Source organism: Rhinichthys klamathensis, unplaced genomic scaffold, assembly GCF_029890125.1.
Source record: "Rhinichthys klamathensis goyatoka isolate OS25496 unplaced genomic scaffold, OSU_Roscu_1.1 h1tg000363l_1, whole genome shotgun sequence".
NCBI lineage: Eukaryota > Metazoa > Chordata > Actinopteri > Cypriniformes > Leuciscidae > Rhinichthys > Rhinichthys klamathensis.
In genome coordinates this window covers 329,712-401,800 of record NW_026606872.1, presented here as the reverse complement: position 1 = coordinate 401,800, position 72,089 = coordinate 329,712, and the positions used below count along the sequence as shown (strand labels likewise).

The window sequence follows — 72,089 nt, the reverse complement described above, 5'->3', positions numbered from 1 at the left end:
ATCCGTGGAAACAACAAAAAATCCTGTATTATGCAGGCCAGACAAGTAATTTGGCAATGTCACTTATTAAAGACAGACTGCGCCCCTGCGCACATATAGTCTATATTCAAATGCACATACTTATAGACTAAACACGTAATATGCATGTGCACACCGTCACCATTTTCACAGATTCACGTTTTTGAAGTTTAACTGGAGATAACGTTTTCAAACATTTTCAAAACTTGCATCTTGGAACCTATATCAAAGTTTGCGTTCTCGAGCCACTAAACACCATTGACGTGCAAATGAACGGCCAGAACTCATTAAAAGTTTTCTGTTTTCAGTTTAAACGGTGTTGTGTAAGCGGCCCCTAAATTAATAACTAATGATTTTTACAACGGAAGTGAATCAATCAAAAAACGTACTTTAGCTGGACAATTCTAGAGCTGCTGTAAAACCAAAACAATCTCTGTTCCATTAATTTCCTATTATCACTGTAAAGCTGCTTTAAAACTATCTGTATTGTTAAAAGCGCTATATAAATGAAGTATTGACTTTATCGCCATTGAAATCAAGTGACTGAGATCTGAGCCCACGTCTTTGCATGCTAGTTCAGTCTGCAGTGTCTAACTGAGGCCTTGAGCACTGGCCTCAGCGCTACCTCACTTTTTAGCCACTTTATGCCGCTAGGGTACAAAACTCGACAGCATAATCAGCTGCTGGGCGATATCCTTGGTGTAACTGTAGCAACTGCAACAAAACATCTCTCCCTTTCGCAGGATATTCAAAAACGTATCATATTTGCTTAGAGAAATAATCAAATGAGGTTCTCAATCGCTCATTCTGATCCCACACCGCTGATGCCCAATCGAGAACTTTGCCAGTTAACAGTGACATCATGAATGAACATTTAGTGGAATCTCTAAGGAAGGCTTCAGGCTGGTTATCAAAATAGATGGTGCACTGATGCAAGAAACCTCTACATTTTTCAGCTGTGCCATCAAATTTGTCAGGTAAAGAGAACCTTACCGGATCAGGCCTAGATGATGGGAGAGTCTGAATGTAGCCTGTGAGATGTCCATTAGCAGCTCGTAGAGTGGAAAGTTGGTTTTGAAAATCCTTGATCATTTCGGTTTGGTAAGCAAATGTGGCCTGTAGTTGTGATAACTCCGCTGGATTCTGGTCTGGCGAAGTATTCTGTAATGACTCGGTTGAGTAGTTGAATCCATATGTGGTGTTTTATGAAACAGTAGCAACAACAAAGTAAGATTCAAGACAGGAAGTGTGGTCAACAAGCGTGCACAGGGTCGGTAACAATAGCGGCAGTCCAAACAGCAAACAAATCCAAGTCCGAAATCCAATAACCGTTGTCAAGAACAGGCAGAGAAACATTAATCGTGGCAAACAAACAAGGTATTAGAAATGCTCGGTAAAGACAGGGTAAACTGGCAATACTTCGCAACATGATGCACAAACAACATGGCTCATACCCACAGACAGTAAAAGAAATGGACACAGCGACCCCATAGATTTCAACTGAGAAAAGTGAAGCCAATTAGAAGCAGTCACTTCCTGATGGCTGAGCGACTGCGCAGACTCAAACTGAGCTTGACGACGGAGATGTGACGTGAGCCTGTCTGACAGCTGTAAGTCTTCTAGTAGCTGTGCCAAGAGGAATCTGAATCATTCAGAGCCGGAGAGCGTGAGTAGGAGCTGTCCATGAGCAGCAGGATAAACTTTATGACTCACTATGGGCTTCTCCCTAGACGTTATGCCCCCACGTCCCCCCCGATTGCCTGCAAGCTTCTTCTTCTGTCTATACGGCAATTTCTCTATTGTGCGACAGAGAGTCGTGTGTTATGACGCAATCGTTAGCCTCTTTTTACAAAAACTGCTTCTACGGGGCCATAACGTAAGATACAAAGTAATGGAGCCTTTTATACATTGTCGTGTTTCTTTAGAAATAAATAATGGACAAATCGAATCTTTGGACGCCTCAGATGTAAAGTTGTTATTCGTCAAAGTGACGCCAAAATGAATGGTCTGCTACAATGGCGGCCCCCAAGCGAAGCTTCAGTTTCTGGCTGATGGATTACTCCCTTGCTTATACCAGGTAGGAACAGGAAGTGATGCAAGAACTCAGAAGATGGCTCCCTCTGGTGGTTGGGGGAATGGATGCAGATGTTACAATAATAAATATTATTTAATGTTTTGGTATCTTAAACCCTTAAAATGTCAGGTGATGCAACCATCCGAACACATGAACCGACTAAGAAAACACCAAACACGACTTTGGTAACACCAGTTAACATGAACTAACAATGAACAATACTTGTACAGCATTTATTAATCTTAGTTGATGTTAATCTCAACATTTACTATTTTCATATGAACACATTTTATAAATATATAGTTTTAAATTTAATTGAGATAAATGAAAAACTTTTGTCCAGCAATATGTGTTCTCAAATGTCGGGGTAGCACAACTGCAAACATGGCTCTTTTATAATAAATCAACAAGATAATAACAGTAAATATGATAATGCTGGAGCCCGACTGATCCTTGTGGCCGAGTGAAAAGGTTTGTTGATCTCTCTCAAATACTGTAAAAATAGCTACCATTCAAGTATGGGTAGGTTTGAACACTTTCCATGTCAGGTGGTACAACCAATCTAAAACTTGGACAATGCTATTTTATTATAAACTTCTGGACGGGGGATCTTGGCGGGACGAGACTCTGGACGGGCGGTCTTGGCGGGACGAGACTCTGGACGGGCAGTCTTGGCGGGACGAGACTCTGGACGGGCGATCTTGGCGGGACGAGACTCTGTATGGGCGATCTTGGCGGGACGAGACTCTGGACGGGCGATTTTGGCGGGACGAGACTCTGGATGGGCGATCTTGGCGGGACGAGACTCTGGATGGGCGATCTTGGCGGAACGAGACTCTGGATGGGCGATCTTGGCGGAACGAAACACTGGACGGGCGATCTTGGCGGAACGAGACTCTGGATGGGCGATCTTGGCTGGGCGATCTTGGCGGGACGAGAATCTGGATGGGCGATTTTGGCGGAACGAGACTCTGGATGGGCGATCTTGGCGGAACGAGACTCTGGACGGGCGATCTTGGCGGAACGAGATTCTGGATGGGCGATCTTGGCGGAACGAGACTCTGGATGGGCGATCTTGGCGGAACGAGACTCTGGACGGGCGATCTTGGCGGAACGAGACTCTGGACGGGCGATCTTGGCGGGTCGAGACTCTGGATGGGCGATCTTGGCGGGACGAGACTCTGGACGGGCGTTCTTGGTGGAACGAGACTCTGGATGGGCGATCTTGGCGGAACGAGACTCTGGATGGGCGATCTTGGCGGGACGAGACTCTTGACGGGCGTTTTTGGCGGAACGAGACTCTGGACGGGCGATCTTGGCGGAACGAGACTCTGGACGGGCGTTTTTGGCGGAACGAGACTCTGGACGGGCGATCTTGGCGGAACGAGACTCTGGACGGGCGATCTTGGCGGAACGAGACTCTGGACGGGCGGTCTTGGCGGAACGAGACTCTGGACGGGCGGTCTTGGCGGAACGAGACTCTGGACGGGTGGTCTTGGCGGAACGAGACTCTGGATGGGCGGTCTTGGCGGAACGAGACACTGGTTCGCCAGGCATGATGTGAACAGGCTCAGGCTGGTCAGGCATGACGTGACGATCAGGCATGACGTGAGGATTCCCTGGATCTAGCTGTGTTCCAGACACTGGATGACGGTCTCCCTCCAGTCCGGTGGTGTCTGGGAGATCGATTTGATGGTTAAAACCCCGATCACAAAACAAGGTGCACAGGCTCTCCTCGTCGAGGGCGCTGGTGACGGCAAGGCTGCAAAAATCCAGGGCAAAAGTAAAAAAGTTTTGGCTCTCCTGAGCCATGACGACCATTTTGACCCTATTGTCCATTTTGGGCGGCCCGTTCTTCTGTCACGGTGTGGTGCAGGCAGAAGGAGATTAGGAGTCCAAAGTTCCAAAGCAAAGTGTTTACTTACAACAATATAACTTAAACTGGCACAGACAGGCAGAAGGTACACACACATTAAATACAACGGAGAACGGGCAAAGACTGACTGAACAGAAGGGAACTCTACAAACACAGATGAACATTGACAGAACACAGGTGAAAGAGTTGATGATGATGATGATGATGATGATGATGATGATTAACTTAACACAGTTGATACAGATGAACTAATAATGATGATGACACGTGACATGAAGATATGCAGACAAGTCCAGTGAAAACAAACTAAACAGAACACAACTGTGACAACTTGATGTGCTATTGTAAAACAGTGCTATTGCTGGACTGGTGGAGTAAGTCGGTTTAAGGTTGGGTTAATAGATTAAGGGACGGGGTCAACAGTGTAATTATAGATGTCATTACAGAAATTAATTACAGATGTAGATGCAGACTTTTTTTTAAATATACAACATGACATCATGACTTTGCGTAAACATACACGCCACTTTCAATTCAAGTGGCGTGTTATCTATACGCATTTTGAGCTATCCGCGTGTATGTCCACGCCGAAATCTTTTGCGTGTATGTCTACGCCATTAAATGTCCAAGTGATTCCGCGTGTATGTGTACGCCGTTAAATGTCCGAGCGAAACGAAGCAAAATCTATATCTACATCTGTGGAGCGATATTTCTTTTTTCTAGGATGGTAGGAGAAGACTCATAAATGGTATTAACCCCAGTGACGGGTAGGTTTAGGGACGGGGTTGGGGTAGGTCATATATTTATATATACATAATACAGTAATATAACGTTAAGTCAAAGGCGTTGATAAACACGCTGAAAAGCGATTATGCGTGTTGATAGCACGCCAAAAATGGAAATACGAATTGGCGTGTCATACATACGCCATTTCATGAGATCAGTCTGAAATATAAGTAAAATTAACTAGAACATGTATGTACACAATAAATACATTGCAATAAGTGCAAATTATTAATTTAAAGGTAACACTTTATTTTGATGGTCCCTTTTGAACATTCTGTTGACTATAAGTAACTTTGCAACTACATGTCAACTAACTCTCATTAGAGTATTAGTAGATTGTCTGCTTAATATCTGCTAACTCTTTATTGTGATGCTCCTCTAACAGACAATCTACTAACTATAAGTAACTTTGCAAATACATGTAAACTTATTCTAACCCTAACCCAACCAGGTTATTTATACTCTAACACTCTAATGAGGACAACATACAGCAGATTGTGATTAATATCATGCAGAATTATATGCCATAAGTCTGCCAATCCTGTGAGAAATGATTGCACCCACTGTATAAGATAATGTATCACATCCCAAAGTTTCTTGGGTCATAATACACTGAAGATGGACAAAAACGTTTTTTTCAGTCATTTGTCACAAACACCAAGGTTAGTCTTTCTGCAGTAGCTCAGTCATGAATTTGATGACAATGGATATTGTGTGAAGTATGTGAACATTAGTAGCCATTTATCCAGATGTAATTTTACAACCTTTATCAAGTTGAAAGGCACTTGCCTGAAGGAATGCATTTCTGTGGTTCAACCCATGCTTCCTTTAGTCCCTTGTAACATGTAACAAGAACCTGTAACAATGTAATATATTCATCTGATAGAACCCCATTCTTAGACAAAAGGTTCTGTCCTGTTCTGTTCTCCACCAGTGTTTCGGACACTGAGTACTGCTTTTACATAGTTTGTGCTGTTTAATAATCACATGAAACTTAGCAAACTGACAACTCCAGTAGTAATGAAAAGATTTATCTTGAACTCTGTTATGGAAACTAGCATGTATAAACCGTAATTAAACAACTTAATAATCAAGCAAAAAGGAGTTTATACATGTATGATATTACGCTGTAACCACATTGGCCCCGCGGATTGGAAAACAGATGGATTGATGATTCAGCTGCGCGTGCGACTCTCACAGTGCATTGTGGGTATTCTCTAGCCATTGAGTATATATCAGTTGTACACTTGTTATTAGGGGTGTAACGGTACATGTATTCGTATTGAACCATTCGGTACGAGGCTTTCGGTTCGGTACGCATACAAACCCAACGATTCGTTGGACCATTTTTCCTGCTGACCAAAATCCGCGCTGGCGCGCCCACGACAACGTTGCGCAAAATCAAATGGCAAACGTAATGAAAGCGGAACGAAACATTATTTTGTGCTTCACGGACCGTTTATCAGTTTGGACCATCAACAACCATAGACAGTAAAAGAAATGGACACAGCGACCCCATTGATTTCAACGGAGAAAATTGAAGCCTGTTAAAAGCTGATAGCCAGGCATACTGCGCAGGCTCAAACTGAGCCTGTCACTTGAGCAACCTGTAGGTCTTCTAGTAGCTGTGCTGAATAAAATCTGAATAATTCCCTTCCGAATCTCACAGAGACGGAGAGAGTGAGTATTAGCTGTCCATGAGCTAGCAGCTGGATCAACTTTATGACTCTCTATGGGCTTCTCCCTCGACTTTATCGTACTTTATGCCTCCAGGTCCCCCCGATTGCCTGCGAGCTTCTCCTCCTGTCTATACGGTAATTTCTCTACTGTGCGACGAAGAGTCGATTCGTTATGACGCAATCGTTAGCCTATTTTTACAAAAACTCCTTCTATGGGGCCATAACGTAAGATACAAGGTAATGGAGCCTTTTATACATTGTCGTGTTTCTTTAGAAATAAATAATAGACAAATGGAGTCTTTGGAAGCCTCAGATGTGAAGTTATTTGCTTTCAAAGTGACGCCAAAATGAATGGGAGTCAATGGAATGCTAACAGCAGGTAAAGTTCTGCTACAATGGCGGCTCCCGTGAGGCTTCAACTTCCGGCTGATGGATTACCCCCTTGTCAACAACAGTGCAGCGCGAGCCGATCTTGATCAAGCGACACTGTAGGTGCGTTCCATTCGACCGTAAGTGGACTTCGAAGTAGACTTCACAGGGTGTTTCTCCATCTTAAGTGAGATTCCAATCCGAAGGGAACGAACATGTTCAGTTCGAAGGGCCCTGCAAACGGCGTAGGGAATATCGATACATCACTTCACAGGAAGTGGAGAGTGAAAATCAACCAACTGTCATTGTGCACCGCGTCACCAGTCGGAACTAACCATAGAGCAGAGCCGTTGGAAGAGATTTTAAATTTAAAATTCTAACGGCTTTGAGTTTACGTATGCATTGAGTATTCATAAATATTGTTATTCTTATACAAACTAGAGTATTTATGAACGGTTGGGGTGATGAATGTATCTATAGGCCTATTTTATGATTTTAAATTAGAAAGAAAAGTAAATAAAAAGTTATATCCTAATCTGCGCGACCCTGTTGTTGCCTTTCTTTGATGACGTTGCAGGGCATTCCAAATGATTGATTATTGTCAGCGAAGTCCACTTCAACTGATGTACCGTGTTCAGGGAGTTGGGAGCAGTGAACACTGCGTAGGGACCCTGTCGAATGGAACGCACCTTGTTACTACAGCGCTGAGAGAGATCGAGTAAACAGAGCATTTGAATTCGCCACTGAAGTAATAACATTGCACTGCGAGATCTTATGAGAAGCACTAACATTTCTCCGTTATTAACCGATCAAACAGCGCTGACGTGGTGTGAATGAATTAACTAGTTATAGGTTTTAAGTCCAACATTCACCTTGGATTTAATGTAGTAACACTAACTTGTAACCATGGAAGTTTGGCAGAAAAAGTAGCCTACATCACACATCTTTTTTCCAGCACTTCAAAACTCAAATATTTTTATATTTAAAAGTTATTTTTAATGTGATGACCAAAACATTGTTTTTTCATCCTTCAAAGATTACCCCCATTTATAAAACTAAAAGTTTCAAGATGTAGGAAAACTAAATTTTCTTCTAATAAATACGAAAATTTCTCTGGCATTTCTTTCTTTTTGCTGTATCGAAAACGTACCGAACCGTGACACCACTGTATCGTATCAAACCGAACCGTGAATTTTGTGAACCGTTACACCCCTACTTGTTATTGTGGTGCATTGTGGGTTTGAATTGAGTGCACTAGATAATGTCCACTATGGTTTTAGACACCACTACAAATGGCTGTCCCCTCAAACATTGCCCTATTTAAGGGTGTAGGGGTGATTTCAGACACAGCCCTGGTCTTGGAGCTGATGTTTTGAATCGGTTGTGTTTGATTAGTAAGAGTTGTTGTTCCTCCAGGATCAAGGTTGGGAAAGGTTGCTCTATGACGTTGTAAAAAAACACCCTTTTGGAAGCTGTATTTGTAAGAGTGTGTATGTTATTCCTGTGTGTGAAGCGATTCATCCTCTCTCTCATGGGTCAGCTCTGTCTTTCAATCAATCTCCTATGTTCTGCTTCACTCAGTTTTGACTCCTGCCTGTGCAAAGGTTCACCATTTGACTTGCTCGCTTTAGACTCACCTGTTAACCGGTCTGTCCGCCCTCTCTGGTTACCATTTTAGACTGTTTGTTCAGCTCGGCATTTAACACCATTATTCCTGATATCCTAGTGGACAAGTTGACCAACATCGCTCTCCCCCCCTCCACCTGTGCCTGGATTAAGAACTTCCTGACTGACCGCCCTCAAACGGTTAAGGTAGGCTCCACCTGCTCCTCCACCCTGACCCTCAGCACAGGCTCCCCTCAGGGCTGTGTGCTGAGCCCTCACCTGTATTCCCTGTACACGCATGACTGTACACCCATCCACCCCTCCAATACCATCATTAAATTTGCGGATGACACTACGGTCATTGGCCTCATCAGCAGAGGGGATGAGTCTGCGTACAGGGACGAGGTTAACAGGTTGGCAGGTTGGTGCTCCGAACACAACCTGCTGCTTAACACCAGCAAAACTAAGGAGATGGTCACAGACTTCAGGAAACATAAAGGGGAACCAGCCCCACTGAGCATCAACGGGGACTGTGTTCAGCGGGTGTCCTCCTATAAATTCCTTGGTACACACATAACTGATGACCTCTCATGGACTGCTAACTCACTCGCAGTAGTAAAAAAGGCTCGACAGCGACTACACTTCCTAAGGATACTCAGACGGAACCATCTGGAGGAGAAACTGTTGGTGGCCTTTTGAGAGTAAAAACGAAACTCAGCACCATTGAGAGTGTCCTGACGTATGGCATCACGACCTGGTATGCCAACTGCAAAGTGGCGGACAGAAAGAACCTGCAGAGGGGTCATAAAGACAGCTCAATACATCACTGGCAGTTCCCTACCATCGCTAGAAGACATCGCCAGCACGCGGTGTCTCAGAAGAGCTAGGTCAATCACTGCCGACCTCTCACACCCAGGACAGCACCTGTTCAGTCTCCTGCCCTCTGGCAGAAGATACAGGTGTCTTAAGAGCAGGACAAACAGACTCAAAAACAGTTTCTTTCCTTGGGCACTATGATGTGTAAATGTGGTGTGTATATATAGTTTACTTCCCTCTTCTTTTTTTATTTTTTATTTTTATCTTTTAACTTTTTTTTATTTTTTTTATTGTTTATATATTTATTATATTATTATGCACTGGCCGCAGATGCACTGTAATTCCATTGTATACCTGATGTGCAATGACAATAAAGATTCTTATTTACTTACTGCCCAAATCGTCAGTTCCCCAAATGATCTTAGACCCCCTAAAGCCTTCTACAAACGGTATGATTTCAGCAATTCTATAAGATTAATACAGATCACACTGTACGACATGGATCTAATAAACTTAGGAACGACATATGTAGACTTTACGATGATGACACCTAATTGACTTGTAGGCTACGACACAAGTTAATATAGAAGAATAAACCATCATCAGCATGAGCTAGGGGTAAACAAATAAGAGTGTAGTGTTCTCGTGCAGTGTGTTGAAACTCTGACTAAACACCAAGTTAAACCGTGCTAATGAAGACAGAGTCGTAGTAAGTTTGATACTTTACTGTCACGCTTCCTCATTTACATGTAGTGGTGAAAACTGTAATAAAACAATAAAGAAATATTCAGTGTTCATTTCTTGGCTAACATTACCTTGTGAATGACTGTAACATGAATATACAATGCTGTTCTCACTGTAATAGCAGTCATACTGGCTATTAGCATTGCTGTGAGCTTGTACACAATAGTAAACACCGTTTTTAGCATTCTTATCAAACATATTTTTAACAAAATTTCTGCTAATATATGATCTTTAACATGTCTAATATCACATAAATTAACTTACGCCATTGCCTTTATGATGGATTAAGGTGGATGCAAGTGGATTAACACCGAGAGCACACCATTTTTATGCAGTACCAGGAAGGACAAACAGGAAGTGACTTAATAGGCAGTGACATCATCACATGACACAAATACGATTAATTTTTACGAACTAGGTAGATAAACAGAAAGGTAATGATAAACTTTACATTTTTACCTGAGAATGCATGTATACTGTAAATGTACCAACAAATGTTTAAAACAAATATTCTAAAGTTAAATTCCTTAAAGGACAACACATAGAGCAAGATGAATTTTTCTTCGGCAATTGTGTTTTTTTGTGTGCTGAAAAAAGTATGTTGTACAAGAAGACCTCTGCTCCCAGCTAAACAAGATTTTCTTCCTTATTTACAGTTTTTCTCGATTGCTTAAACACTATAACCAGGCTTTTGAACTAAAATTTCAAAACCATAATGCCATTTATCAAAAAGCACACCCATTTCACTGAACTATGAACACTATTCCCCTGTTTTGACACATTAGTCAGATTTGTTGAACTGTCACAGCAAAACTCTACACACAAATCCCTTCATTTCTCATTGCCTACACCACGTGGTCATTTAGAAAGCACTAGCATTCAATATTGTTCACTCAAGTCAGCACAGCTTCAGCTCAGTTAGCACACAATTACCCAGGTGAAAACACTAAGAGTCAAAATTGAACACACATCAGTCAGATCCTTCAATAGATAGATAAAAGCTTATACAATCTTTTATAAAAGATAAAAATTAGTTTACTGAGTTTTGGAACAATGGATCCACAGAGAAATTAAGCAATAGGTCGAGGAGGAGGATGAGGAGGAGGAAGAGGAACAGGATGAGTTAGAGGAAGAGGAGGAGGAATAGGAAGAGGAAGAGGAGGAGGAAGAGGAGGAGGAGGAGAAGAAGAAGGAGGAGGAAGGGCAAGGGCAAGAAGACAAGCAGTCTCGGATGAAATTCAAGCCACTTTAGTTGGCCATGTCCTTGTCCATGGTGTGACAATGAGGGAGGCTGGGCAACGAGTACAGACAAACTTGAGTCGCTTCACCGTCTCCTCCATCATTAGAACCTTCAGGGAGGTGTGGTGGCAAACACATTTCTATCACTGAATAAGAGACAAACATTTCCAATTGTCTTTGATGAGGTTTATGTTCTTGCAAGAAAAGGCCAGCAGTCGTACAGTCACACAGAGTGGCTGCAGAGTGTGACAATGAAGGGAGGGCATCCTTTCTCCTTTATAGTCTTGACTCCTAGAATGTTATCTTTCTAGGCCAATGATGGTATTTCAACCAAATGTGGAACATTCTTAGACTTGTTCATCATATTGTATTCTTGAGTGGAGGCATGTGCCAACACTCTTTACCATTCCAATACAATTCCAGATTTGAATAAGGTTTGTGTGTGCTCTTTTACTGTCATATGATGCTCACACACATCTTACGTAAGAGTAGGAGAGAGTAAAAAAGCAAGCAACATGACTTACCAGTTTTGGAAATGTTGTTTTGAATTTATAGCACCAGTGTGTAAGACTATGTTGTAGTGTGTGTATTTTTGAGGGCTTGTGTGTCCTGTCTGAGGGCAACGTTTGGTTTTTCAGCAAGAGTGAATGGTTTTGAGTGTAGAGCTTCATTTTGACCTGAAAATAGGATGTTTGGGGAATTGGGTGAGACGTTATGGGTTTGTGTTTACTGTTTTGAGAATACGAGGCATAGTTTCAAGAAATGTGTTTAAGCAATCGAGAAAAACTGTAAATCCCACATTTAGTATTCCTTTAGCTCTTTTCGCCTCCATGGTATTTACAGTTTTTTTCAACTGCTTACACACGTTTTACTGCTTACACACAAAACTATGTCTCCTTTTTTCAAAACTCTCCACACAATTCCCAAAACTGCACACACAAAATGCAAAATGCCATAAACACGTGTCAGAATGAAGCATTTGCATCAAATGGCAAACACTCCTTTCATATTAGTAAATTTTTGGATACACCATGTAAACACAGTTGTTCTACTAAATCTAAAGCTCTTTGGTCTGTCATAGGCTTATATCTACATTTCAATACAATGTTCTACAGTGAAAGTAATCTGCTGAGAGGGGTAACAAGTGCACTGTAAACACCAATGCCATGTAGAAACAGAAAATATTAATTAGGCCAAACATTACTGTTGTATACAATAGCATACTACAAAACCATAAACATATGTAAACCAAAAGTATATTCTTTAGAATACAGTAAAGAACACAATTGTGTGTGTGGGGTCCCAGGGGGGCAGTCCAGGAATTGGCAGTCACCAGTGCTAAGCTACGCTTCATCTCTCCTCTGGGTTGGGTCTGGCCACAATACTTCGTCTACATCACAAGATACGTTTTCTCTTGCCAAACATTGAGGGAAGTATCTCCTAGCATGGCGTATCCAACCTTGGACAGAGGCAACCTCTGTGTCCCCACATGCGTCCTCGCCTGGAGAAGCGGCATGCGGGCATAGGGTTGGCCATCATACACTTTCCAGCGCCAGGCTGAGAAGAATTCTTCTATGGGATTTAGAAAAGGGGAATATGGGGGTAGGTACAAAACTACAAATTGTGGATGGGTGGTAAACCAGTTTTGGACCAGAACAGCCCGGTGAAAACTAACATTGTCCCATACAACCACAAATCTAGCAGGCTCCTGATCTATTTGTGCAAATTGCATCCAGAAAAGTGGGCATATGGCCGGTGTTGCATTGTGATGGAGGACCCCGTTATGAGTGATGGCAGCACACACAGTTATATTACCCCACGCTGTCCAGGGACATTGGTAATTGCCCTCTGTCCGATTACATTTCTTCCGCGGCACCTGGTTTTGGTGAGGTTGAAGCCAACCTCATCCACATAAATAAATTCATGGCGAATTACATGGGCATCCATCTCCAATACTCTCTGTAACAGACAAAAGGATATACAGATGAGTAAATATGGTATGTCTGAAGAACTGGAAGTAGTGTTGCATACATACCTCTACAAAGTCATGTCGCAGATTCTTGACTCTGTCAGAGTTTCTCTCAAAAGGCACCTTGTAAAGTTGTTTCATCGTCACTTGGTGCCGTTGGAGGATGCGTTGTATGGTCGACAGGCTTACAGCATTGATGTTGTTAAATATGGTGTCATTATTCAAGATATGCTCTTATCTCTCGAATCCTAATTGCATTGTTGGCCAAAACCATATTTATAACTGCAGTCTCTTGTACATCTGTAAACAAGCGTCCTCGTCCTCCATGATGTCTTTGCCTTTCTACTCAAACACAGTATTGTGTTCAGCATCGGAACTGTAAACAATTTACAAAATAATGTAGTACAGCATGATAACCAACCTCATTCATTCAAATTTAGTGCAGTGAATGGATGGCTTAGAAATACAAATGTTTATGCAATACTATGCATTTTGCAGTACATTACTGTAATGCTAAAATAGTCATTAGATAGTTGCATACCTGTGTTTATTTCTGAATGTTCAAATTTTGGACGCCACTGTAAATCGACTCAAGTTGGGCTGGACTCTCAGTCTCACTCTCTCATGGTCAAACCGTGGATGATCACATGATCAACAAGTGTTGCCCTAATCTCATCAGAGATGGCTCTCCTTCCTTTTCTTCTTTGCCCTCGTCCTCGTCTTCTTCCTCTTCTTCTTCCTCTTCTTCTTCCTCTTCTTCTTCCTCTTCTTCGTCCTCGTCCTCTTCTTCCTCTTCTTTCTCTTCCACTCCCTCCTACTCCTCTTGCTCTCTGTCCATTGTTGGCATCCATTGTTCAAAACAGGTAATCTGACCTGGTCAGTGTGTTTATGGGTCCAATTTATGATTCAATACGCTTATTTCACGCAGCCGCCATTTTGAAATTGAAAGCGAGGCTCCGGTGGGAAGAACCCCGGAAGTACAGATAGACAACAGTGCCTTGGACTACCAACCTGAAGCTGCTGCCGCGATTTACACTATTGGGTGTTAATATCCAATATAGGATGTATATTGTTCGTTCCTGCTTCTTTTTTTATGTTCTGAATTATATATTAAAAAAATATTTAATTTATAAATGAATTTCACTAGCCTGACTTCGTCATACTCATATTCTAGTCAGAATGTGAGTCTGATACTGCTTCATAGGGCTTTGATTATGAGGCGTGTCTTAACCGAACCAGGAAAAAAAAAAAACTCTGCACTCAATTGGATAGACCTACAACCAATGAGAGCAACGCAGTAAGTCAACTACTTTGCATAGCACAGTTGTCAACTACATGTACTCAAATGCACGCACGCTGGAAGAAGTAAAATAACGAGTGTTGCTTCTTTTACTTGGCCCTCTATGAGTGCGACCAAAGGAGAAACTACAACGACCACAGGGTTTTCATTGCGTCCCATCTTCTTAGTTACCATCGGAGCCAGCTGATAAAATAAACTTTTGCCGAATCCCGTAGGAAGGACTGCAAACACATCTTTCCGATCGACAAATGCCTTGATTGCAGTTCTATGTTCGTCTTTTAAAATAAATGCGCTGTCGATTTCTTTTACAACGGACGGATAGCGGAATCTAATACATCTCAGTTCTCCAGCGGCAGTCATCTCTGAGGGAAACCAGTTCAACCCAAGCGCTCTTTGATAACGTGAGGATTACGTCCATGCAGATCATCTGTCCATCATCGTATAAAGCCCGCCCTGGCAATTTGATTGGCCCGACGATTTCTGAACCGATCATAATTATTCCTCAATGGAGCGAGTCCAGACCGAACTTCCCGATCAAAAAATGTTGTGGGCGGGGTTCGGGCTGGCATCCAGGCTAGAATTTCACTGTATATAGTCTAAAATATGAAAGAAATGTATGTACATTTTTAGAATAACTAATTTCTGCATTAAACACAACAATACGCCATCGCGTTCGTGACTCTCCTGTGATTAAAGGCGACTCTTCCGGTTTTCTTCCCACCGGAGCCATTTCAAAATGGCAGCTGCGTGAAATCAGCGTATTGAGCTTCGTTATGGCTGAAGTCCATTAAGGTTTGCCATTAATTGCTGCCATCTTCTGTCATTTGTCCAAAATTTCTTTTTTTTTCTTCTTCTTTTTTTACAATAGCTGGTTTACTAATTGACCGTTCGCAAAAGCAACGCCCCCTAGTTATTGTTGCTACAAATGGTCAAACACGACCAGCGCGACAGATTGCCATGACGGGAAGAGGTATAAGTTAACGTTACCCGTGCATGTCAGTGACCTTTTTTTGGAGCAATACCTCCGCAATATCCTCCAGATCGAGGCACAAGGGGTTACAGTATGCAGTGGAGGGATATATTCAAAATATAAAAATACGCAATGAAGGAAACACGACTACTAAAGAGGCTAATGCTTATACCGGTCTCAAGCGAAATCTGAGAAACCATGACCTGTACGTTACCTCAAATGCAACCAGCACAGCCTTGAAGAAGATTTTATAAGCTGGTTCAGTGGCTAATGTTTGGAGTTAGAAATATATAACTCGCACTGCATATTTAGTAATTTTGCCTCAGATACAGGATTATACATTCGGTTTAACAAGCAGTTGTTCATTTCCACGGCAACCACTTGCGTGTCATGCTGAATGCGATTTTCGTGTTTAAAAAGTAACTATACATAAGAGACGGAAAGATGCAGATAACCATACATTATTTAAGGTTATTTCTATTCGTTACGATATTGATATATGAACTGATGTTGTCAAGTAAGCTTCATGCTTTCCCCGTTGCGCTCGTGCACTCCTCTAAACTGTAACTTAGTCTACGGGTGCTGCACTGCTGCTCATTTTCCCCCGAGAATATCATGTTAACTTTAACAACAACCCTTTAGAAAACGTAATTCCTTTGTGGATGCTCTTGATCTGCTTTCTTCATGTTTCTTTGACTAATCTCGGTTTCTCAGTCTCACGCACACTGTACGCGAGTTAACCATGTTCGACACATTTAACTGGGAGTGGGGCCGTCCACACTGTTTTTATCCATTGTAGGCACCGCTCACGTTGTGTTTTCGGCTTTGGAAACGGAAAGAACAACTCCTCCAGACAATCTCTCGGGGTATCTAGTGTCCGATTTACAAACGCCGTGGGCGCACCGCTTCACCATCTTGCTTGGAGTCAATGTTTGACGGACCTGCTCACATAGTAACGGTTGCTATGATGTGTGATTGGACAATGGCCGTTTTGGGGGAGGGGCCGGCGAAAGATCAATTGCATTGAGAGTTGTTTTAAACTATCCTCAACATATAAGATGATCAAAGTTGTTTTAATTCTCAACAATTGAAGTGTAGAGGGGATTTGTAGCTTCTATCCTTCAACAGAAACCTGGGGTCCGAGTACTTGAGGTGTGGTGGAGTGAACAACAAGTGGTCTGAGGCCACTGGTTACCAGTTAACTTTAACCAAACTGGGTTTGGTTCATTTAAAGTTCATTTAACTATATGTGACACCACACTTAAAGTGGAAAACAAATGAGTCTTGAGTAAGGATCCAGCACCTTGACTGTTTAGTCATGATAAATGTGTGCTCCTTTATTTGATGTTGGAACACAGATTTCCCAACCCTGGTCCTAATCAAACACATTCAACTCATCAGTTCATTATAGAGTTTGAAAGACCTGAGCTGGGTGTGTCTGATGAGGAAACATTCAAGTTCCTCCTTTCTGGTTTCCCAACGCATTGAACGAGGCATCACTCACTCTTTTTGACGTCGCTAAATCTTTGAACCGATGACTAATAAGAAGTGCATGTTTGGTTGGAAACCAGTAAACTTTTCCCCCCATCCAAAAAAAAAAACAAATAGAAAAATCACATCCTTGTTGGCAGTTATTTATACTCTGACTGGTAAAGAAACACCCTTCTTGAACAAAAACTGTTTTTTTTTTTTTTCAAATCCCCTTCAACTATAACAATTGCACATTGGTGGATAATTCTAAATGCTTTCTATCCTTTCTTTAATTTCATTTCAACACAAACTCAGTAAACAATGTTAATAGCGTTTAGAAGTAGATGCTCATTGCAGTGTTACTCATTTAATGCTCTTCACGCTACTGATTAGAAGAGAAGGGAAGAGGAGGAAAAAGTTTTAAAGCACTCGTTTGGGAAAGTGGCTGCTCCCGTTTGACACTGGTTGACACAATAATTGGTTTTGATGGTCCACTTTAGACACTATAAGTAACTTTGTAACTACATGTCAACTAACTGTCATTAGAGTGAAGACTAATAGTAAACTGTCAGGTTAGGGTAATAAGTTGACGTAGTTGCAAAGTTAGTTTTGTTTTAAAATCACTGTTTCTTTATAATTTTCTTAGTTTTTTTCTAATCAGTTATGTACATTAGGGTTTTATGTTACATTTAATGTTGTTAAATTAATGCTTATTGCATTTTTTTTATTTCAACATGTTACCATGATGGTGTTCAATGTTTGTGTGAATGACACTGTGCAGCTTCTGTATTTTAGTATTAACTCTCTTGTGGAAGAGCTGCTTATGATGAGCTTTGGTTGACCATTTGACTCTCATCACTGCTGTGATTGTTGACTGTCAGTGTATTACAATGGAAAAAAACAGATATTAATACTTCAAAAGTTCAGTATATTAACATTATATCAGATAATGAAATACGGTTTATCGCTATAAAATTATATACGGTTAAAAGTTGTAAAACCTAAAACGTTGCTACCGTATTTTTAACAGGAAAACTCTGGTAACCACAGCTGCCAGGTTTTTCTTGTAAATATAACGGGTTTTTTTTTACAGTGTACGCTAAATTATTTACGATAGCCGTAATAGACAATTCCTCTTCCAACCTGTAGGGCGACCGCAGAGGAAAAGTTCCTTAGTGTTGCTTTAAATAGAAGCTGCAATAGTCTTTTTTCCCCTATTGTGCCGTGTATCCGAGTGAAACAGCTTCTGGAACCAGATCAAATGTGGGCGGGGCTTGACTTTGCCTGTGGGGAGATGATTGGATGGTTGTGGTTTGCTATTGGCTGATCTCATGTGAGTGACAGATCATTGCTCCGCCCTCGTCATCAGAGAAGAGAAGAGATGCTGCAAGAGGAAGATATTCTGATTCAAGATTACCAGAAACATGAGTTTAAATTAATAATGATGTGCACTGGTAAAATTATTTGTTCATTTTGATTGTTCATTTCATGGTGACTTTAATGTGCCAGTTTCAAAATGAATGACAGCAAATGGCAAACATGGGCACTTGAGATATTTAATGCGATCATGCGAGCGTGATGTTGTTCTGAACATCAGCATCACGTCGGGTGGATCTTTGTCTCAGTGTTGTGCATTTACTGCACACATAGCCACGGATTTGCCCTTACGTAAAGCTCACAGGAGTTTGATCTAGTGCTGACCACAAAACACACGGCACATAAAGTCATCATGATGACTTACTCTATGACGATCAATCTTTCATGCGTGTGCTGACACCTTCTCTGCGTCTGCAGAAAGAGCATCAGATGTTCGAGATGTTGTGCCTCTTCTTGCTGTGGCCTGAGCGCTGAATGTGTTTAATGCGTATCAGGTTCAGCGGTCATCTTAGCATCAGGCGTCTGTCCTGGAGCACATAATGCTCACATTGACTGCGCTGAATGAAGGAGGGATTGTGTGTGTGTGCTGATGTGTGTGAATAAGGAAAAGATACTGTCTTGCTCAGAATGACCAAACCTGTTCTTACCTGTTTTTCTTCTACCTGAGCCTGGAGTGCTCAAATAATAGTCCAAGGACTACTAATTTCTAGTAGTGCATTAGTGTATTACAGTTATAGCTGATGTTATTACTGTTTCTCATAGTATTATATACACTAAAAGTTTGTTGATAGTTTGTAAAAACTCAGTCATTAGCAGCAAAGCGAGTTCTTCTGAGTCTTCTTCATGTATTTGCAGTGACCAGAGTTATTAGAGCCTTATTAACGGTTATCAAAAGAATTTTGATTGTATTTCAAGATGAATATTTACTGGACTGAAGCAACTCAGCTTTACTTGATTGTCCAGGAAACATTTTATAGAAAAATCATGAGCAACAAATATGATCATCAGGCTTTTGGGGAAGGTTCATCTGTTCATCTCTCAATCATCATTGTGTTGCATTGCATTATATGTTTTAAAACTAGAGCTTTGATTATTAAACTAAGCATTGAAATATCATCTTACTTATAAATATCAGTCATCAGACTCGTCACTCTATATCTGCCAATAATATGTCTATGCATTAAGTATCTGCTATACTGTTATAAATATATTATTGATGTACATTACATGTAAATATCAGCATCTGCAGCAAACTGCATATTTTTAACTGCATATTTTTCCTCTGAATAAAGTTTGTTTTTTATCTCGATTATGAGCTCCATATTCTCACAATATCATAATTATCTTATGCAATTTTTAAAATAGGTTTTTATAAAATATTTAGTCTAAAGATTCATTGAAAAGGTCAGTTTCAAAAACTTTGATTTGTCTGACTTTTTTATATGTCAGGCTTTACAGGGTTAAACACATTCATGGATATTTTGACGACACCTGATTAGAACAAATCCTACTGTACCTACAGTCAACGCTATAACTTAAAAGCATTACAATTCTGCAACTCTGATCAAGGAAGTTAAAATTTAGCATGTATAGACTATAAGTTTCACATATTTGATATACACATGCATGTCTTTGGCTCTGTTTATAGAGTCTACAAGGAAGCATAATTAATATTTAGTATTATTTAGAATTGAATTAATGAATTTACGGACGTGTTTTTCACCTAAACTCTGCTCTAGTTTCGCAGGTTATTATTTTTATTGATAGTGCTAGTACTACTATGACTTATCTTCAGTGATGAAAAATATGTGCAAAAATTACTAGCTATACCAGCAAATAAGACAAATATTATTACACACACACACACACACACACACACACACACACACACACACACACACACACACACACACACACACACACACACACACACACACACACACACACACACACACACACACACACGCATGCACACACACACACACACACACACACACACACACACACACACACACACACACACACACACACACACACACACACACTTTTAACGGTCAAGCTTTTCAAGATAGTCTTTCTTTCCTGACATAATCTCTTTCCATTCTTCACAGGTTCTTCTCATCAGCACCAGTGGGGTTACCATGGTAAATATATAAACTATAACTGCCCACAATAACTTTTTTCCTTTCCTTTTCCTTTAAATAACTTTTAAGAGTTTTCCTTATGATTTTGCACTGAATTTCAAACTTACTAGCAGACAGTCTTACTAGTTACAGTACTTTAACCCAGTAACACTGTAATATAGGTATAATAGCCTACAGTGAGTGAAGGGAATCATAATTTATATTATTTGGTTTAGACATTTTGTTGCACTTATTTCATTATATAAAAGACTAGATTTTTTGTACAAGTCATTTCATAACAAATGAAAAATGTAATTACAATCAAATCAGGTCAACATGAAATCACTCTAGTAAGTGACATTTACTCGCACTTCCTAAAGAGTGAATAAAAACATGTATTTAAACATACAGTATCTGAATAATGAAACCGAAGGAGAGAAGGCAGGTCCAACACACTGGCCATGGGATGTGTCCCTCTGTCCTGCTGAAGACGAGTCCTCCTGCTGTTTAGCTGCGGCACATCGCATTAGTTTGACGTGATAAAACATCTAAAAAAAAAAAAGCTAAAAAAAAATGACATTTTTTACTCTGCGTGACGTTTTTGCCTCTTTATGTTGTCAGTGTCAGAAACACGGTAAACTGTGTCCTTTCACAATCTGTGTTTCCATCATGAGCATCATTATTCAGTTGGTTTAATCATGTTTGACCTATTTGTTGAACATAACAGGATTTAGTCTGGTAGCATTGTGCCACTTTATTCACTTGTGAATGATAAGCATTTTCATTTTTGAAATATATGAACTGCTTGTCTATTATAGAGCACTTCATGGGCCTCGTCACCTGTGTCGCTCATAAAGCGAACCAGAGCGATTTCCCATAGTCAGTGTTTTGTACTAAATGAAACACATGAATGAGAACCTTAAAGGAGTAGTTCACTTCAGTATTAAAATTTCCTGATAGTTTACTTTTCCACACGCCATCCAAGATATTAATGTCGTTCTTTCTTCAGTCAAAAAGAAATGAAGGTTTTTGAGGAAAACATGGAGTTCCCTTTCGAACGGTCACTTCGTATTGCGTAGCTATACGCAGTGGGGAAACTCCTTTTCCTCGATTTCCTGAAGCCTTTATGTAAAGCGCATTTGCAGCTGCACAGCAGAACATGAGCGTCTGGCTCGCTCATAGGCTGCGCTGCGGCAACTGCATATCCAATGGCGCGGGCGCCTCTGACGTGCGACCAATGAGATCACTCTGCATCATACACGTCAGAGCCCACCTAGGGGGCGTGTCCTCAGACTATAATAGTCCCCGAATTCGCCATTATAGCAGATTTTACTCCTTCAGCGAAAAAATTCACGTCTCTGACCATTTATTGAAACCTTCGCCGTCGAACAAGCCTTCAGCCTGAGCGAGCTACAGTTCAGCAGACGACACTTCAACCGTGTTTCTCCTGACGCCGTCTCTCCTGTGGCTATCCGGCGATATCCTTTTTCATTACTCATTGCATTTAACTGTGTGTTTTATCTGTACGAGCGTTGTTTCAAATGCCTCGTGTCAAGACCTGCGCCACGTGCCTGCGCCTCCGGTCAGGCTGCATCAGCCCTGCACACGATGTCCGTGCTGCAGGTTTACCAGGCCAAACTCCTCCGGTCTCTGGACGAGGCTGGCCCCGGACCCTGAGGCCTTTCGGGACCTGCGAAGCGCCACGGACTTGGCCTTGAGAGCTACCAAGGCCACAGCACAGGCTATCGGGAGGAATATGACGAGTTTGGTCGTGCTCGAACGCCACCTCTGGCTTACCCTCACTGACATTAAGGACGCGGAGAGAACGAGGTTCCTCGACGCCCCAGTATCCAGTACCGGCCTCTTCGGCCCGGCGGTGAAGGGGTTCTCGGAGAGATACACCGAGGCACAGAAAGCGTCCCACGCCATGCGTCACTTCTTGTCTAAACCCTCTAGCTCGGCGTCGAGTGCTCACAAGCTAGCCCCGTCGACGCCTCGGCCAACAAAGCCCGCAAAACAAGCCTCTCAGCCCCGCCCTGCGGCTGATGCCCAGCGCCAGCCGAGAGCAACCAAGCGCTTCCCGCTTCCCCGACGCCAATGCCTGAGACCAAGCACCGCGCCCCACTCAGCGCCGCCAAAGTCGTCCTAGCACGCAGAGGAAAGAGAGAGGGCACGGGTCCCGCACTAGCCGGACCACCCTCGAAGAAGCCAAGAAAACTTCCCACAGCCCCCTGTTCAGTTCAGGCGGCTGGGGATTTTATTACTGCAAACAGGCCCGCAACAGTAAGCGCGTTCTTGCAAACAAACGCCATTTTCACGGCGACCCAAATAAAGCACAAAAAGAGCATGTTTCACAAACACAACACACGGGTTCACGGTCCCCCTTCATCAGGCGGCCCCTCCCCCGTTGTAATACTGACTTCCCCACACGCGAACGCTTGTACAGTCAGTCCAATACTCAATGTGTGCACAAATCACAATATAAGGGTGTCAGGTCCCCCTTCACTAGGCGGCCCCTCCCCTGTTGTAACACTGACTTCTCCACACGCAAATGCTTGTATAGTCAGTCCAATACTCAATGTGTGCAAAAATCACAATATAATGGTATCTGGTCCCCCTGCATTAGGCGACCAGCCCCAATCTGTGTGTCAAGCCCTAGCCACACGGGTTCTAGCCTGGCAAGCTATCCCCGGTGTGTCGAGTTGGGTCATAAACACTATAAAACGAGGTTACTCGCTCCAATTCGCTCGCAGACCCCCAAAATTTCAGGCGGTTCTCGAGACTTCGGTGAGAAGCAAAGTGGGTCACGTGCTTCGCAGCGAAGTACAGAATCTTTTAGCAAAAGGGGCGATAGAATTAGTCCCCCCCCCCGCGCTAAAACATATGGGTTTTTACAGCCGCTATTTTCTGATTCCGAAAAAAGACGGCAGTCTCAGACCCATTCTAGATTTGAGACATTTGAACAAAGCTCTCATGAGGCGGCCGTTCAAAATGTTAACTATCAAACATATCCTCGCGCAAGTGCGCCCGGGGGATTGGTTTGTCACAATGGATCTGAAAGATGCTTACTTTCACATTCAAATAAATCCTCGTCACAGGCCATTCTTGAGATTCGCCTTCGAGGGCCAGGCTTATCAATACACCGTTCTGCCTATCTTTGGCACCTCGCACATTCACGAAGTGTGTGGATGCGGCGCTTTCTCCTCTGAGACATCAGGGAGTGCGCGTGTTGAATTATCTCGATGACTGGCTGGTGCTGGCACAGTCGAGAATCGAGCTATTAGCTCACAGAGATTTGATTCTCGGCCATCTAAAATGCCTGGGTTTCACAATCAATGTTTCAAAAAGCAAACTAACCCCCAGCCAGAGCGTGATCTTTCTGGGCACAGTTTTAGACTCGAGAGCTATGACAGCGCGACTCACACCAGAGCGCGCGCTCTCAGTGCGAGCGCTTGCAGGCACTTTCAGAGCGCGCGAGCGCGCGCCACTGAAGAAATTTCAGAAACTGCTTGGTCTCATGGCAGCAGCATCGCCAGTACTCCGCTTGGAATTACTGCGCATGCGCCCGCTGCAGCATTGGCTGAAACGCCATGTGCCAACTCACGCATGGCAGTCAGGCAACTTGCGCGTTATAGTGAATCACGGTTGTTTAAGAACCCTGATGCCCTGGCGGGCTCAGAACTGGTACCACAAGGGGGTGACAATGGGAACAATTTCCAGGAGGAAAGTGGTTCTTACAGATGCGTCCAACCTGGGTTGGGGAGCTCAGCATGAGGGCATGCCTGCATCCGGCCTCTGGTCGAGCACGGAGCAGAGCTTACATATCAACTGTCTGGAGATGAAAGCAGTTGGTTTGGCCCTGAAGGCATTTCTGTCGAACCTCAGAGGTCACCATGTTTTAGTCCGCACAGACAATATGTCAGTGGTGGTCTAAATAAATCGCCAGGGGGGCATCAGGTCAGGAAACCTGCATGCGATGGCGAGAGACCTCCTCTTATGGGCACAAACCAACCTGAACTCTCTGAGGGCAGCGCATATCCCAGGCGTCCAGAATGTGAGCGCGGATATGCTCTCACGGGGCAACACTCCCCTCGGCGAGTGGTCCCTGAACCCACAGACGGTCAGTCTGATATGGAAGGTGTTTGGAGAGGCCGAAATAGACCTTTTCGCCTCGAGAATCAACACCCACTGCAAATTGTTCTTCTCGAAGAACAGGGACGCGCTGGCCCATGTCTGGCCCAACCATCCCCTTTATGCCTTTCCCCCCGTTTCAATGATTCCACAAGTCATCAAACGGGTCAGAGAGAGCGGATGCCCAGTCCTTCTGGTGGCCCCTCTCTGGAAAACCAGACCGTGGTTCCCGGAACTGGTTCAGTTATCGGACACAATCCCATGGCCTGTCCCACTGAGGAAAGACCTCCTCACACAGGCGAACGGGACACTGTGGCATCCGAGACCCGATTTATAGGCCCTCCATGTTTGGCCCCTCAACGGGTACCAAAGGTCCTTCCTGAGAAGGTTCTAAGCACCATTTCTGAAGCCAGGGCCCCTTCGACTCGGCGCCTTTATGCTTCAAAATGGTCGGTTTTTCCAGCTGGTGCTCGGAAAATCAGGCTGACCCAGAGTCATGTGAGATATCTGTGGTTACATTCTTAAAAGGGGCTGCTGGATGAGGGTCGCTCCCCGTCCACGCTCAAAGTGTATGTGGCAGCCATAGCAGCACATTATGTTCTGGTGGCTGGCCAGTCACTGGGAAAAAACGACCTGGTCGTGAGATTCCTTAAAGGTGCTAGGAGAATGAACCCCTCCAGACCTCCGTCTGTGCTGTCTTGGGACCTCTCCACGGTCCTGGGGGCTCTGAAAGGTCCGCCTTTTGAACCGCTCCAATCGGTTGATCTAAAACCTCTCTCGCTGAAGACCGCTCTCCTTATGGCGTTGGCATCCATCAAGCGAGTGGGAGATCTGCAGGCGCTCTCTGTGAGCCCTGCATGTTTGGAGTTGGGTCCAGATGGCTCCAGAGTCATCCTCAAGCCATGACATGGTTACGTTCCTAAAGTGCTCTCAACACTGTTCAGAGCACAGGTGGTGACGTTATCAGCCCTCCCTCCTTCTGCAGAGGATGGAGAGGTTAATCTTCTCTGCCCTGTCAGAGCGCTGAGAATCTATCTGGAGCGTTCTGCGTCTTTTAGACAATCAGAACAGCTTTTTGTCTGCTTTGGTGGTAGATCCAAGGGGGATCCAGTCACTAAGCAAAGACTGTCTAGATGGATAGTGGATGCTATTTCTATGGCTTATACCGCAGCGGGTCAAGTTTGCCCTATAGGCATCAGGGCCCATTCGACCAGAGGTATGGCCTCGTCATGGGCTTGGTCATCTGGCATTCCCATCAGGGATATTTGTGATGCGGCCGGCTGGTCCTCGCCTTCCACATTTATGAATTTCCATAATATGGAAGTGCCTTCCCTGCAGGCGAAGATGCTTTCGGTATGATTAAGACCCGTCGGTGGCTGGTCTTGTCATATATTACTGTGCACAATCACATTCACATATATATAAAACCCGCTTTGGCCGGTTATATACCATACATATATAAACCCGCTTTGGCCGGTTATAATTATATATATAAACCCACTTGACTGGTGGTATGTTCATATACTAATAACCCCGACAGGGTCTGGGTTCATTGGTGTAGTAGGTTGGGTTATTACTAACTGAGGTGTACTATTTAGACCTGACGGTGTCTGGTCTATTTATACATAATTATGCGGTTATGGCTTGTTCTGTATAGCCTCGTGAGACCATCCTGATCTCGCGAGCTTTCAAGGTTTCACTCGCAGATCAGTCTGGATACTTTCCGTTAAAGAAAATTTGGGAGCAGTTCACCAAACGAACGTCCAATCAGCGTTGGCTTTGAGGCGGGTTGAGGTGTGACGCAACGAGAAGCGCGTCAGTTCAGTCTAAAGAACATGTCGGCTTCAGCGGATGAAACTAGCATCAGCGTGGCTATCGAGCAAGTTTTATCGGAATTACAGAGTATTTCTTCACTGAAAGAAAAGCAAAACACTGCTCTGGAGGCTTTTCTCAGAGGAGAAGATACGCTCTGTTAGTACGTCATATGCTTCGTTGATCTGATTGGTTGATTTGGCCCGTCTTTCACCAACATAGGCCAATCAGCTAACCAGTATTTTCGCCCCTTACCAAAACTACTTCAACGGAAGGTTTCCAGATGGATATGCGGAGCAAATCCATCTGGCGGAGTCAGGTTATGTTCTGTATGCTCAGGGGTCCTGAGTTGCAGTAGCAGCCAGTTATCCAGTGTGGCGTTTTGCATGGCGTCCCCACTGCGTATAGCTACGCAATACGAAGTGACCGTTTGAAAGGGAACTACTCGGTTACTCACGTAACCTCAGTTCCCTGAGTTAGGGCACGAGTATTGCGTAGCCAGCCGCACTATAGTAACATGGCAAGTTGTCGCTTCAGTCGTTAAACCTGCTATAATGGCGAATTCGGGGACGTTTATAGTCTGAGGACACGCCCCCTAGGCGGGCTCTGACGTGCGACCAATGAGATCACTCTGCGTCATACACGTCAGAGCCCGCAGTTGCCGCAGCGCAGCCTATGAGCGAGCCAGACGCTCATGTTCTGCTGTGCAGCTGCAAATGCGCTTTACATAAAGGCTTCAGTAAATCGAGGAAAAGGAGTTTCCCCACTGCGTATAGCTACGCAATACTCGTTCCCTAACTCAGGGAACTGAGGTTACACCGAGTTTCAGTGCAGCTTCAAAGTCTCGACATGATCCCAGCCGAGGAATAAGAGTCTTATCTAGACAAACCAGCGGACATTTTATAAACAAAATAAACCATTAAATACTTTTTAACCATAAATGCTCATCTTTGCAAAGAAATTCAACTGTGTCCCGAAGAAGATTTATCTATTCCATACTAGTGCTTTTTTGTATTTAGTCCAATACATTTGAAGAATACTGCTATTTCTCACCAGGCTCTGAACTTTTGAATAAAGTGATATTGTTCAGGCTGATATTAATGATTTTCACTGTCTCAGATCAGGAGCGATGGCCATCTGCGTTTGAGCACTGCAGGGGGAAGTCTCAGTCTCCAGTCAACATAGACACTCATAAGGTTTTCTATGAGCCCAGACTCCCTGCCATTCAGCTGGAGGGTTATGATCTCACCGGCTCGCCCGCTCTCACACTCATCAACAACGGACACACACGTAAGTCAAGGCCAAACGCAAGGTTTCCAGCACGGACGAATGTCACATCTGCACACCAGAACAAAACATCTCTGGAATTAAAAAAGTGTTATAAGTATATTGCTGTTCAACAAACAAAAAGTTTATATGAAGTATCCTAAATTTTATTGCAAGTTACTTTTATTTTTGCTTCAACAAAACTTGTTTAAAATGAAGTCAAAGCAATTGTTACATCTCCGAGCAACACACAACGAGGTGTTTCGTTTCTAAATGAATCAGAGTTTTTGAAAACACAGTTGAGTGAATGTTTCAATGACTCACATGTTTCGGTCCTGAATCAGTGTTGATCAAGTTTGTCGAGTGAATGATTTAGTCTTAATAAATTAACTCATAAAGAAGGTCACTTGTTGCCAGTTTAATGTTTTTACCGCTAGAAGTGTAAAGTTTAAAAGAGTAGCTTTAAATACTTAGAAATACAAAATGGACTTAATTTTACTTTATTTATTTACCAGTTGTTTCGCTGTTGATTTTGAAAGATTACATTTCACCAAATAAAAGGCTGTCATTCAAAAAACAGTCGGTATTATTTTATGATACGTTTACTTTCTATCCTTTTTCAAAGCTTAAAGAGAAGTCCAGCAATCTTTTATAAAAAAAAATTATTATAAAAAAATGTCCTTTTAATTTAATTTTATGTTCAAAAAGGAAAGTAAATAATGATATGAAGTGTGACACTTTTGCCCTCGGTTGAAACCAGAGTTTGTTTCACTCGTTGTATTGCCTGCGGTGTGAAAGGTCCACCGTTTGGCTGGCACATGTTGATGTACTGAGCCTGAAGTGCCTGTTTGCTGTTCTCCTGTCAGTGCAGCTGAGCCTGCCGAGCAGCATGCGCATCGTGACGGGCTTTGAGCATGTGTACGTCGCAGCCCAGCTTCACTTTCACTGGGGAACTACAGCAGTCCCTGGCTCAGAGCACACCGTGGATAACATACACTTCCCGGCTGAGGTGAGCAGAGATGGAGGCCGTTTATAAAACTATAGCCACTTTCACACATGCAGCCTTTTCTGGAAAACTACAATAACCTTTCATCGTTTAGAGATCATGTTGAGAGGTGTAGACACACTGAGAAATAATACTGGTAAATCACTTCTGGCTTTTACGGGGATGAGAAGGGATGCTCTGTGTGAACAAAGCTTACCTGTATGAGGTCAGGACTGCTTTAGGCCAATCATGATGTTCCCATATGGATATACGACATACACTATTACTGTTAGTGTTTACAGCACTGTGACTCGAACAGTGAATGTGTGTGCTGCTGTGTGAATCCTTTCACTAAAACGACAGAAGGTAGGCCTACATTTAACAAAAAAGGCAATCCAGCAATTTTAAGGCGTGGATTTTAATGTTTTAAAGTGGCTAATGTAAAGCAACAGCCAATAATTTTTTTCCGTATGGAATTCCCAAACTGATCTCATGAGAAACCATAACTATTGAACGAGGTGACGATATCATACGAATTCATATGATGTGATCCGTACCAAAATTAGTTTTTTTCTTCATAAATGTATCATGAAGCTCCAGCCCTATAACCGTCAACGGGCTGGCTGTATGTAGATCATGCAAAAACATGCAAATGGGAAGATGAATTTAGCCATCAATTCACCAAAACTTAAAACAGTTATGAATTGCCATGAGATTGTGTCTATTGTTGTTTTTTTAATTGTTTTTTTTTTATTAATATAATGTGTTTTAAATATGTAGCCTATATATTTGTTCAACATTTTTTACAACTTGTTTGCTGTTTTAGAAAAAAATGTTTTACATTTCGTTTTTGAATTAAAAGTTAGGAAAAGAAGTTGATGCAGATTGGTGTTAAACTAATTTTGATCAAGTAAATTTGATTAACAAATTAAATGCATTACAAAATTTAAACTGAATTCCATATTTTCTATAGTTTTTCAAACCAGCGTACTTACTGTTACAGTTCACACATCCAGCAAATGCATTCTTTTGCCTGAAGTTTGACATTTTGAGATCATTTAAAGGTGTAAAAACAAAAACACACTGACTTACAGATGTTAATTCTGAAAGAGTTTCCACATCCCTAGTCTCCCCTACATCTCAGCTTTCTTTAACAAACTATTCCATCATTCAGTCAATTTCTCCCTAAAAATCAACACTGAAAAAGTCTGCAGATTCTTTCTTTCCTAATCATAAGTGATTACAAACATTGCAAATAATGTGTAACATATTGCATAATACTACGTTACGACAATTTCCCCATTTCCTCATTTCCCCAGATCCACGTGGTTCATTATAACTCCAAATATGCAAATCTGATTGAGGCTGCTAGTAAAGCTGATGGATTGGCAGTGTTAGGAGGATTCATAGGTGTAAGTCTTCTGACTAAAACCTTTCTGGCTACAGCAAACTTTTCTAAGCAGCAGAATGTGGTTTGATTAATAACGTCTTTGCAAATACTTCGTTTGTTAATATTTTCTTTTGACTTTTTCCTCAACAGATTGGCCTGCATGAAAATGACAACTATGAAAAGATCCTGTCTGCTTTAACAGACATCAGCATAGAGGGTAAGAACGGGAACTAATGCCACAGTTATACTGAAAGCTGGCACAGAAATGCTTCTAGGCTGTTTAATGCTGATCAGAAGAGGCACAAAAACTGTATTCACAGCAGGCGTTTAGAGCACTTTTGGAGTCCTTAAAGGGATAGTTCACCCAAAAATGAAAATGAAGTCATTAATTACTCGCCCTCATGTTGTTACAACCCCCGTAAGACCTTCGTTTATCTTCGGAACACAAATGAAGATATTTTGATTAAATTTGAGAGCTGGATCACTGCTACATAGGCTTCCTAAGGGAGTGAAACTTGACGGCCCAGAAAGTCATTGAAGAAAATGTTCAAATAGTCCAAGTGACTACAGTGGCTCAACTATAAGTTTATCAAGCGACGAGAATACTTTTTGTGCGGAAAAACAAACAAAAATAACGACTTTATTCGACTATTCCTTTTCTTCCTTGTGGGCCTGAGATGAGAGTTCAAGAGATTTCCACGACGCATGCACGAGAACTGAACAAGAAGTAGTAGAAGAAGAACGTCCTCTTCTCAGTTCTCGCGCATGCATCGTGGAAATCTCTTGAACTCTCGTCTCAGGCCCACAAGGAAGAAAAGGAATAGTCGAATAAAGTCGTTATTTTTGTTTGTTTTTCCGCACAAAAAGTACTCGGTACATATATTGTTCTCATCAAGCCGGACAACTTTCTAATTTACAGTCATTAGCTCCGACCAACAGAAAGTCAGTTATTCTGTACATTTTATAATGTGGATTTTGAATTACTGCTCCGAAAGGCTTCATACGATTCACACCAAACTTTCTCACCATGATGCCAATATTGCAAACAGTCATTTCTTCTAAATAATAAATGAATTTATTAGACCATATAAAGACCATTTATTTATATATAAAACAATACAAATAAAAAGTAAAAAACACATTTTATTATTTTTTATATCCAATCTATAATTACTGCTTTATGTGCAGGTTAAAAATATGCAGATTTCGTGCTATCTGGTTAAAATAAATAAATCAAATCAAATGTAATGCTTATTAAGGTCTATTTATAAACAGGGTTGAGAAAAGCCTTGTTGAAGAGAACAGAGGTTTCAGACATGATTACTTTTATTAGCTATTGCATTTGGATATATATTTAGACATTATCAAAGAATACTTTCTGTCACAGCTTAGATTTTATTTTTGTTTAAAATTTTGTTGGATTTTCTGGCTCAACTAGCCAGTCTCCAACTGATCTGTGTGTGTGTGTGTGTGTGTGTGTGTGTGTGTGTAAATGTGTAAATGTGTAAATATGTAAATATGGCATATTAAGTTGATTTTGACAGTTCTTTCACATTTACACACTTTAAATGCACATTGCCCACCTACGCTTTATTTTAGTTTGGCTTTTATGTGCCATTGCGTCTTTACACTGAATTCTGAGCAGCCTTAACTCGACTGTGTGAAGATGCCTTAATATCTGTCAACTAAGAAAAGCATTGCTGATGTTTCTGAACCAAGTGGAGATGTATTATCGTCTAACCTGATCTAATGGTCTTTTTGTCAGAGTCAAACACTGAGATTCCTGGTTTTAATGTGCGCCATCTTCTGCCAAACAGCCTGGAGGGGTTTTACAGGTACGCCGGGTCCCTGACGACCCCTCCCTGCTTTCAGACGGTCAGCTGGACTCTGTTCAATGACTCGATCAGAGTGTCAAGAAGACAGGTCAGGCTATCTCACAGCCTCATCTTCAACCTGGACAGAAACACATGAACATGGCATTATCTTGCATAACTCACCGCGTTCTTCTTTCTTCTGCTAGCTAGCGGCATTGGAGGACTCGCTGAAGACTGAACACAACAAGCTTCTGTCCAGAAACTTCAGAGCGCCACAACTCCTGCACGGGAGAAAAGTGCTGGCATCTTTCCACACCGCATCCACTACGGGAAGTATGTGCATTAGGTCTCTTTTAGACCCGTGTAACATTAAAAATGTAGATTAGTCTAATATAAATTCGAAAAGTAAGACTGATTACCCCGTGTTAATCGCCAGTGGGTCACCAGTTCTTAAGACAGTCTGAACTTATCGGCTATATGTTTATGCAACTGGCCCCTGCTTTCTTCACAACTTACAGTGGCCCCTAGAAGCATCGGAAGTCTTATTTATGAAAACGGCTGAATATCTTATATTACAAAAAAGCTACATGATCAAATTAAGCATATGATGCGTTGTATTGTGTACATGCACGTTGTTCTGCAAAACTCTTGGCGACTGTGTTTTTGCTGTTATTGGGGATGGAGTGGGGAAGGTTTAGGGTTAGGGTTCATTCAGTAGTGTTATTACATGTGATTAGCATTTATTTACACAAGTGATTTAAAAACAGCTAATATTAAGTGGCTCTATAGCGTTGTATCTTTTTAAACCCAAAAAAATTCTAAATGCCACTTGTTTTAATATTATTTCAAGAAAATATTCAGTAATTTATCTACACTGACTCTCAGGCCCTGTTTACACGAAAACGATTCCGGGTGAAAACGTAATAATATTTTATCGGATGTGCCTTTCGTTTACACGGCGATGGCGTTTTTGGGGCTTAAAAACGCAAAAAAGTGAAACCACCCTCCAAAGTGGAAATCTTAAAAACGCTCCACCGTCGCGTTTCCGTCTAAACGGGTAAAAACGCAAATCTGCTCATGGCGGCTCTCGTCGCGTACGCATTTACGTCACAGGCATGCGCCAGTACAGGAAAATAACAACCAACATGTCGGATTATTTCCATACGTCGGACCTTCAAGTTGCCCTAGCAGCTCTGATAAACGTCCAAGAGTCTTTTCAATTTCGCGCTACTAGGGAGAGAAGTAGAAGGAAGGTTGTACGCAGGCGCACGGACTTGTTGTTGTTGTGTGGCAGTGCTTCACATTGCCACCTAGCCGCCTGGAGTGCATACTACATCGCATTTCTAACACTTTTGCGTCTCCATATGCACGCAGATTTCCCCCCCATAACGCTCGTCTAAACGCAGAATAAAAAGTGAAAACGAAACGCCACTTTTGCGTTTTCTCTTCAGATCGTTTCCGTGTAAACATGGCCTCAGATGAGAACAAATTTTGAATTGAAGTGAGCTGGAAAATTACACTAATTTTGCAACATCAACACAGTTATTGAACTGAAACGAATCCACATCGAACTAAATTGAGCTGAATAATGATACTATTATCTTCTGCAGAGCTGCTTTACAGCGGAAATTAAATACATTTTACAACATTTACACTCTTATTTTCCGGCTTATTACTGTGAAGTAAAAAAATCCAAATTGTGCTGGATTTGGCTGATATATGATTCTGTTAAATAACACATATGATGCGTAATTCACATTTATCAGTGTATGTAGATTAAGTGTTGCTTTCCACAGAAGCCGGAGAAGCTCCACGGCCTGAAACACACGACAACAGTGTAATGAAAACTAGTGGAGCTGAATGTAAGAATCTCTCATTTACTGTATGTGTAATGCAAACCTGATTACAAATCGACTGGAGACAATGTGATGTGTTGACAGGGCACGTTCTGGCCATTACGTTTGGCGTTCTCTTCGCCGTCACATTGCTGGTCTTCTCCGTGTACACATATCGACAGCAGAAAAAGTACTCAAAGTATGTTCATGCCCATCTTATTCATCACCACTTGATTTAAGACAGGTTGTGTTTGTAACTTTTACTGCTCTCCGCTTTTTGGACTTCACGTGCTTCTCTCTGTCTCTCTACAGGTTTAAAAAAGACTCCAAGCAAAATGTTATTTATAAACCAGCTGCCAAAGACGCAGATCCAACCTCTGTTACTGTAACATGAGCCACGGTTATTCTGAAACTGTTGTGTCTTGTTTGTTTGTTTGTTGAGGAATGAGTCTTGAAAGTGAGATTTTGGAATGAATTTTCCAAACAAAATATGGTTTGCAAACTAGTAGAAGCGTTTGTCTGTGATCAATCTTATAACTATGTTGTATCGTTGTATGTTCTGGTATGTTGTAGCTATGTCACTATATGTGTCAGGATATTGTTAACATACACGCTTAAAATAAAGGTTCCAAAAGGGGTTTTCGCATTCAAAGAAGAACTAATGGAATGTGAATATTCCATGGATGATGAAGGTTCTTTATGGAACTACAGATGCCAATATAGAACATTCATTTTAAGAGTGTAAATGTGTCTAATATTAAAGTTTTTTTTTAATATTTTAGTTTTTTCCAAAATGTTGGAATTTAGGAAATTAATCAGATCATAATATCAAGTAAATATTTCATTCATCCACCCACAAAATGTATTGTGGTATTTTAAGTTTCTAAAGTTAGCTCTGAAAAGCTCCCAGCCTACATTCCCACAATCCAGCCTTCTGAGAGTGGACCACAAACATGATTCACTCATTTTATGCTGACGATTTCCACACATTCTTATGTGAAGCTGCGTGACGAATCCTGTAGGCACCAGTATTGCTTAAGATGATTAAACTTTGATATCTGAAAGCTCTTACTGTTTCTCATTTAAAGTTCATGAGTTACATTATATATGTTAAATGTATAGAAAGTTATGCCTGGTCATGTAAAGGATTGTGTGTATTTCAACACAACTCTGGTGAAGACTGAAGAATTATGCAATCTAAAGCACTGGGGAGGTCACGGGGTCAGTTACACATTGACCGAAGGGCAGAGGTCACATGACCCTGAGAGCCTAACGTGTCAAAGCAGCAAATATCACTAACACTTTACTAAGTTAAGTTAAGGCAATAGCTACCTTGAAACAGCAGTGCTTTGCATTTACTAATCTTGGTTAATGTCAATTTCTACATAAACAGAGTAGTTGCCAAAAGTGATGTCCGGCAGGGATATTTGCTCTTAATGATCCTAAAAGCTTGATTAAACCATCAAAATGTGAGATATATATATAATATATATATATATATATATATATATATATATATTATAAATATGAAGAACACTAAACTTGGTTAAAGTCAAAAAGCCAAACTACAACTACAGGTTTTTTTTAAATGCAAAAATAAAAAAAAAGCATAGAAAAACAAAAAGCTTACAGGAAAGAAAAAAAAACATACATTGACTACAACATAATCAGCAATATTTAGTTGTTTCTCTCGTTTTTGCTGACAGAAATTATGCCGGAATGTTTCATTGCGTTATAAAACTATTGACTAACAAAATCTTGAATACATTTTTCATATTTGAATAAGATGTATTTTTCCCAGAAAGATATCACTTTGGCCACTGCTGTACATTTGTAACATTTTAGGAATGAACATGAATTAATAAAATATTTAAACACTAACAATAAACTAGATTAATGCCGTGTAGTCATGATACCGGAGGCATTCACCAATGTTAATGAATTGAACGTCGATGTAAAGTGTCACCCAAACACACTGGAGTCCAAACATCACTTGATGCATTCAGTTAAATGTGCACCATATCTGCATGAGCACATATTTCACTTCCCCACAAATAACTGTGACTCCATGAAATGATTAACAGGGTCTTTTTAATCTTTTTGTGTTTTTATAATCAATCAATCAATGAACCGCAATCTGATTCCCTGTTTGGCACATCATATTCTTAGAAACATTATAAAGCAACATTAAAATGTTACATAATTACAAGAAGTCCTTTTGTAATTGAAATTCAGGAAAGCACCGAGTTATTGTGTCTCAATATACAGAACAGAGCATGAAGAGAGATGCATCTGCACAGGTCTGAACACTGGATGCCAAGCGCAGAGCACACACACACACACACACACACACACGGAGGATGAGTACAGAGAGTAATACACACACTGAGCGCTGTGTGTGTGTGCGTTACGGCTGGTGTGTCAGTGATACTGCGATGATGTTAGTGTGCTGGGTTAGGAATTAAAGCTGTGTGTGAGTCTTTGAGATGATGAGTGTGAGATCTTCATCCGACTGTCCTGCACGTGATGACAACACTGTCCACTTCCCGGGAATATCCAGACATTGCTTCCCGTCCACGCGTGTGAAGGTTGCATTCAATTGTCAGAAATAGATTGAAAATGAGGTTTAGCTGCTCTGTTACTGAGCTACAAACAAATGGCGGATACACTTTATTTTAACGTGTCCTTGTTACTGTAGGTACTGAGTAATAATACTTAACATGTACTTACTATAAGGGTAGTTGTGTGTAATTATGCATAATTTACTGTCATGACTATAGTACATAGTACATGCAATGTGTGTAACAAGGACACGGTAAAATTAAATGTTATCCAAATGACTTATTCAATATTGACGAAAAATGATGGTTACACTATTTTAAGGTGTCCGTGTTTCAGGTATAAGGTAACTATACGGGTAAGGTTAGGGACAGGGTTAGTACCTAGTTATGGTAATTACAGTAACACTTTACAATCAGGTTCATTAGTTGACTACCTAATCAACATGAACTATGAATGAACAATACTTCTATTATTGTTTTTATTAATCTTAGTTAATATTAGTTTCAACATTTACTAATACGTTATTAAAACCAAAGGTTGTATTTGTTAACATTAGTTAAAGCTGCTGTCCGTAGCTTTTTTTGGGTTAAAAATTATCCAAAATACATATTTGATAAAATACATAACCAGCCAGTGTTCAAAACTATCTGCTTGCCTTAGCTCGATGCAAAACGGTAAGCTTGTAATAATGTTTTTAATTTTAGTGGTACTGGTGGATTTCCGCGGGAGATTCGAGCATGTCTTTGCGTCATTACGTCACATCTGTACACATAAAGAAGGAGTCTCGGCTAGTATAAGCTATATTGCGTGTGAGGATGTTGGAGGTAGAGATTTATAGCCTTTTCTCACAGCACTTGATATAATTAAACTTATCAATTTGATGTCGGATCCAGAAAGGTTCAAACGACGATCATCATCAGTGACAACTAGAGACTCACCCGCTGTAACATGCAAAAGACTTCGTTCGGACTTCGGAGTGGCTACAGAAAAAAAGAGACTGCAACCGGACCCATGCGAAAACAAGGATAATATCGGAAGGACATTACATGATGTAGTCACGCAATGCTTGCTGATGTTGTTAACATTAACAATTAGAGAACATAGTATAGCTACTTTGCACGGTTTTGCGTGAAATGATAACTTATAAGCAATTGTTAGATTTAATCAGCGCGATTTACTGCAATGTCAGAACCAGAACAAAGGTGGATGTTTCTTACTAGTTCAGATGACATTTCCCGGTGAAAATTCTTATGTTGGTCATACTTCCAAAAAGAATAATCTGTGATTCTGAATGACAATATCCACATCGGCGCGGTGACCGACAGCTGCACACTCTCCTCAAACACTGTGTTCATCCGCGCTGTGCCGTGTCGAGGGTGTTGAACTACAACCCACGTAAAGTTGATAATTCTGCGAATGACTGCAATTGCAGATTTCGAACAGAGATGGCGACAAAGAGGAAAAATGCCGGACTGCAGCTTTAATGCACTGTGAACTAACAATGAACAGCTGTATTTTTATTAACTAACATTAACAAAGATTAAGAAATACTGTAACAAGTGTATTGCTCATTGTTAGTTCATGCTAGTTACTACATTAACTAATGAAGCTTATTGTAAATGCTACCGTAATTACTATAAGTACATAGTATGCACATGGGGAACAGGACTGTAAAATGAAGTGCTGATGGATTTGGTTTAGGGTCAGTCGCATTAAACACCACCAGAACGACTTTAGAAACTGATGATAGGCATCGATCCGGCCAAAAACTGCATAATTACACAGAGACATTTGTTCAGTTTGAGAACGGCGTAAAAGTTAAATGTTCTCGTTGTGCATTCATCTGTCACGAAGAACGTGTTCCAGAATGTACAGTACAAATATGAAAGGCCTTCAATGCCAATAAATGGAAATGATCTTGACTAATACTAATAATGATGATGATGATGATGACATGAGTGAAAGAGGAGCTGTTTCGAACACTTCCTCGGTCTAACAGTGGCTCTACAATAAGGCTTCATTCAAAATGTAAAGGACATCAATTAAGAAAACTCAAAACCACAAACATTCACAAGAAGAGCCAGAGAATGTTGCTTTTAAAACAAAATAATATTAAAGATCAGTCTGATTGATTTGCATGGAGATCAAGCTATATACAGTGTTTGCGTGAGAGTGTCCCGTCTGAGTGTGTCCGATGTGTGTCTGGGTCTCCTCAGGGTTCGGATCCGCCGATGTGCTCTTCACACACACTCCTGTCGTTCAGCCGAGCCTGGATCTCACTGTGTAGATTCGCCTTCAGCTTTCCTGCCTGCGCACACACACACACACACACACACACACACTATTAGACAAACGGGACGTATCAAGGGCTTGGGATGGTGTGAGCACTGGTCATGATTATATTGGCTTTTGGCTTGCTTAGTTGTGGACACTTAATATTCAGCAATATTATTGCTCTGCCTGCATTGACACCATTATATGAGAACTGAACTGAGCTGGACGATGACATCACTGTTTTATAACTAAATGAATCACTTTTTTACTACAGAAATTAACCATCACTGAACTCACCTAAGCTGGACTATGACGGTATTTTCCTCTAGATCTGCTGTACAGCCGAAACACACTGTTGCATTATTTTCCTGTGATCTCTGTAAAACTGCTTTGAAACACTCTGTATAATAAAAGCGCAGTATAAATAAAGCTGACTTGACTTGATCAGTGGGAGGATTTGCTGCTGCAACTGCTCTTAAAGGGGTCATATAATGGTGCATGCACTTTTACAAGTTGATTGTACTGAAATGTGTGTTGGCAGTGCCTGTACACAACCATCATACAATGATAAAAATCCATCCAGTGTTTTTGTTTTAATCTCCTTATATGTTTTCCCCTGCCTCAAATCGAGCCGTTCGAGCCTGTGACGTCACACGGTCGGAAGCCCCTCCCACGATTGTTGATTGACAGCAGCGTTTCAACAGACCCGCCCTCGCTCGTGAGAGCTGTCAATCATAGTCTGCGCGGACCGGCGCGGTCATTGTTGATATGCTGGAGCACTGTCTATGAGCAGAATGGCGTCTAAGCGATTGTGGTGTTCTGTTCTTGGGTGTAATAACGAACACAGTCATTTTATTGTTCCTAAATCCGAACCGCTGAAGACGCAGTGGCTGAGTTTGTTTTCGAAGGGAATATTCCCCACGAGCAACGTCAATGCTCTCATGTTTGCGCGAATCATTTCTCACCAGACTGCTTTATAAACGAGGGTCAGTATAAAGCTGGATTTGCTAAGAAGCTGCTCACGAAAAAAGGATCGGTACCAGATATTCGGGTTCCTGCTGAACCTCTAGAACAACTGAAGTGAGTGTAACGTTTTATTAAACTTTATATTAATATTTATATTAATCTTTGCAAATCGCTTGCACGCTTCACAATGAATGCGTCTAAGGTTTACACTTAGAAAACATGCCGTAATGTACCCTATGTATGATGTTAGTTTATACTGAACAACGCGTTATGGTTATTGTGTTACAAACGGTGTACGCAGAACAGAGAGGCGGAGTCAGCAAAGCTCATTATTATTTAAAGTCATATGCACCGAAACGGCGTGCTGAAAACAGAGCTGTTTTTGACCAGGTAAAATAAGTGTTTTCTTACAATACTAATGAGAATTTTTAATTAAAGTATATTACAAACTTTTAATTTAGACCCTAAAGAATCATATTAGCTTGTACAAAAATGGCATTATATGACCCCTTTAAGGTCCTTGCGAAAATTTCTGACTCAGAGTGCATGTAAAAAAAATAAAAAAAATAAAAATAAAAAAATACGACCTCAAGTTGTGTCAATCACGTTTGACACTGCCTCCGAAACTTTCATCCATCATGAAAAAATTCGGATCGGGTTCGATTTTCTGTGTTTTCCGCATCCGTAGCAAGCAGTTTGAGAGGTGTTTTGACAATTTAGAGCCACCGAATCACGAATACGGAAAAACGCATATGAAAATTTTGGACAAGTGTGCAAGGACTTTTAGGCCCAGTCCCAATTCTCACTTGAGCCCTAAGGCCTTCCTGGAAGTGGACACTTGTTGAAAGTGCACTTAGCGGAGTAAGTGCGCAAGGGCCCGAAGCTGTGAAGAGCAGAATTGGGACAGTTTTGCACACGTCACTTCTGTTGTGATCAGGAGAGCAAACACCATTCATTTGGCTAATGTGTGTGCTGCTTATAATAGCTGTAACATGACACAATCCTTTGAATGAAAAAAATAATATCTTTTTTTACTCTTAGCTACCAACCTTTCTGTTAATGTTATTAATATTAAAAAGTTTTTGGCTAAGATAAATTGTGATTGGGGTTTACCTGAGCTTATACTGCCTTACCGTATTCACAGCGATTCGAAATGCAATTTTAATTATGTTATTATGGAAATTGATATATGAAATTCTTCCCATCCCATACATGAAAAAATACATGACGTGTTGGTGATATATTATATATAGGCTAAGGCTATATATTAAAAGTCTATATGAATAGGCTATATGAAATAAAATGACACAACCCTGTCTCTTTTTGTTAAATTTCAGTTTTATTGATCAATAATAGCCATTATTAAATTATAAGTAGCCTAAAAAGTATAAGAAGCTATATAAGTCAAGAAATAAAGCAAGTTAAAAGATTCAGTCAAACATAAGTCAACAGGCTAACGTTACAACGTTACAGTTAAATAGCATAAATATATAAAGTTATGAAACTTCACTTTGCCCTCAGCCAAAACGATTTGCCAGGGAACAAATCATAGATTAATGAGACCAAAGATCGCCTGTTAGATATACACAAGCCGATTTATAGCTCATGTTTAACCACTAGACACAGAGCCCGTGGGAAACGTCAGAATGACTAGCCGAGGTAAGGCTGTTCCAGGCGGGGTATATGAGCGCTGTGCGCCCGCTGATCCCTGGAACTCCGAAAAAGTCCGATCAAAATTTTAAATAGGCGCTATCTTTGTAAACAAACCACAGATTTGAGCTTTAAACAACTATATTCTCGACTGAAAAACTCTTAAAACTACATTTCGTGACACGATAACACTAATATTTTTAAATTTCACGGCCTTGAAAAACACTTCACCATACCGGCTTCCTTTATCTTCTGAGTTTCCGCTCCCGAACAGCACCATAGCAACCATTCTCCCCCATTGGTTAGCTGTTCGAAACGTCACAACACTACAAGGATTCTGGGTAATATCCCACAGCAAAGTGAGGTCTGATGCGCACTTGCGAAAGGGGTGCATTAAGTGCCCTTATGATCACCCCTGGAGAACACTATTAGAGGATCGGGACACCCTACGGTCTTGCACCCCTTAGCGAGAACGCGCATTGAGGGGCACAAGGGCGCAAGTGCGGGTATTGGGACAGGGCCTTAGTCTTTAGAAAAAGGTCAGGGGTCAGACTCACCAAACATGCCCATCGGGAAGCACTTTCACTAGCTTCATCAGTCATATAGAGCAGTGTCTCCCAAACCTGAGGCCTGTTGCATGAAGCTAGCTGAACAAACTATGGGTTTTAGAGTAGGTTTAAAGCTGACTAAACCTTACCAATATTCACCCTGGTTTAGATCAGGTTCAGTGGGCGGTAACTCCGCCAAGGACGGTCCCAAGCCCGGCTGCAAAAGGAGGAGGGTTGGGCGTGGGGCTAGCTACCCCACCCTATAAAAAAAAACGCTAGCTACAGAAACGCCAACAGGAGATCAGGACATTTCAGCCCTGGGAGGAGATGGGACTTCGTCAAGAAGAAGTATGACGCCATGTAGTGAAAGCCGGAAGTCTCTGGAAGCTGCACGGCCGACAACCCTTCTTAATACCAGGACAACAAACATAGGAACATGGAACGTACGAACTATGTATGAGATAGGGAAGACTTTTGAGGTAGCAGCAGAAATGAAGAACTTCAAGCTCACCCTGCTTGGAGTCAGCGAGACTAGATGGACACAGTCAGGACAGAGGCGACTATCGTCAGGAGAGATGATGCTGTACTCCGGACATGAAGAGGAAAATGCCCCCCACACCCAAGGAGTAGCACTGATGCTGTCAAAGGAAGCACAGAGAGCACTGATAGGATGGGAAGCCCATGGATCAAGAATTATCACAGCATCCTTCCGAACCAAGAAAAAGAAGATAAAGATGAACGTAATACAATGCTACGCTCCCACAAATGACAGCGATGAAGATGCAAAGGACCAGTTCTATAATAGACTACAGTCTATAGTGGAGAAGTACCCAGAGAGAGACGTCACAATACTGATGGGGGACCTAAACGCCAAGATTGGGAGGGACAACACGGGGTATGAAGGCATCATGGGGTGCCATGGACTTGGGGACATGAACGAAAACGGTGAGAGATTAGCAGACCTGTGTGCATTAAACAACTTAGTCATTGGTGGCAGCGTATTCCCCCACAAGAACATTCACAAAGCCACCTGGATGTCGCCGGACCACAAAACGGAGAATCAGATTGACCACATCTGCATAAACAAGAAGTTTAGAAGGTCCTTGCAGGATGTGCGAGTGAAGAGGGGAGCAGACGTGGCTTCGGACCACCACTTGGTGGTGGCCAGGCTGAAGCTAAAGTTAAAGAAAAACTGGATGGCGGCGAAATCATCAAGACAAAAGTTCAACACAGCTCTCCTGAGAGATGCAAGTAAGCAATACGAGTTTAAAGTGACCCTCAGCAACAAATTCCAAGCTCTGCAAGACATGTTGGAAGAAGATGACAGTAGTCTTGAAAAGAGGTGGGACACGTTAAAAGAAGCAGTGATAGGGACATGCCAGGAAGTGCTTGGCACAAAGAAACACCAGCATAAAGAGTGGATCTCTGCAGACAGTCTGAAAAAGATCAAGGAGAGGAAGGAAAAGAAGATGGCTGTAAACAACAGTCGCACGCGAGCAGAGAAGGCCAAGGCACAAGCAGAGTATACAGAAGCAAACAAGCAGACGAAGAAGAGCATTAGAGCAGACAAGAGGAAGTACATTGATGACCTGGCAACATCAGCAGAGGAAGCAGCGAGAGAGAACAACATGAAAGAACTGTATGACACCACCAAGAAGTTAGCAGGGAAGTACAGCAGACCGGAAAGACCAGTGAAGGATAAGAACGGAAGGTCAATTATGGGAGATGAGCAGCAAAGGAACAGATGGGTAGAGCACTTCGAGGAACTTTTGAACAGGCCAACACCACAAAACCCACCTGACATAAAACCAGCGAACGCAGATCTGCCGATAGACTGTGAAGTACCAACTAAAGAAGAAATAAGGAGGGCCATCAAACAGCTTAGAAATGGAAAAGCAGCGGGTCCAGACAATATCCCAGCAGAGGCGCTGAAAGCAGACATAGAAACAACGGTTGAGATGCTCTACCCACTTTTTGAGAAAATTTGGGAGGAAGAACAAGTGCCTGCAGAATGGAAAGAGGGATACCTCGTAAAGCTTCCAAAGAAAGGTGACCTTAGCAACTGCACGAACTACAGAGGAATCACACTGTTATCAGTACCAGGCAAAGTCTTCAACAGAGTCCTGCTGAACAGGATGAAGGACCCCGTCGACGCTCAACTTCGTGACCAGCAGGCCGGCTTTCGCAAGGATAGATCCTGCATTGATCAGATCGCGACGCTGCGTATTATAGTTGAGCAGTCGATAGAATGGAACTCACCCCTGTGCATCAACTTTGTTGATTACGAAAAAGCCTTCGACAGTGTGGACCGCGAAATCCTCTGGAAGCTCCTCCGGCATTATGGTGTGCCTGCAAAGATCGTCAGCATCATCAGAAACTCATACGAGGGACTGACCTGCAAGGTCATCCATGGAGGACAGCTCACAGAAGCATTCCAAGTGCGGACCGGCGTCAGGCAAGGCTGTTTGCTGTCACCGTTTCTCTTCCTTCTAGCGATCGACTGGATCATGAAGACCTCAACAGCCCACAGAAAGCACGGGATCCAGTGGACGCTCTGGAATCAGCTGGATGACCTGGACTTTGCCGACGACTTGGCCCTATTGTCACACACCCAACAGCAGATGCAGGAGAAGACGAATAACGTAGCAGCTGCCTCAGTGAGAGTAGGCCTCAGCATACACAAGGGAAAGAGCAAGATCCTCAAGATAAATGCGAACAGCAACACCCCAGTTACACTTGATGGAGAAGCCCTGGAAGAGGTCGAGGCCTTTATCTACCTAGGCAGTGTCATCAACAAACAGGGGGGCACTGACGTGGATGTTAAGGCTCGTATCGGAAAGGCGCGTGCAGCATTCATACAACTCCGGAACATCTGGAGCTCCAAGGAACTGTCCGTCAAGACCAAAATAAAACTTTTTAATTCAAATGTCAAGGCAGTTCTCCTCTATGGAGCAGAAACATGGAGGACCATGGTAACCATCACCAAGAAAGTACAGGTGTTCATCAATAGCTGCCTGCGAAAGATACTCCGCATCCACTGGCCAGTGACCATCAGCAATAGCGAACTCTGGCAAAAAACAAACCAGCTACCCGCAGAAGAGGAAATCAAGAAGCGACGTTGGGGATGGATTGGACACACCTTACGTAAGCCAGCGACAAACACCACCAGACAAGCCTTAAAATGGAATCCGCAAGGAAAGCGAAACAGAGGTCGACCGAGAAATACCTGGCGCCGAGACTTGGAGGCAGACACAAAGAGCATGGGAAAGACCTGGAGTCAGCTGGAAAAAATGGCCCAGGACAGAGATGCCTGGAGATCCCTTGTTGGCGGCCTATGCCCCAGGAGGGGTAGTAGGCGAAAGTAAGTAAGTAAGTCAGTGGGCGGTATAAACGTTCTCTGTCAACTCAGGGTTTGTGAATAACTCTGAAGCACGTGCACCTGAAAGCAGCCAACAGCCAATCACACGGGAGAGCATCAGGGAGAGCATCAGTTTGATTCACTTTTTGTGTGTGTTTGTGTTTGTGTGTGTGTACACACACATATACATACAAACACACACATTATACATTTACAAACTTTTCTGTCAGATGCGATTAATCGATTTGACAGCATAATTTTAAAAGGCAGGAATAAGCACTGCGGCGAGTGTGAGAAGCAACTGCAGAAAATATCTGACTATATCAATGCAAGTGAATCAGCTGAATTTGAACAATTTTTATAGGTTCACAAAGAGCTCAAAAGAAACCATGCAAGCTTAATCAGTTTAAACGCTCTCTGTATATACACATTGAAGCTTGTATTTATACATATTTATTGGCGTTAATTTAAATGCAGCTTAATATTAAAGCCATAGTTCAAGTTCACCCAAAATTAGCCCATGATTTACTCACCCTCAAGTCATCCTGGGTGTATATGACTTTCTTCTTTCAGACAAATATAATCGGAGTTATTTAAAAAAAAAAACATCCTGGCTCTTCCCAGCTTTATAATGAGAGTGAATGGAGGATGAGAATTTGAAGCCCAAACAAACGCATCCATCCATCATAAAAGACACGGCTCTGCGGGGGTAAATAAAGGCCTTCTGAAGCGAAGCAATGCGATTGTGTAAGAAAAATATCCAGATTTATAACTTTATCAACGGCCGTACGCATCGATTTACGGTGGAAGAGTGACCCCTGACCCGACGCAATGACGAACGCGGAAGCGCAGAGGAAAGAGCAAAACAAAACACCAGTCACGAATTAGAGTCTAAAACGAGAATTTTTAAAGAGAAATGTGGGAGGAGCTTGAGTTTGTGTCCCAGCCCTGTTTGCTTGAACCGCGAGAGGCGTCTAAACTTACGCTAGTCACACATCGCGTCAAATGTTACTCTTGTGGCGTAAGTCGACTGCCGGAAGGGACTTATTTTAGCAGATAAAGTTTTAAATATGGATATTTATCTTACATGAATATGTTGCTTCACTTCAAAAGGCCTTTATTAACCCCCAGGGGCCGTATTCACAAAGAATTTTAAGGCTAAAAGTAGCTCCTAACTGGCAAATTTAGGAGCAACTCCTAAAAATAATGGGCGTGTCACTCCTAACTTTAGGACTCCTAATTTTTTTCACTAAGAGTAATTCACGAAGCATTTTAGCCCTAAAAGTAGCACCTAAGTCTAGGACAGCTTAAAAGAAGTCGAGAGGACTCCTAACTCACTAAGACCTATTCACAAAGGATTGTAGCGCATACCACCGCCTCTCGCAGTCGTCCGGGGTCCGCGACACAAGCGGGAATGCTGCATTGATCTGCAAACAAATCCTCTCCCATTCTCACGCTTAGTTTTGCTTAATATCCCAGTGCCGAATTTCACTTTTATTATGTTTTTGGGCCAGCAGCAGTAACTGATCCTGGGTCCAGTTGGGCTTTCTTTTCCGTTTTGGCGAGTTCATAATCCACCGTCATTCAACTATTATGGTGTGTTCACACCGAACGCGAATTTAATTATTTGCGCGAGTAGATTACATACAAAGTCAATGCAAAGACGCGAATAGGCGCATCATTCGCGCCGGGCGTTGCAAATGACGCGAATTGGGCGACGCGTTTGCCGCGAATGTCTTCCGCGCAAGTTGAAAATTTGAACTCGAGCGAATGTTCAAGCGATAGACGCGTATTTGACGCTTTATTCGCGTTCGGTGTGAACACACCATTACATTACTTCAATAGGAGCAACCTTTCCTTGCTTTAAGTAGTCTATTTAGGCTAATAGGATGTCAATTAACCAAGCAAGTGTTAATGCAAGTGTCGTTTTTTCATTATTAGGCAAGTGGCGGTTTTCATTGGGGTATTAGGCTACCTTGATTTAATTTAATTTAATTCACGACTTCTCTCTCTCTCTGCCTTGTTAGAATTACACTTCACTGGGGCCTGCACAAACATTTCGATGACATTACTATTATTATTTTGTGTAGGACACAGACATATTTAGATGTCCTAAATCCATGATTTGTTGCGTCTGTTATGTTCCGCATGATGGCCCTGTCATCTAACAACCAATCACCGTGATCATTGCGAGGAGGCTCGTGCATGAGAAGTGACGTCATCCATAGCAACGAAGACTCACTCTTAGTTTAGGAGTTGTCATTTTTCCTTACTAAGAGTAGGTCTGAAAGGCGTTGTGAATAACTTTTAAGAGAAAACTCCTAGCTAAAATATTTTAGTAAGATTTAGGAGTACTCCTAGTGGTAAGATAAAATTCTTTGTGAATACGGCCCCTGGAGCACTTTTATCATGGACAGATACACTTTTATCATGGACAGATGCACTTTTATCATGGACAGATGCACTTTTATCAAGAATAGATGCACTTTTATCATGGACAGATGCACTTTTATCAAGAACAGATGCACTTTTATCAAGAATAGATGCACTTTTATCATGGACAGATGCACTTTTATCAAGAATAGATGCACTTTTATCAAGAATAGATGCACTTTTATCAAGAATAGATGCACTTTTATCAAGAATAGATGCACTTTTATCAAGAATAGATGCACTTTTATCAAGAATAGATGCACTTTTATCAAGAATAGATGCACTTTTATCATGGAGAGATGCACTTTTATCATGGAGAGATGCACTTTTATCATGGATAGATGCACTTTTTCAAGAATAGATGCACTTTTATCATGGATAGATGCACTTTTATCATGGACAGATGCACTTTTTCAAGAATAGATGCACTTTTATCATGGACAGACGCACTTTTATCATGGACAGATGCACTTTTATCATGGATAGATGCACTTTTATCATGGACAGATGCACTTTTTCAAGAATAGATGCACTTTTATCATGGACGGACGCACTTTTATCATGGACAGATGCACTTTTATCATGGACAGATGCACTTTTATCAAGAATAGATGCACTTTTATCATGGACAGATGCACTTTTATCAAGAATAGATGCACTTTTATCAAGAATAGATGCACTTTTATCATGGACAGACGCACTTTTATCATGGACAGATGCACTTTTATCATGGACAGATGCACTTTTATCAAGAATAGATGCACTTTTATCATGGACAGATGCACTTTTATCAAGAATAGATGCACTTTTATCATGGACAGATGCACTTTTATCAAGAATAGATGCACTTTTATCATGGACAGACGCACTTTTATCATGGACAGATGCACTTTTATCAAGAATAGATGCACTTTTATCATGGACAGATGCACTTTTATCAAGAATAGATGCACTTTTATCATGGACAGATGCACTTTTATCAAGAATAGATGCACTTTTATTATGGACAGATGCACTTTTATCAAGAATAGATGCACTTTTATCAAGAATAGATGCACTTTTATCATGGACAGATGCACTTTTATCAAGAATAGATGCACTTTTATCAAGAATAGATGCACTTTTATCATGGATAGATGCACTTTTATCATGGACAGATGCACTTTTATCAAGAATAGATGCACTTTTATAATGGACAGATGCACTTTTATCATGGACAGATGCACTTATCAAGAATAGATGCACTTTTATCAAGAATAGATGCACTTTTATCATGGATAGATGCACTTTTATCATGGACAGATGCACTTTTATCATGGACAGATGCACTTTTATCATGAATAGAAGCACTTTTATCATGGATAGATGCACTTTAATCATGGATAGATGCACTTTTATCAAGAATAGATGCACTTTTATCATGGACCGATGCACTTTTATCAAGAATAGATGCACTTTTATCATGGACAGATGCACTTTTATCATGGAGAGATGCACTTTTATCATGGACAGATGCACTTTTATCAAGAATAGATGCACTTTTATCATGGATAGATGCACTTTTATCATGGATAGATGCACTTTTATCATGGATAGATGCACTTTTATCAAGAATAGATGCACTTTTATCATGGACAGATGCGCTTTTATCATGGATAGATGCACTTTTATCATGGATAGATGCACTTTTATCATGGATAGATGCACTTTTATCATGGATAGATGCACTTTTATCATGGATAGATGCACTTTTATCATGGATAGATGCACTTTTATCATGGACAGATGCACTTTTATCAAGAATAGATGCACTTTTATCATGGACAGATGCACTTTTATCATGGATAGATGCACTTTTATCATGGACAGATGCACTTTTATCATGGATAGATGCACTTTTATCATGGACAGATGCACTTTTATCAAGAATAGATGCACTTTTATCATGGACCGATGCACTTTTATCAAGAATAGATGCACTTTTATCATGGACCGATGCACTTTTATCAAGAATAGATGCACTTTTATCATGGAGAGATGCACTTTTATCATGGACCGATGCACTTTTATCAAGAATAGATGCACTTTTATCATGGATAGATGCACTTTTTCAAGAATAGATGCACTTTTATCATGGACAGACGCACTTTTATCATGGACAGATGCACTTTTATCATGGACAGATGCACTTTTATCAAGAATAGATGCACTTTTATCATGAAGAGATGCACTTTTATCATGGATAGATGCACTTTTATCATGAATAGATGCACTTTTATCATGGATAGATGCACTTTTATCATGAATAGATGCACTTTTATCAAGAATAGATGCACTTTTATCATGAATAGATGCACTTTTATCATGAATAGATGCACTTTTATCATGGACAGATGCACTTTCATCAAGAATAGATGCACTTTTATCATGGACAGATGCACTTTTATCATGATTAGATGCACTTTTATAATGGACAGATGCACTTTTATCATGGACAGATGCACTTTTATCAAGAATAGATGCACTTTTATCATGGACAGATGCACTTTTATCATGATTAGATGCACTTTTATAATGGACAGATGCACTTTTATCATGATTAGATGCACTTTTATCATGGCAAATGCACTTTTATCATGGACAGATGCCCTTTTATCATGGACAGATGCACTTTTATCAAGAATAGATGCACTTTTATCATGGACAGATGCACTTTTATCATGATTAGATGCATTTTTACCATGGACAGATGCACTTTTACCATGGACAGATGCACTTTTATCAAGAATACATGCACTTTTATCATGGACAGATGCACTTTTACCATGGACAGATGCACTTTTATCATGGACAGATGCACTTTATCATGGACAGATGCACTTTTATCATGGACAGATGCACTTTTATCATGATAGATGCACTTTTATCATGGACAGATGCACTTTTATCATGGACCGATGCACTTTTACCATGGACAGATGCACTTTTACCATGGACAGATGCACTTTTATCATGGACAGATGCACTTTTATCATGATAGATGCACTTTTATCATGATAGATGCACTTTTATCAAGAATAGATGCACTTTTATCACGGACAGATGCACTTTTATCATGGACAGATGCACTTTTATCAAGAATAGATGCACTTTTATCATGGACAGATGCACTTTTATCATGACAGATGCACTTTTATCATGGACAGATGCACTTTTATCATGGACAGATGCACTTTTATCAAGAATAGATGCACTTTTATCATGAATAGATGCACTTTTATGATGGACAGATGCACTTTATCATGGACAGATGCACTTTTATCATGGATAGATGCACTTATCATGGGTAGATGCACTTTTATGATGGACAGATGCACTTTTATCATGATGGACAGATGCACTTTTATCATGGATAGATGCACTTTTATCATGGACAGATGCACTTTTATGATGGACAGATGCACTTTTATCATGGACAGATGCACTTTTATCATGGGTAGATGCACTTTTATCATGGACAGATGCACTTTTATCATAGACAGATGCACTTTTATCATGGATAGATGCACTTTATCATGGACAGATGCACTTTATCATGGACAGATGCACTTTTATCATGGACAGATGCACTTTTATCATGGATAGATGCACTTTATCATGGACAGATGCACTTTTATCATGGATAGATGCACTTTATCATGGACAGATGCACTTTTTTCATAGATAGATGCACTTTTATTATGGACAGATGCACTTTTATCATGGACAGATGCACTTTTATCATGAACAGATGCACTTTTATCATGGGTAGATGCACTTTTATCATGGACAGATGCACTTTTATCATGGACAAATGCACTTTTATCATGGACAGATGCACTTTTATCAAGAATAGATGCACTTTTATCATGGATAGATGCACTTTTATCATGGACAGATGCACTTTTATCAAGAATAGATGCACTATAATCATGGACAGATGCACTTTTATCATGGACAGATGCACTTTTATCATGGACAGATGCACTTTTATCATGGACAGATGCACTTTTATCATGGACAGATGCACTTTTATCATGGGTAGATGCACTTTTATCATGGGTAGATGCACTTTTATCATGGGTAGATGCACTTTTATCATGGATAGATGCACTTTTATCATGGATAGATGCACTTTTATCATGAACAGATGCACTTTATCATGGATAGATGCACTTTTATCATGGATAGATGCACTTTTACGGACTTCAAAACAGAAACAGCCATTCATTGCCATTATAAATCTGGGAAGAGCCAGGACATTTTTTTTATATAAGTATAATTGGAGGATTGAGGAACACTGATACAGAGGTCACACTTCAGAACGACACCATAAACCCTCAAGAACCAGTCAAATCCAGCAAGTGAGGCACACAAGGAGCATGATGTAGCATGTATAAGGTCACGTCTTACGTGTGCAGAGTGCGTTAAGGTTGTGTAGAGATCCTCCAGATGAGAAGAAGGCCCAGATGGCCATCAGGAGCGTGATGCCGTACACTGGAGGAAGACTGCCTTCATACAGCGGGTTCAACAGAGACTGAGAGAGAGAGAGAGACAGAGGACATCAGAGAACAAATCTGATCAGGACAGGAGGAGCTGGAGCAAATATTCTCAATGATATAAATCCATAACCTGACTTGTGATGCAGCCTGAATCATAAGCACACCATGTTGTTTACTTTGGCCAGAGATGAACTGGTCTTGGTTTCTCCCAAGGTTTTTTCCTCCATTTCAGTCACTAATGGAGTTTGGGATCTTGCCACTGTCGTCTCTGGCTAATATTCAACAGTATTATTGATCTGACTGTTGGACGAGAACTGAACTGAGCTGTTTTCTGCAGAGCTGCTTTAGATTAAATTAACTCTTTTCATAATTGATGATCTTTACAAATATACTGAATCAACACTGAACTGAACAACACTGAACTGAACAATGACACTATTTCTTATTATAACTGTTTTACAGCTGAACTGAGCTTTGTTTGCATCATTGATCATTATTTTCCTGTTATCACTGTAAAGGAGCTTTGAATCGATCTGTATTGTAAAAAGCGCTATACAAATAAAGGTGGCTTGACATTCATTATTTGAGATGCATGTTATTATAAGGCATAAACAGGGTCAAAGTCTGCCAAGCTATAAAAAAAAAAACAATCTGAGCAATTACACTTTCTGGGGAAAGTTTGTTTAGCGAGGCCCGCGGATAATCCCAGCTGTGCATATGAGCAAAGCCCACGATCCCGCTCCTGTGACATCATGAGGGTTTCAGGTAAAGTGATCCTCCAGAGAAACATTAGACATCTGAGCAAAGCATTATCATGAATCAGCATGTGTGCAGATCAAATGTCTGGTGTGACTTTATAGCATCACACTTTATATACCGCACATCAACCTATGAAGTCGAAGTCTCTTCTGCTCACCAAGGCTGCATTTATTTGATTAAAAATACATTAAAAACAGTGAAATATTATGACAATTTAAAATACCTGTTTTCAATGTGAATATATAGTCAAATGTAATTTATTCCTGTGATCAAAGCTGAGTTTTCAGCATCATTACTCCAGTCTTCAGTGTCACATGATCCTTCAGAAATCACTCTGATGATAATCAGAAATGTTTCATCATATTAGTGTTGAAAACAGTCGTGCTGATTCATATTTTTGTGGAAACCGTGATTTCCACAAAATCACGGTTTTTATTTTATTAAACATTTTATTTTTCAGGTTTCTTTGATGAATTGAGAGTTAAAAAAGAACAGCATTTATTTGAAATAGAAAGCTTTTGTAACATTATAAATGTCTTTACTGTCACTTTTAGGATTTATATCAATTAACCTAATATAGAAAACTATTGCTAAAAGAATATGGAACTTGTGGCCTGGCATTGAAAGGCTTTGACCTCACATCAGAGACCGGGTCACAAGTTCAGAACAGTGTGTGTGTGTGTGTGTGTGTGTGTGTGTGTGTGTGTGTGTGTGTGTGTGTGTGTGTGTGTGTGAAGCTCACCAGGCCAGCGACGAGCAGGTGTAGAGCGACGACAGCAGCGATGACCCACCAGCGGCTCTTCTCACAGCCCTCGAAGAACACAACACCCCAAAAAGTGTGCAGCAGCGTCAGCGCCAGGGTCATCAGCGCTACACACACACACACACACACACACACACGCACGCCTTAAAGCAGGGCTTCACAACACCAGGTCACAATAATAATCGCTTTTATTTCCGTATAGTTATTTTAGCACATCACCTTAATGTACATGAAAATGAGACATGCTGCATTCATTGGCAACTAGCAGAAATAAAATAAGTGTTTGTCATTTCAAGGAATGTTTTTTGATGGTTTTCATTTTAGTTAACTATAATAACCTTGGGTGAAGCAAGGATGTTTCTGTACATGATGGTGTAATCTTAAACCAGTTTCAAATCTGAGGTGTTTCTGTTGTTGGAGTTTGAAAAGAGAGCCATCAACACATCAGAGCTGGTTTCATGGCTTCACTAAAAACTTGTGTCAATAAACACGGCAGTATTTAATGATAATACTGAAACAATCAAGAAAAATGATATGGATGTACTTTTGATAATATAATATACACTGCCAAAAAAAACGCCGTTTGGATTAAAATATGCAAATGCTAAGGAGTCTACTACGACTGGATCATTATTGCAGTGATTATTATATTTCTAGCATGTTATATGTTTGGCAACAGTTCTTCTAACACTAACTGATGGAGTGTGTAGCTTTTCATTTCTTCAACAACCATGTAGGAACACACATCATGGCCAAATATAAGTGTTGTGATGTTATTTAAGAGGTGCATCAATGTTTGCTCAAGATCTGGTATAGTCCATGCAAGAGTCCAGCTCTCTGTAAAGCCTCCTCCAGCACATCCCAAACACTTCCAGTGGATTTAAGCTCTGGACTCATGTGTGCAAATGATTCTTCAAGCTCTTCTCAACCATTCTCTCACAGTCTGAGCCTGATGAATCTTGACATTGTCATCCTGTAGTATGGCCATGACGTGTGTTCCTACATGGATGTTTAACCTGACAACATGACCTTTACTCTGTGACACATTAAAGGAAGCTGTGCTTCTATATTTCACGGCCAAATCTGGGTTACAATAGATTGATAAAATACTACAAACCTTTATAATATGCTTAAGATTAATTTTTAATAAAACTGATTCTAGACTGATTTTTTTTAAAACCCATTTCAAGGGTGTCAGAATATTTTTTTTCCAAAACAAATGTTTCAGATGTTTTCTGTGAGTGACCCATGTGACATCAAGTGTAACCTCACTTGCTCCCAGCACGATAATCATTACAGAATATACAGCTTTTGTACATTGGTTTTGTGTCATTGGTCAAGTGTAAAAACACCACACCTCGTGGTTGAAGCTGTTGATTACTCTGGCTATCTGTGCGGCCCATGAGGCTTTGCAGGAGCTCACCTGCTGTAATGAAGTAATACTGAGAGTCTCCGAAGATGCCGACCGTCCCGGGACCCAGAGAGTCGGACAGGATGTTGATCATGGAGAACGCACCACTCATGATGCCAAAGCCCAGTCCAGCCACTGCCCACAAAACACACAGAGCACCTGATGATAAACCCGCCACGGGGGCCTTCCAGTGACCGTCCACAGGCAGCAAGAGTGACAGGAACACAGTTTACCGTAAGCCATCTGCCGGACCGAGATGTCCAAACCGTCCTCATCACTAATGGCTGCCAGACCCTCGTTGGCCTTCCTGGTGGAACAACGAAAAATATACACACGCACATATATAATATACATATAAATATAATATGTATACAGTAGTCAACATTTGAAGTGGATCAAAACCAAAAGTTATACATGAATTTTGAACAATACCCGTTCTTGTCTTAGGACAACTTTGATGAGCTTTTTTGATCCACACACACACATATACTATATAAACACAAACTTTTATGTTAGATGTGATTAATCACGACTAATCAATTCTGACAGCATTAGTACTAGTAACGTGTAACTACCTCACCTAAAATAAAATGTTCCCCAGTTTTTTAAAGTACTGTGATTAATCAAGTGGGGAAGTGTATGGTGATGATATCTGTTAGTTATAATCCTTAGCCTTAAGCAGTTCTGGAATCTGAGCCGTTCATATAGAGACTACGTGAAACTATGTCATGTTTGGCACTGAGGGTTTCTTATCATTTATGGCACACCATAATGAGTCTTACCTAAGCAGTCTGTAGTAGGCAAAGCGAAACACTTCCTGGAGCAAGACCGAGAAGAAAACCCCAAAAATCAGCAGTGCCCTGTGCAGGGTGGGGTCCTGCGCCCCGTTACTGGCCTTCACAGCGATGAACCACACCAGAGAGGACAGCAGCAGAGACAGCAGCCAGAAGAACGCCCTGAAACACACATACACACACACACACATGATCCAGCTCTCCACTGCTGCCTCCTCACAAACATGCAGATCTTCACTCATGTCATGGACTTATTTTAACATATGAATGTTCATAAACTGCTGACTTGTTGAACATTATAATGTTTAATGAAAAATATCTTATCAAAAGCAACTGTGTGTCCTCCATGTCACTGAATAATACATGCATGAATAAAACACGCTTTTGTTAAACGCATTAAAGTGTTTGACTGTGGATGGTGTGAGTTTGGTGTGATCACGTGACTCACCCTGCGATCAGAATGATGATTCTCAGCGGATCTTTGACGATAGTGAACACAAACAGGGAGAAAGCTGGACCAAACGCTATGAACGCACAGCCAAAAAACACTGCCAGAGTCATTCTGGACGAGCACCTTCCCCTTCACACAGTCAACAGTCGAACACAAACACACCAAACACGAACAATGCCTAGAGACAGATTCACTTAATTCTCCATCAATCAGAGATCGTTTTAAGAGCGTTACAATACAATACTGATCCCAGAATTCCCCTACACAGACACATTCAGAATCGGTCCATCAAAACTAATAAATCCGAGAACAGTGGAGCGGTTTAGATCGTTCTTCAGTCAGCGCTTTGTTCGGTAACATTTTTAAACTTAATCTTCAGTTTCTCTTTCCCGAATAAAAAACACACACGCGACACTTCCGAGGGGTTTTGTTTCGTTTAAATGACTGGCTTGCGCTTCCGGGTTCACGTGCCTGCGCCGCGCGCTCCCGCCGCTGAGTGCCGCTGTCGCTAGGAAACAGGCAAGGTTTTTTTTATTATTATTGCTTGAAGGAAGATACAAGACACCAAACAAAGCTAAAAACACACAAACCTTAATACAATTCCATAAAGTCCAAATAAGAAATATTAAAAAATAAAAATAAATTAAAAACATTCAATATTAGGCCTACACAAGGGGGTTATTATCAAAAAATACCTTTAAAAGATTACGTTGTTTAAGGGCTTTTTTTATATATATATGCATGAGTTTTAAAGATTTGAAGAAGATCATTACATCAATGCGGGACGACTCTTTCTCAGGAGAATCTGCATTTATGAATGAAGTAATTGGCCAACAGCACAATATTGTTAACCAAAAATTCACCATCATAATTCAAAGAAAAAGACAAATATTTTATAGTTTTGAAATCAAAGTCAGGTATATATTTCAAACTTAAAGGCAGGGTAGGCTATTTGTTTTATAAACACTTTTTGTTGTACTGGTTGAAAGTCTCTTCACATCCTGATAGCAATCAATAATAGAAGCGGTCTGAATATTAAAGCATGTACATACACTCACCTAAAGGATTGTTAGGAACACCTGTTCAATTTCTCATTAATGCAATCATCTAATCAACCAATCACATGGCAGTTGCTTCAATGCATTTAGGGGTGTGGTCCTGGTCAAGACAATCTCCTGAACTCCAAACTGAATGTCAGAATGGGAAAGAAAGGTGATTTAAGCAATTTTGAGCGTGGCATGGTTGTTGGTGCCAGACGGGCCGGTCTGAGTATTTCACAATCTGCTCAGTTACTGGGATTTTCATGCACAACCATTTCTAGGGTTTACAAAGAATGGTGTGAAAAGGGAAAAACATCCAGTATGCGGCAGTCCTGTGGGCGAAAATGCCTTGTTGATGCTAGAGGTCAGAGGAGAATGGGCCGACTGATTCAAGCTGATAGAAGAGCAACTTTGACTGAAATAACCACTCGTTCCAACCGAGGTATGCAGCAAAGCATTTGTGAAGCCACAACACGCACAACCTTGAGGCGGATGGGCTACAACAGCAGAAGACCCCACCGGGTACCACTCATCTCCACTACAAATAGGAAAAAGAGGCTACAATTTGCAAGAGCTCACCAAAATTGGACAGTTGAAGACTGGAAAAATGTTGCCTGGTCTGATGAGTCTCGATTTCTGTTGAGACATTCAGATGTTAGAGTCAGAATTTGGCGTAAACAGAATGAGAACATGGATCCATCATGCCTTGTTACCACTGTGCAGGCTGGTGGTGGTGGTGTAATGGTGTGGGGGATGTTTTCTTGGCACACTTTAGGCCCCTTAGTGCCAATTGGGCATCGTTTAAATGCCACGGCCTACCTGAGCATTGTTTCTGACCATGTCCATCCCTTTATGGCCACCATGTACCCATCCTCTGATGGCTACTTCCAGCAGGGTAATGCACCATGTCACAAAGCTCGAATCATTTCAAATTGGTTTCTTGAACATGACAATGAGTTCACTGTACTAAAATGGCCCCCACAGTCACCAGATCTCAACCCAATAGAGCATCTTTGGGATGTGGTGGAACGGGAGCTTCGTGCCCTGGATGTGCATCCCACAAATCTCCATCAACTGCAAGATGCTATCCTATCAATATGGGCCAACATTTCTAAAGAATGCTTTCAGCACCTTGTTGAATCAATGCCACGTAGAATTAAGGCAGTTCTGAAGGCGAAAGGGGGTCAAACACAGTATTAGTATGGTGTTCCTAATAATCCTTTAGGTGAGTGTATATCTTCTGTGGAAGGGTAATGTAGTCTCGGCTCTCGGTGGGACGAATTAGGAGGCGTGCATTGTGAAGGGAGCTCTGAAAAGCGGCAGTGCAGCCAAAGGATTAAAACAGATGTGCAAATGAGCGTACCGGTACGCTAAAAGCACGTTCTGGGCGCACAGAGGTGGCGGTACGCTCAAGAGCTATATCGCGATACTGAGTACCGGTGTGTACCGGCCCACTTAAAGCACTGAGTTTATGGCATTGAAATTATAAACTTGCAGTGTCATTAACACAAAATTTCATTAATATTCCAGTAAAGAGAGGAGGAAAGACAAGATTGTACCTTGGTGGAAAGAGGATCGTAATATGCGAATAAAGAGAAAAGGAAAACTTCTGAAGAGAACTCATAAGTTAACAGACCGAATTTGATCAAATATCATTTTTGAAATATTTGATATAGTTTGGATTGTATCTCCCATGATAAGCTGCCCTATTACTTCCTACAGTCGGAGTGTCCAGCACTGTGGGCGGACGTGTTGGCTTTAGGTCAAACTGACAAAATAACGAGCACAGAACATTTGAACCAAGTCATGTGACACACATACACCAAACTTTATAATCAATTATGATAATGATCACAGAATTAAATGAATTCTTTCTCATGCCTCCTACAAGAGATGTGTGTATCCTGCGGTGCACGCTGCCTGTTTAAGGGTTAATGGAAGAATGCATCATTGGATTAAATCTCATGAATAGAACTATAAAAGTTAATATTATATAGCAACAACGGTTTGATAAAATGATATGAGCAGTAAGTCATGGCAACGTATGCTTTTACACTACTTTAACTCATCAAAATAATTTAAGCAACTTTTTTTCTAAGTTATACGATATTCAACTTGATTTTTAAAGTCACTTTAATATTTATGTTGAAATGACTTACATAACCAACCAAGATGATTGTACTTAAAAATGTAAGGCAGCAACTGAAGGTAAGGTAGGTGATTTTGTGTGTGTGTGTGTAAATGGAGGATTTCTATAATAATATCCTGTCTGTCTTAATCTCAGTGTTGGGCAAATAGTGCTGACCGTTAGTCAGAGCAGAACGGGCATGTTTTAGTCTCATTTAGTCCCTTTTCTGAAAACTTGTTCATGCATTTGTTACATATCCATATCAAGTCTGGAGTTCAGGACGATTCTCTGGAGTATTGAGGTTTTTAAGGGGTTCTCTTACACCTAAATGACAAAAAATATGAAAGCAAAGGCACAACAGTGTGTTACTTATGCTCTGACTGGTGGGGTTGAGGAGACCCACTGATATGATTGTAAAGCGCTTTGGGTGTACAGTAGTACATATGAAAGCGCTATATAAATGCCTCATTCATTAAGTGTGAATCTCTTTCCTCACTAAAGCTGTGCATAAACACTTACTATGGCAAGGCACAAATACAGTCACTAATCGCTCCATAAACTGTTTTAATTCAGTCTTTTCATCTGTCACCACTGAGTCAGACTTAAGAGACTTATTAACTTTACAATAAAAACATTGGCATGCAAACAAATCGTCAAAAGGCAAAGTTCTATTTTCATTACTTTAATCATTTTAATCAAACAGCGCAAACAATTGCATAGGATACATAAATGGGTGCTGCTTCTTAAAACTGAAGGAATTATTTTAAAAGGCGTGTAAGAATAATCTGTTACATTTTCACTGAATGACCCGGAAGTTGTTTCTTAAACTATATCCCTTTTACATACCAAATATTTCCATTGATTTTTGTAGGATTTACTATATAGTGATTGGATTAGAGGAGTTTTAAACAATGAGACTTTTAAACCAAAAGTAATGTCCCACAATTAATCAAATCCATTGCATTCTTTCACATAAAGTGACATCATTCCCATCATTAGTATTACGATCATCACCGCGATTAGTGTGTGTTATTCAATGTGCTGTTACAGGACGCTTCACAGATTTGGTCAAATCGACAAAAGACAGTTTGCAAACATTTGAAGTAGTTATTATTATAGTCAAAAACATAAGCCATATCATACAGGCCCAATTTGATTTCATTATGACTAATGCTTTATTGTCACCTAATGCTTTTTCACAACATTTTAAATTGATGTAGGCCTGTACAAGCAAGGGTACATCAGCACAATTTAATTTTTGGACCCTCCCCCCCATGAGATCCACACAAATCACGTCAAAAACAGATTCTGCGTTCAGAACAGTAAATTTCACAAAAAGGCCACAAGTTTGCAGCACTGCATGAGCATTCCTTCATTTACAGGTGATTTGAGACACAATCGTTACAATCACAGGTTGTGCATTTTTGGTACAAATCAATGAAAAAGCTTAAAAAGTCGTAACCTCAAAAGTGCAAAACCGATCTTTTAAATAGTTAGTATGGTCCAAAGTCCAAAGTGGTGAATTACAGCATTTATCAGTTGAGGTCAAAAAGTTGACATTTGTAGTAAACATGATGTTTAGAATAAATCAAACCAAATTAGACAGTCGCAATGAATCTATTACAAATATTAAAAATCCAAGTAGATGATTTGTTTAAAGTACTGCTGGCTTTGCTACTGGTACAAGACATTGTTTGTAAAGCAAAAAGCAAGTGTGTGACTATAAGAGATCGACAGATCTGCGTCAGGCCCGTCGCTGCAGGACTTCATCTTCACAGGTTGTTGAGCTCTAGAAGAGTCTGGTCGAGCACTTGATGCATGTTCAGGTTCTCCTCTTTGGCCTGGGACAGTTTCTCTGGTGATGTGAGAACAAAAACACACTTGGTGAGACAGCCTTGATAATCAAAATGCAAAAGTATCACATAGAATCAGCAGGCAATCAAATCTTGACAATTATGATATAGGAACTATAACAATGAGAGGAACGGTTGATCATTCTCTAAGAAAACACACTGTAAAGAATTGCACCTAAACCTGTAATTTATAACTGTCCCTGGACTTCATATTTAAGATAAAACCACCATGGATTACAGTATCTTTCGGTTGCGGCTTCCATATTCCATTTATCAGAACCTTTTATGAGTTTGGGAAACTTCTGGCAAACCAGCTATTTACAAGCAGCCACGTCTGTAGACATCGGCAGTGTGTAATATGGCAGCATTAGATATTTAATAAAGCCAGAGCATTTTAAAGGCACTGTCAATAACACAAGCGACTCCAGCTGGTGTGTCTGACTTTGGTCGCATCAAAGCTGAAAAAACAAGGAATATTGCAGAAGCTCTAGAAGATCGTCACTGCTGGTTATAACAAAGTAGAAATGAAAGTTGTTTCACTTACGACTTCAGGTCACATGACCTCGATGCACATCTCAGAATATATTCTGCAAATGTATTTTCTTTGGAATTTATGAACACTCAGCAAATAAGATGTTTCACCTCAGGCGAGTGTTATTCACATGTTAATGTTTCCATTCAGTATTTTTATGCAGTGGTGGAGGAAGTACTGAATCTCAGTACTTAAGTAAAAGTACAAATAACCAGAGACATATTTACTTTAGTAAAAGTAGAAGTACCACAATGACAACCCTACTTAAGTAAAAAGTAAAAAGTACCTGATTTTAAATGTACTTTAAGTATTAAAAGTAAAAGTACTTGCATAACAATTTATTCTCTTAATGTCTATATTCTAATGATTAATAAAACAGTTCATTCTAACTCATTCAACCTAATACTAATATAATGATGTTCAATATGATGGAAAAGCAGTTATATTTTAAGTATTTGTCACCATTTCTGAACAAGCTTACAATTAGGCAATATGCACATCAAGCTTACTATATACGGTATATATATATATATATATATATATATATATATATATAAACACACATATTATGTTAAAACGCCGTATATGACGGCGTTTGGCTATAAACACGATTAATTTGTGGCGTAATTGTGAACCTCTTGGCTTGCCATACTAATCCTAACCAAACGTATAATACACACGCACCCCACATCACTACTAAACCTACCAATGCATTTCCTATGCATGTAAAAACTAATTTTCGCATATAAATTGCACGATAAACACAATGCGTGCTATAGAGACGCAATTAGTGTGACTGGGTTGATATATTTATGGCAATCAAACTTCACTGGTGAGACAGAAACGTGCGACGAACAGACGGTCAGGATGACGTTTTGGCAGGGGAAAAACTGATCAGAAAATTTAACGAAAATGTAACAGAACGTTGTAGAAATGTAGTGGAGTAGAAAGTATAATAATTGCTGCAAAATGTAACGAAGTAAAAGTAAAAAGTATGCACTATTGATTCTACTTAAGTAAAGTACAGATACGTGAAAAATGTACTTAAGTAAAGTAACGAAGTATTTGTACTTTGTATATTGCATAAAAACAGTGGTGGAATGTAACGCTCACCTAAAGGATTATTAGGAACACCATACTAATACTGTGTTCGACCCCCTTTCGCCTTCAGAACTGCCTTAATTATACGTGGCATTGATTCAACAAGGTGCTGAAAGCATTCTTTAGAAATGTTGGCCCATATTGATAGGATAGCATCTTGCAGTTGATGGAGATTTGTGGGATGCACATCCAGGGCACGAAGCTCCCGTTCCACCACATCCCAAAGATGCTCTATTGGGTTGAGATCTGGTGACTGTGGGGGCCATTTTAGTACAGTGAACTCATTGTCATGTTCAAGAAACCAATTTGAAATGATTCGAGCTTTGTGACATGGTGCATTATCCTGCTGGAAGTAGCCATCAGAGGATGGGTACATGGTGGCCATAAAGGGATGGACATGGTCAGAAACAATGCTCAGGTAGGCCGTGGCATTTAAACGATGCCCAATTGGCACTAAGGGGCCTAAAGTGTGCCAAGAAAACATCCCCCACACCATTACACCACCACCACCAGCCTGCACAGTGGTAACAAGGCATGATGGATCCATGTTCTCATTCTGTTTACGCCAAATTCTGACTCTACCATCTGAATGTCTCAACAGAAATCGAGACTCATCAGACCAGGCAACATTCTTCCAGTCTTCAACTGTCCAATTTTGGTGAGCTCTTGCAAATTGTAGCCTCTTTTTCCTATTTGTAGTGGAGATGAGTGGTACCCAGTGGGGTCTTCTGCTGTTGTAGCCCATCCGCCTCAAGGTTGTGTGTGTTGTGGCTTCACAAATGCTTTGCTGCATACCTCGGTTGTAACGAGTGGTTATTTCAGTCAAAGTTGCTCTTCTATCAGCTTGAATCAGTTGGCCCATTCTCCTCTGACCTCTAGCATCAACAAGGCATTTTCGCCCACAGGACTGCCGCATACTGGATGTTTTTCCCTTTTCACACCATTCTTTGTAAACCCTAGAAATGGTTGTGCATGAAAATCCCAGTAACTGAGCAGATTGTGAAATACTCAGACAGGCCCGTCTGGCACCAACAACCATGCCACGCTCAAAATTGCTTAAATCACCTTTCTTTCCCATTCTGACATTCAGTTTGGAGTTCAGGAGATTGTCTTGACCAGGACCACACCCCTAAATGCATTGAAGCAACTGCCATGTGATTGGTTGATTAGATAATTGCATTAACCCTCTGGGGACGGCAAACGCGGCGGCGCCTTTTGCTGTTTTTTTTTTTCACATAGCAGCAACATAGACTTAAAATACTCCGTCATTTATGGTCATATAAATAAAATCAATACATGATTATAAACTATAGAGGGTCTTCTTTTTTTGTGTACACTCACATTAACATCAAAACCTTGTGTTTTCTTTTTAATAAATAAAATAAACAGGCAAAAATCTTTCTGAAACATGTCTGGAAAATGAACGGAAACTCCGCTAATACTTATCACACAAACATGAAACATACGTCTAAAGAACGCTTTAAATTTCTACTTTTAAATAAAACAATTCACATTTAAAACAAATATTCTCCTGCAATGTAATCTGTATGAAACTAAAGAGAAGTACAGTTTCTCCTGTCTCAGCTCATTATCGTTAATTTGTTCACACCCACTCGCAGAGCGCGCTATTCATAAGATAGTGTGTTGAGGCGATCTATGCAAAATAGATAAACGCCCCCAGGCAAATGCCTTAAAAGCAGCAAGTTTCATCATAAGATTCACTCACTTTCCTGCGCGTTTGGAAGATGGCACGCAACACCGGCGCGGAAGCTCTTCAGCTCGTCCTTGACAATGACGAAGAGTTCACATTTTCCTCAGAGAGGAGCGGGACTCCGACCATGAACGTTTGTATTTTGAAGAGCGACTTGATCCAGCCATGGATACAATTTCGGATGAGTAAGTCTTTTAGTTTAACCCCCTGGGGTCGGCTATCGCGCCGGCGCGATTGTCCCGTTTTTTTTTTTATCAGTGCAAAAGAGACTCAAAATACTCGGTTGATTTTGATCTTACATTTAAGTGTGATACATCATTAGATCCTGTTAAGTTTCAATTTTTTTTGTGGATACTCACAATAAAAACAAAGTGTTGTGCTTTTCACCAAATAAAGAAAAACAAAAATGACGCGAGTTCTGCGTTCTCTCTGTCAGTGAAGTCCATTCTGAAACGCGTCCTAAGATTAACTGTAACTCCGCGATTACTTGTCACACAGGCACGAGAGATTTTACTTTATGAAGCTTGAATTCTCTTCTTTTAAATGAAGTAATTTATATAAAAAACAAATATTTTCAGTTTATGCAATCTGTATGAAAAGAGAGTGCTGTCAGTATTTTTTTCCCAGCTCATTACACTTCATTACGCGTTAATCTGACACGCCCGCGGAGGACGCGCGCTATTCAAACGCAAATGTCGAGGCAAGCCATGACAATGCCCACATCAGCCGTTCCACCGCGGCGGTAAAATGTGTGGTGTATTTGCTGCCTTTTACCGCTAAGAGGCGCTACAATCATAGACTCTGAAAAGTGTTCGTTTATTCCGGTTTATTCTCTCTAATGCGTAATCTGCTGCCGCACCGCGCTGATTCAGAGCGATTGAAAGCTGGTAGCAGATGTATTCAACAAGTGAAACGTAGTTAAAATAATTCATAATCACAATACTGAAATTAGGCTACTGAAATGTAATTGAATAAATAATGAAAACATTTCAACATAAAACATTGCAATAAAAACATAAGGCTACATCAATGAGGCTTTGTAAGAGCATAAGACGTTGACTTTAACAGCGTACAGACGGTAGCTCAGTGATCAACGCAACAACACGAGCTTCGCGGATCTTCAATCGACCCGAGATCGAATCTCAATGTAGCATACATGTTGTTAATCGATGTTGGCCTACAGCGTTTATATTTTACCACCTTGATGCTTAAATAGGTAACTGTTTATAACTGTTTACTTATTTAAAGTCAAGAGTTTTGTTTAGATATCATTACAACATAAATTTGCTACATTCCTGTAGAACCGCAGCCGCTGCACAAACGACAAAAACTGATGAAGGAAGATTGTCAGCCGATTGCATCAGAAAATGAAAATGAAGAAGCTCGTCTTTAGTCTGCTAAATTATTGTGTAATGTAAAAGAACACTAAAATGACTTAAGTTTGAAACCAAGTTCGAACATTTCAAGGTTTAAATAAAGTGTCGGGACAGTTTTTTAAAATTTAAAACAGGGTTGCATCGGGTTTAGAGTTTATTTCTTTTGCGATGCAAAAAAAGAAACACTAGGCTAATCTTATTCTTGCGACATTTTAAATTTGTATTGCCAAAGAAATTATAGCTAAATTAAACAATTAAAACAGTACAAAACGAAAATTGTCCAAAGAAACATAATTAAATTAAAAACATGCGTTTCTCTTTGCCTCTCTCGCACTGGATCTCTTTTTAACAAGTTTATTTATTCTCCCTCGCTGCGTGCGCCGGGTCTCTCTCAATATTAAACATTTCAGGGTAAAAACACATCATACAGCTGATAATACTGTATATGTCGCTGCGTGTCAGCCATACAAATCACAAAAAAATTATTTAGCCTTTAATTGTTGCTTCAAAGACACAGCATGCCTTGTTGAATTCACCTTACAATAACTTAAATTGAAATTTTGTGTGAAACTTTAAATAGGCTACAATAAATAAACTACAATATTTATAATTTAATAAGATATGGGGCCTACATTTGGACACAGATTTATCCTTACAATAATTTTGCCTGCTCATCAGGCTGGCTATCCGACACTCTCCATATGAAAGAGGAACATTATCACCTTTGTCCAGCAACTGTCCCTCCAACCCCCCACAGGCTATCGGAGTCTGAGGCTGACTTAACACAAAGAGAAGTCGCAATTCACACTTAAATCGCTATTCCAGACAGTGTTGATAATGAAGGAATCAAATGATTTAAGTTACATGTAGCCTAGTGATATTTCTGTCATAAAAGTTTATTACTAAATATTTCATTATTTCAATAATTGATGAAATAAAACTGGTTTGGGCCAACTTTTTCCAAGCAAAACTAAATATAATCTGAAAAAACGCATGTTAATTTGTTGTCATGAACAAAATGTTCAACTCAATATTAAAGTCTACAGGGATCTTTGGATCCTTACAACCAGGCATGCAATTTGTGAATTAAGTTTTTATTTTATTTTGTATTATTCAAATAAATATCGAAACACGGTGCTTCGTGGTAATGCTGCTAAATTAAATAACATTTATAGAATAATTATGAACTTAAATGAAACAATATCGCAACATTTTGACAAATACATTATTTGATCTGTTTTTACATTTTAATTCAGGGCGATTTAGCCTACATTTAATTAGAGCGAGATTTTCACCCTTGTCTTGTCATTTTCTCATTGGGAAGCGCTTACATTGCATGTTTGAGTAGATCCTCTGTACCTCTCGTTTTCATATGGATTAGCCTACATAATCAGATAACATTTATTAGCCTAAATATTTAGACATTTAAAGGCTTTAGACATAGCCGATTTCTTATCGTGACTGAGCTGAAGTGGCTTTCGGTTCATTTTTGTGAGGCGCAGTTCCCGGAGACAGAGACGACAGATATACTGTTTTTGTCGTTAGCCTAATATGAATACAAGTTTACAGTTTTGAATGATGTAAGCTACTCTACTCTTATCTGTATGACCAAAAAATTACGGTGTCGCCTATTAAGTTATTTTAGCTGTAATAATGAGAAGAATAAATTAATCTAAATGAACGCGCCGCCGCGTTTGTCGAACACTAACTCACCATGCCAGAATAAAACCCGACTTTAGAAAAATGCATAGGGCTACTCGGCGTGGTGTGCCAAAACACTTAATTATAAACTTCAATATTTCATTCAAAATAATCTCAACACGCTTTGTGAAATTTTGAAAAGCCGTGCATGCATTAGGGCCACTGGAACTAATGAACAACTTAAATGCTGGTTTTGATTTTATTGTTTGTCTTTTAAACGTGCCTGTTGCATATCTCTATTTTATATATTTGATATTGGTGAAGTAGCCTATAGCATTGATTAGCTGTGGAGGGAGGGGTGTGGGGGATTAAAATAATTCAGCAGAAGCAGGGATGTTTAGACCAGAAGTCTATTATACTGTTAATAGACATTAGCCCCACTTACGTTTTGCTAAATGTCCCTTTGCGCCACCTGGCGGTCATTTCGCGAACGACTTTGAAATGCGACTGGTTTATTTTTACCGCGGTGGATGGCTAAAAATGGTATGTGGATGGCTAAAAGGTGTGACTAAAAATGTGCTTTTGGCTTTCATTTATATTTTGATTGTTTGTATATATATATATATATATATATATATATATATATATATATATACACTCACCGGCCACTTTATTAGGTACACCTGTCCAACTGCTCGTTAACACTTAATTTCTAAGCAGCCAATCACATGGCGGCAACTCAGTGCATTTAGGCATGTAGACATGGTCAAGACAATCTCCTGCAGGTCAAACCGAGCATCAGTATGGGGAAGAAAGTTGATTTGAGTGACTTTGAACGTGGCATGATTGTTGGTGCCAGAAGGGCTGGTCTGAGTATTTCAGAAACTGCTAATCTACTGGGATTTTCACGCACAACCATCTCTAGGGTTTACAGAGAATGGTCCGAAAAAGAAAAAACATCCAGTGAGCGGCAGTTCTGTGGGCGGAAATGCCTTGTTGATGCCAGAGGTCAGAGGAGAATGGCCAGACTGGTTCGAGCTGATAGAAGGGCAACAGTGACTGAAATAACCACTCGTTACAACCGAGGTATGCAGCAAAGCATTTGTGAAGCCACAACACGCACAACCTTGAGGCGGATGGGCTACAACAGCAGAAGACCCCACCGGGTACCACTCATCTCCACTACAAATAGGAAAAAGAGGCTACAATTTGCAAGAGCTCACCAAAATTGAACAGTTGAAGACTGGAAAAATGTTGCCTGGTCTGATGAGTCTCGATTTCTGTTGAGACATTCAGATGTTAGAGTCAGAATTTGGCGTAAACAGAATGAGAACATGGAACCATCATGCCTTGTTACCACTGTGCAGGCTGGTGGTGGTGGTGTAATGGTGTGGGGGATGTTTTCCTGGCACACTTTAGGCCCCTTAGTGCCAATTGGGCATCGTTTAAATGCCACGGCCTACCTGAGCATTGTTTCTGACCATGTCCATCCCTTTATGGCCACCATGTACCCATCCTCTGATGGCTACTTCCACCATGTCACAAAGCTCTAATCATTTCAAATTGGTTTCTTGAACATGACAATGAGTTCACTGTACTAAAATGGCCTCCACAGTCACCAGATCTCAACCCAATAGAGCATCTTTGGGATGTGGTGGAACGGGAGATTCGCATCATGGATGTGCAGCCGACAAATCTGCGGCAACTGTGTGATGCCATCATGTCAATATGGACCAAACTCCCTGAGGAATGCTTCCAGCACCTTGTTGAATCTATGCCACGAAGAATTGAGGCAGTTCTGAAGGCAAAAGGGGGTCCAACCTGTTACTAGCATGGGGTACCTAATAAAGTGGCCGGTAAGTGTATATATATATATATATATATATATATATATATATATATATATATATGTGTGTGTGTGTGTGTGTGTGTGTGTATATAAATATTTATTTATTTATATATATATTGTCCTTGCATTCTTTCTTGTGTGACACTCCTGAATGAAAGGCTCATTAGTATGCAGTCTGCTCAGGTGAGAACTGCCTAATTATTCATGAGGGGGTTGGGCCGTTCCGCCCATTCGCATATTGCCTTTGCAAACAAAAAAATGTTTTTCACAATTTAAAACAATCTATTGTTTTATGTGAATGATTAGGCAGAATGATTTTCAGATCAATTTGAAGCAAAAATTCTAGGCGACAACATCCATTAGTCAAAAATCTTGTGGACAGATATTTAGTATGTTATTTGTGGCCTTATATTAGAAACTTTATTTTTTTGTTTTTTCAATAACCACGCATAAACAATTTTCTCTCAAAAATACAAACATGTACATACATGTTGCTCACATATAATGGTAGCCCTGTGTGTGCTATATAGAGTGTAATTTCACCTGTGCCATTAATATGTTTATAAGCAACTAAAAAAAAAGCAGAAATGTCAGAGCCTGCCAAAACATCTCAAGGACCTCAAAAATACCTCAGACCCCAGAGGGTTAACTTACATTAGTTGACAAGCTGTTTTATATAAACATGCACATATTTTACTGGTTGGACTATTTGCAGACTTGCCATCCAGTAGCCTATTCAGAGTATTGAAATTTAGAATATATCTTAATAGGCAGGTTTTACTTACATTTAAATTGTCTAGTCTATAGGCTATATGCTGTATGATATGTAAAATGATATTTAAAAAATATTATCTATGTTTAGATTATATTTTGACTAGGCTATAGTGATTATGCTGCCTCATTATCATCAACTAAGCGTGTGCTCGCAGTGCCTCGCAAATATCTGTTGTAAATGTGCTGAAATGTGTAAATATGCCCGGTTGATGAAGTGCGCAAATGTGTTAATGTTAGTGCTATCTCCGGTAATGGCACATTGACACGCATATACAGCATGCGTCTACCATTTTTCACATCAGTTATTCATACTATAGGCCAATGGTACTATACTTTGAAATATTTATGTAATAATAGTTTTCAACTTTTTTTAACGGAATGTAGTTGCAGCATCACTACCTTCACCTGCCACTCGGAGGCCGCGCAACACAGTCGAAAATCAGAAAGAGTAAGTAGATATTTACCCACTATTTTACAGATGTTAGTTCAATTTTGTTTATATACTTAGTGATAATATATTTATTTATATTTGGAGGTTGGTTGATAATGTTACATATGTTTTATTTATCAGCATGCTAATGCCTATCAGTTATGCATGTGCTGGAATAGTAGGCCTACTCTGTAAATTATGATAATAATAGTTTACAACTTTTTTTTAAAGGAATGTAGCTTGCTCACTCTCACCATCAACTGGAACTCGCACTAGGAGGGCACGCAGCAACACAGACGGAAATCAGAAAGAGTTAGTACATACACCCACTAGATGTTAGTTCAATTTTGTTTATATAATTAGTGATGATACAATATGCATATGTGCCTGTGTGGCTTTGCAAAAATTGTGTTGTTGTTGTTATTTACTGTGGGATACCTGCCTTTAGTTTTGTTTATTTATTGCTCACAATTGCTTTGTTTATAGCCGACTGATTATTATTATTATTTTTTTTGCCAGAATATATTTATTAAGTTTTGTGCATACACAAACACAAGACAAACAACCACAATGCCTATCAGAAAGCCATCACTGTACAATGCAACAGACTACAAATATTCATCACTTTTCTTTAAAATAAAAGGTATAAAATAAAATAAATGAGTTGTACAAATCAGGTGATACAAATTATTGTCCAGAAGTGAACTGCAGTGTCCACACATCTCAGTCATTGTCATCTGTTAAATCCAAATCTTTGGCAAATTCAATAAAAGTATTCCAGATATTCTCAAATAGTTCTTGTTTGCCTTTTAGCACATATGTAATCCTCTCTAGTGGCAGAGCAGACAGCATCTGCCGTAACCAGAAAGTGCCTCTTGGTCTACATGTTTTTTTTTCCAAAATAAAGCTATACATCTTTTGGCATTAAGCAGACTAAGGTCTATAAATGTACGTTCATTTTTAGTATAGTTATGCTTCTCTGGATATAAGCCCAAAAGAAACAATTTTGGTTCTAATATTATTTGTTTGGAAATAATATTTTGAATAATGTCTCTTATTTCTTCCCAAAAGAGTGTAATTTTTGTACAATGCCACATACAGTGAACCAGTGTTCCTTTACATTGGTTACACTTTGAACACACATCAGGAATGTTTCCATTATATCGACAGAGTTCCACTGGTGTCACATGTTCGCATTAACCATTTAAATTGAATAACTTTAAGACGAGTATTTATTGATGTTGTGTGGGCTAAAGTACATGCATCATGCCAGTCTTCCTCTGAAAGTTGCAATGACAAATCCTCTTTCCAAGCTCTAAATCTATCATGAGAACTTTCAGGAACGTAGGACATAATCAGATTATAGAACTGAGAAATAATGCCTTTCTTTTGACTATCTTTTAACAACATTTCTTCCAAGTCTGAAGTAGTGGGTTTCGTTAATACATTGTTTTGACTTGCTCCTATAAAACTCCTGAGTTGGAGATATTTAAAGA

General features: G+C 40.5%; 3 protein-coding genes across 6 annotated transcripts in view; 1 reads left to right on the top strand and 2 right to left on the bottom strand.

Annotated features, from left to right (window-relative positions):
* The first annotated feature begins 20,363 nt into the window (after positions 1 to 20,363).
* On the top strand, positions 20,364 to 34,240 carry ca9 (carbonic anhydrase IX). Its single transcript, XM_056233241.1, has 10 exons — positions 20,364 to 20,436; positions 27,478 to 27,648; positions 28,491 to 28,633; positions 29,929 to 30,021; positions 30,150 to 30,216; positions 31,765 to 31,922; positions 32,020 to 32,146; positions 33,610 to 33,675; positions 33,754 to 33,847; positions 33,961 to 34,240. Exons 3-10 carry the CDS (start codon positions 28,514 to 28,516, stop codon positions 34,040 to 34,042), a joined length of 807 nt encoding a protein of 268 aa, XP_056089216.1. The 5' UTR covers positions 20,364 to 20,436; positions 27,478 to 27,648; positions 28,491 to 28,513; the 3' UTR covers positions 34,043 to 34,240.
* Positions 34,241 to 37,995: 3,755 nt separating this feature from the next.
* Positions 37,996 to 56,450, bottom strand: zgc:114200 (Gamma-secretase subunit Aph-1b-like). Its single transcript, XM_056233242.1, has 7 exons — positions 56,156 to 56,450; positions 55,696 to 55,869; positions 55,147 to 55,220; positions 54,926 to 55,048; positions 53,482 to 53,609; positions 51,892 to 52,015; positions 37,996 to 38,518 (listed from the first exon to the last, which is right to left on the bottom strand). Exons 1-7 carry the CDS (start codon positions 56,266 to 56,268, stop codon positions 38,487 to 38,489), a joined length of 768 nt encoding a protein of 255 aa, XP_056089217.1. The 5' UTR covers positions 56,269 to 56,450; the 3' UTR covers positions 37,996 to 38,486.
* A 4,512-nt stretch (positions 56,451 to 60,962) lies between these two features.
* The window catches only part of tpm2 (tropomyosin 2 (beta)), a 37,776-nt gene continuing 26,649 nt past the window's right edge, over positions 60,963 to 72,089 (bottom strand). For all 4 annotated transcript variants that reach the window (XM_056233235.1, XM_056233233.1, XM_056233240.1 and 1 more), the window contains one exon: positions 60,963 to 61,181. In XM_056233235.1, coding sequence (XP_056089210.1) covers positions 61,099 to 61,181 — 83 coding nt within the window. In that variant the 3' untranslated portion in view covers positions 60,963 to 61,098. The remainder of the gene's footprint in view (positions 61,182 to 72,089) is intronic.

Bases quoted from the DNA above. Each gene is read 5' to 3' on its own strand.
- zgc:114200 (XM_056233242.1), bottom strand. From the start codon at position 56,268: ATGACTCTGGCAGTGTTTTTTGGCTGTGCGTTCATAGCGTTTGGTCCA. The intron at 55,870-56,155 runs GTGAGTCACGTG...TGTGTGTTTCAG, and splicing joins ATCATCATTCTGATCGCAGG to GGCGTTCTTCTGGCTGCTGT. The intron at 38,519-51,891 runs GTAAGACGTGAC...GTGTGTGCGCAG, and splicing joins CCTTAACGCACTCTGCACAC to GCAGGAAAGCTGAAGGCGAA.
- ca9 (XM_056233241.1), top strand. From the start codon at position 28,514: ATGCGCATCGTGACGGGCTTTGAGCATGTGTACGTCGCAGCCCAGCTT. The intron at 31,923-32,019 runs GTCAGGCTATCT...TTCTTCTGCTAG, and splicing joins TCAGAGTGTCAAGAAGACAG to CTAGCGGCATTGGAGGACTC. The intron at 32,147-33,609 runs GTATGTGCATTA...TGCTTTCCACAG, and splicing joins CACCGCATCCACTACGGGAA to AAGCCGGAGAAGCTCCACGG.